The sequence below is a fragment of the Bidens hawaiensis genome, unplaced genomic scaffold (assembly GCF_021521415.1).
Source record: "Bidens hawaiensis isolate Kalapana, Puna unplaced genomic scaffold, B.hawaiensis_p1.1 tig00025972_1, whole genome shotgun sequence".
Classification (NCBI taxonomy): domain Eukaryota; kingdom Viridiplantae; phylum Streptophyta; class Magnoliopsida; order Asterales; family Asteraceae; genus Bidens; species Bidens hawaiensis.
The window spans coordinates 92,981-165,069 of record NW_027494169.1 but is presented as its reverse complement, the minus strand read 5'-3'; the positions used below and the strand labels follow the sequence as shown (position 1 = coordinate 165,069).

Sequence of the window (72,089 nt, the reverse complement as noted above, 5' to 3'; positions counted from 1 at the left end):
TCAAAGTAATCGTGTGTTTGTATCAGTTATTCTAAACCATTGACATCGAATGTCCGTAAAGTTATTTAGTTAAAGTAATGAGTCTTACTTGCACTTTCCTTTGATTCCCTGAGGAGACGATCTTACTTAGCCATACTAGTTATAGGTATTTAAGCTTTTAGATACTTGTTTTTGCTTAGAGCACGACATCTACATCAACGGTTTAAAAAAATGATTTAACCAACTTCTTCCAACTACAAGTCAACTGCAGTGAATAGTAAACTCGAGTAAGTCCGGATATCGAATACGTGGACAAGCTGACCAAAATATTGAACCACTAAACCACTATTAGAAACTACCTATTCTAAGGAGATTATTGCAATAATTAAACAAATAAATAAAGAACAAACAAAGAAACTAGACATGATACATAAAACGGGTGAACCGACTGACACAGAAGATATCAAATATGAGAAGGCAACCACCTACGCAAGGAATCATGTTGACTAACTTAAATTTCTCGAGAATGACAATCGCATGACGCCGTATTCTATGGTAGGACACACTCAGGACCAAAGATATGCTAGATTTCCTATCAGTCTCACCAACACATTCAAGGGTTCCTAGTAGTCGAATGAACCTCACCGGGTTATAGAATGGATTTTCTCTAAGTGTCACAAACTACATATTACTAAGGTGCACAAAAGATATATCTCTATAAGTCCTTGGAACAGATCTTTCAATATGATATCAAACTATCTCGTAGTTAAGCGGAAATTAAGACGAGACGATTCAAGGTACAACAGTTAAGCACACGAAGAACACAAGAGGAATGCTTCAAAACACACGTATTATTACGTCAGGTGCTTAAGCACTTTGTTACATGTGATCTCGTTCACACAACCTTATGAACGGCTAACTAACAAAACCTAGATACAATGTGTATATATAGGTACTACACCCTAGCCCAACATAAGCCCAAAAGACCACTGAGATAATTTAGATCTCGGTTTACATTCAAGCCCAAAACAAAAGCGCAAACCAAACTAATATAAGCCCAACAATCTCCCCCTTGGTTTGTATATTCATCTTCAATCATGCTCCAGAATATTCGCATCTGCTTCTTTATATCCACCAAACCACAAACCCATTCTGATAATCGATCCCCCCATCCTTGCATACTCTTTAGCGCCAGGCTCGAACAATGGTGCGGCCATAATCTGAAAATTTCTAAGAGTCTTGATATCTCTTTAATGGAATTTCAGCAAATCACGTGGATCAACAAATCGGAATTGTCCCTTTCGTAGACGAATAACAACTGTAGCTGCTTAATTTTCGTACGTCCAGAACTTCATCTCATCAAGCGACCCCTCTGGAGTTAAAGTAGACAAGGGAACGTACGTACGTACGCATGTATGTATGTATGTATGCATGCATGCATGCATCCATGTATGTATGTATGTATGTATGAATGTATGCATGCATGCATGCATGTATGTAAAAACCTAACAAGGTTAGTGTGTTTAGCTAGTTTGGGATTGTTGATGAAAATTATCTTAAAAGTTGAAACTGTTAGAAAACATTTATTTAATTGGGTTAAGTTAGGCCAATAGACAATGGTGACATTATTAATTCAATGGCTCATTTTAGTTTCTTTTACCAAAGATTTAAATAATATAAAAGATTTAAAGATAAAATTTTAAAATAACGTTAATGACCGCTTGAAGACAAATGATTTTATTGTTATCAATGATATTTGGCAGGCTAAATGGAAAAATAAACGTGTGTTGTATTTAACTAGTGTGGGGCGCTAAATAAGGGTTAAAGATGACCTTGTATGACCTCCATCAGGCCCGGCCCATAGGGAGGGCAAAGAGGGCTGCAGCCCCAGGCCCAATAGTTTTTAAGGCCCACAAAAAAAATCAAGCATTAATATATATATTATACAAATCCTTGTGTATCAATATCTTGATCTAGCTCAAGTGGTAAAACCATATTCATCCCAATGGACTGCACAGGTTCAAATCTTGCATCTAGCATGTACTTTTTTAATTTTTTAAATTAACTCTAGATCTCATTAAGTTTTAGGTCCAAGGTTTAATCTAAACTAAAAATGATAAAGAGCCATTATTTTTTTTTATTTTCATTAATAGGGCATATGGCATGAGTTTAATTCTTATTAAAACTCATGTTAATAGTTATATCATCTTCTTTTATATATATTTAAATAAAAAGACTTTTTGATTTAAAACTAAAAAGGGTAAGATAATTTCAACATTCGTTTAAGTGTTTAAATAAAACTATTTTGCTACTATATTTATTTGTTTTGTTTATTGCTATCATAATTATCGTCGTATTATTTACTTTTTAATTAGGAGTTAATGAGTAAAAATTTTTGGAGGCCCATTTTTTACTAGCCCCGGGTCCTCGAATTTTTAGAGATTCTCGGAAACTCCATGTCCGGTACACAACGCCGTTGCGTTATGTCTAGGTCTTTTTCGAGCAGCTAGCGTGGTTGGTAATAGAAAAAATGCGGCCACTTTTTATTTTTGACCGGGTATCGGATTTTTAAAGTAAATTATTTTGTAATATTATATATATACATATGATGGTGAAAATATATATATTTAAAATACGGTTCACAACTAAGCTTTAAAATCAAACAGCTTAAACTAGTTTCACATAAACGGCAGGTGTAACGGTCGTGGGTGGTACAAAAAATGAAGTCCGGATATCGAACTTAAGAACACGTGAGGTGACTCGGATACTAAACCTTAACTATGTTACCTAAAGAAAATATTTATTTTTATTTTACACTAATTTAATCTAACTTAACTAACTGAGCTGATGGAAAACTTAATATAACTTAATGAAACTTTAACGAGACTTAGATAATGATGAGGGATGGAACCAACTTAAATTAACAGTGAAAGACGAGGCCCGGGTGTTAACGAATATTGAAATTAGATTCTTAAAAGATGAACTAACATAGACAAAGATAAGGCAACTAGGTTACCACGACCAGTTTTACAAGAAACCCTAACAACGTGTATATAGCTTTTAAATAATGGTTGTTTATCTAAGTAACCTATTGACTCACCACTTGGTCCATGTCTAAGCCACAAAACCCTCTAAGGCACGTAGTCATACCAATCCGGGAGAATAAGGGGTAATTCAATATTAAAGACAAAATAACTCAACTACAACATTCGTTCGCACCTGAGCCTCGTCATTCATTGTTAATTCACCTTACCCAATTTCTTCCGTCTCTCGTCATCAGTTACGTCTCATTAAAGTTTCGTTAAGTTCTATTAAGTTTTTTGTTAGTCGGGTTAGTTAAGTTAGATGAAATTAGTTAAAATAAAAATAAAACAACAAATTTTCATTAGGTAGGACTTAGTTAGGGTTAAGTGTCTGATACATCTCATATGTTCTTGAGTTCGATATATGGACTTCCTTGTCTGTGCAACACGCGACCATTACACTTTTCGTTTGTGTGAAGTTAGTTTAGGTTGTATTGTTGTTTTGTTGTTTTGTTTTAGAGCTTAGTTCAAATATATATAATGTATTAAATCATATATATATATATATATATATATATAGTGGAAGGTTAATGTACATATGAAATAATCATGCTAATTGTGACAATCTAATAGAGTAATTAAGAATATACTATGATGTAATTATATAATTACTCTACTTATATACAATCTTATATATAATTACTCTACTTGATACTTATATTTATATTTAGTGCGTTAATTTTATTTGTACGTTAACTTTCCAATATATATATAGGGTAAGGATCCTAAGAGAACCCTTTAGAAATTTAGAACTCTGATAAAAATTTAAGCAAAAAAAAACCTCTAAAAAATTTTAAAAAAAAAATTAAAACAAAATAAAACAAAAAATTTTAAAAAAATATTAAAAAAAACCAAAATTCTCATATTTCATTCCGATTTCATAAAAAAAACTTCATATTATACACAATTTTATATTTTCATTTAATCTCTAGTTATGTAACGTACACATATGTACATTATCATTTACCTTAAATTTACATGTGTATAAAAAAACATCTATGTACATATTTTACATACGTGTATAATTTAGCAGAACCGAGACGCTTTTTTTATGAATCCGGGATGATAAATAAAATTCTTGATTTTTTTCATTTTTGCGGTTTTTTATGCTTTATGATTTTTTTTTTTTAATTTTTGGGTTTTTTGTGGTTTAAAATAGTTCTCAAAGTTCTCAATTTTAAAAAAATTCTCACATGATCTTGATCATATATATATATATATATAGTTGAGATTATTAACGGCCAATAACATTAAGTTAGGATTATTAAAATTCAATTTGCAATATTTTATTTGATTATAATTGGCTAAATCTCATAGAACTACCTAAGTTTGGTGTTTAAAGAATGATTTGATGTTTTTTTTTGGTTGTCTATAGAGTGTTTATTGTTCAACTATTGTAAAGCAATGATTTTTTGACATTATTCCATGTTCACTCACTGCCTTAGATGAGTTTTAAGTTACTTTAACCACCTTGCGATGGATTATTGCATGAATTGCTTTATACTACTGTTAATACATGTTTAATCGATACTAAGTGTGTTGGTAGAATTTGGTCGAAGTATCATAGGGTTTGTGTGTTGAAAGATACAAAAATCAGTAGCCCCTTGTATGTATGTATGTATGTATGTATCTAAAAACCTAACAAGATTAGAGTTTAGCTAGTTTAAGATTGTTGAAGAAACTTATCTTAAAAGTTGAAACTCTTAGAGAACGTACATTTATTCAGTTGGGTTAATCTTGGCCAATAGACAACGGTAAGATTATTTAATTTAATAGCCCGTATTAATTTCTTTTAAAAAAGGTTTAAATAATATAAAATATTTAAAGATAAATTTTTAAGATAATCTTAATGACCGCTTGAAGACAAATGGTTTTATTGTTATCAATGATATTTGGCAGGCTAAGTTGAAAATAAACGTGTGTTGTATTTGACTAGTGTGGGGCGCTAAATAAGGGTTAGAGATGACCTAGTATGACCTTCACGTCCGGTACACAAAGGCGTTGTGTTAAACGTGGTTGGTAACAGAAAAATGCGGCCACTTTTAATTTTTGACTGGGTGTAGGATTTTTTTTTTTGAAATTATATATATATATATATATATACATATAATGGTGAAAATGTATTTATTTAAAATACGGTTCACGACTAAGCTTTAAAATCAAACAACCTAAACTAGCTTCAAATAAATAACAAGTGTAACGGTCGCGGCTAGCACAAAAACTGAAGTCTGGATATTGAACTTAAGAACACGTGAGGTGACTCGTATACTAAACCCTAACTAAGTTACCTAATGAAAATATTTATTTTTATTTTAAACTATTTTAATCTAACTTAACTTACTGAGCTTATGAAAAACTTAATAGAAATTATCGAAACTTTAACGAGACTTAACTAATGATGAGGGATGGAACCACCTTAAATTAACAGTGAATGACGAGGCTCGGGTGTTAACGAATGTTAAAACCGGATTCTAAAGATGAACTAACATAGACAAAGCTAAGGTAACTAGGTTCACACGGTCAATTTTACCAGAAAACCCTAACATCATCTAGATAGCTTTTAAATAATGGTTGTTTATCTAAGTACCCTATTGACTTACCACTTGGTCCATGTCTAAGCCATAAATCCCTCTAAGGCTCGTAATCATAACAATCCAATAAAATAAGGGGCAACTCAAAATTAAAAACAAAATAACTCAACTAACAACATTCGTTCGCACCTGAGCCTCGTCATTAATTGTTAATTAACCTTACCTAAGTGCTTCCGTCTCTCATCATCAGTTACGTCTCGTTAAAGTTTTGTTAAGTTCTATTAAGTTTTATGTTTGTTCGGTTAGTTAAGTTAGATTAAATTAGTTTAAAATAAAAATAAAACAAATAATTTCAAATATATATTAGGTTGTTTTCTTTTAAAGCTTAGTTCAAATATATATAATTTCATAAATCAATCACACACAAACACACACACATATATATAATGGATACTTGATGTCGTACAAATGAAATTAACTTGCTAATTGTGAGAATCAAATAGACTAATTATATATACATGAAGAGTAATTATGTAATTACTCTATGATGTAATTACATAATTACTTTAGTTGATTCTTATAATTAACATGTTAATTACATTTGTATTTGATTCAAACCTTATATATATATATATATATTGTAACATCCTAAAATTTATAATGTTGAATAAAGGAAGTTATGTTTAGTGATTTCGCGTAATTAATTATTGTCGGGTAAGGAGCGGACCATGGACTTGGATTTATTGAGATGGGTTAAATGAGAATGGGATCTAAGGGATATAAATATCCCCTAAACCCAAAATATCTTTCATTTTCACCAAACTCCCTAACACTCCAAAACACACACACCACACACCATAACTTCGCCGGCGGCCGGGAGAGGGAGATCGAGATCCGAGAGAGCGAGAGAGAGAGACTAGTTGTGACTAACAAGTTAACCGAGATCCAAACACGCTCAAGAAAGGTATGATTCTTGATCTTTGAAGTTTAAAGATCCGAGCTTTTAGTGTATAAACGACCGAAAATGGTCGGGAAGCGTAGTGGGTGATGTTGGACCGTAACAAGGGTGTTAAAATCGCTCGAAATGTTGGACAGAAACCGAAACAGCGGCTATCTGGGCAACTTCGCCCTCATCTGGCAACTTCGCCTTCAAAGCGATGAACTTCGCCTGCAAGCCAAGTTCGCCTGATGAACTTCGCCTGCAAGCTAAGTTCGCCTGATGGCAACTTCGCTGTAAAGCTAAGTTCGCCTAACTGGCAACTTCGCCTGCAAGCTAAGTTCGCCTGATGGCAACTTCGCTGTAAAGCTAAGTTCGTCTGATAACTTCGCCTAGAGCTAAGTTCGCTTGAGGTTTAACTTCGCCTAAAGCTAAGTTCGCCTAAGGTTTAACTTCGCTTAAAGTCAAGTTCGATTAGAAAATAAATTAAAAATCTAATGAAAAATGTGTTAAGACAGTTAATGGAAATAAAATTTTTCCAGCCAGGGGCTTTGCCCCTTGGACCCCAGCCAGGGGCTCTGCCCCTTGGACCCTGCTAGGGGCTGCCGCCCCTAGACCCCACTGCCAGGGGCGCTGCCCCCGGACCCCCGTTCGTTGTGGGTAGTAGTTAAGACTGGAAAGATGATATGAGTAGTGATAGTTGTTTGATACGTGTACTTGTTATACAGTCAGCCGTGCACAACTGAAGAAAGTGATTACGATTAACGGTTAACGTAACCGTGTTCAGGTGAGTTTCTAGCCCCATTTATGTGTTATGTTTTCGGGGCTGTGTGCATACTCGATATGTTTGTTAATACGCTTATCCTAAGAGATAAGTGTATGCCTTATGTGAATGATGTGATATGTATGAATGATTGCTTGATGGTACGTGAACGATCTTCGGATATTGCACGTACTGTCAGGTTGTAACGCTATGTGTAAGGTAAGTATGATATGTATGCTTATGTGTATGAACGTGATAAAGTTAATAAAAGATGGAAATGACGGTTGCATGGTTGTATGGTTACGAAAAGGGTACCGAGCCCTAATAATACTCGAGGTATGATGTATGGTTGTATGGTAACGAAGAGGGAATCGAACCCTACTAATATTCGAGAACTAGGGAACCGAACCCTACTAATATTCGAGGAAAGAGGGAAACCGAGCCCTAATAATACTCGTGGAAAGAGGGAAACCGAGCCCTAATAATACTCGTGGAAAGAGGGTACCGAGCCCTAATAATACTCGAGGAAGGAGGGTACCGAGCCCTAATAATACTCGAGGAAGAAGGGTACCGAGCCCTAATAATACTCGAGGAATGTAGGGCGTAATGCTCTTTATAACGTAAGATATGAAGGTAAGTCAATACAAAAGAAAGAATGAAAGTATGAAAGTAAGAAAGTATGAATGAAAGAATATAAGTTTATGTGTATTGTATAGTGTATGATTAACTAGAACTCACTCAGCGTAGCTGACTTTTAGTATGCACGCAGGTGAGTAGGATGAGGCAGCTCGCTTGAGGAGACACGTGGCACTGAACAAGAGTCTGGCATCTGAAAACTTATGATGTTTTAATTTTAATACTTTAATGTTGAAAGACAAAGGATGTTTGAGACAAGTTATGAATTATGTAATGTTTTATGAAAGTTTTATATTCCGCGTAAATATTTTAATTAACTCTGATATTTAGAACTGTGTTTATGAGTAAATCCAACACGAAAGTAGGGCTACCGGTAACGGGGCCTTACATATATATATATATATATATATATATATATATATATATATATATATATATATATATATACTAGTTTGATCCTCCCGTATTACGGGAGTTTATTTAAGTTTTTGTTTTTAATCGTTTTGTTATATTATGATGATTTATTTTAAATTTTTAACGTAGTTTGTTTTAATGTATATATATATATATATATATATATATATATATATATATTAGTTTTTTATTATATAATTTTTTTTTGCATTTGGGTATTTTCAATTGAGATGTGTAGGTTTTTAGAAAACATTACTTAGAGCCGAGGGTCTCTCTGGAATTGACTTGGGATGAGAGGATTAGGCATGATTTGATAGACCTAAACCTCTCCGAGGACATGGTTGAGGATAGGAATTCGTGGAGAAGTAGAATTAAAGTTAAGGATTTTTAGAGAGAATTGAATACCTTAGGGCTTAGGGCTTAGACTTAACTTATTTAGGACACATACCATAATGGTATTTCCCTTACATATATTATTATTATTAATATAATTATTATTAGCTTTTATATAGCTGCTAAACTGTGATCTTATTATTAATATTATTATAATTAGTAGTAGTTTTTATATAACTGTTAAACTTTGATTTCCTTTATTTTGCTTCATACACATGTACTTAGAGCCGAGGATCTCTTTGGAAGCCACCTCTTTATTCCTTTGGATAGAGGTACGGTGTGCCTACATCCCACCCTCCCCAGACCCTACTTATAGCTTTGCTGTCGGTGGGATTTTACTGGGCATGATTGACGTGTAGGTTTTTAGATTTTTAACGAACAAAAATAGACGAACACGAACATGTTGATTTTTTAAATAAAATAACATGAATACAAATATTTGTCTAATGAAAAAGGGGATGTTGTTGTAGTTGACGATGGCGGGTAGTATCGGAAATTAACCGGCGATGGAGATGATAGGACAACAATGGAGAACATGTAATGAAGATAAATTAAATTAGGGTTTGAGGTTGAAAGTAATTACCAATAAATAAGATCTAATAACCCACTTGAGAGTTATAAGGGTTTGATAAGACCCATAAACCGTGGAAATTATTGTCACAAATAAATGAGATGCTATAACCCGTTTAAGGGTTATCCGGGCATGGTAAGACCCATGACCCGCGAAAATTATTGTTTAATTATGAAAGAGCTTCACAAATAAATGAGATGTTATAACCCATTTAAAGACTATCTGGGTTTGTTAAGACCCATACCCGCGATTTCGGGTCAAATGCATGAGAAGTCTCCATTTAGAAATCAAGCAATCTGGTGGCTCTAGAGAATGGGGGACAACCTGAGAGCAACACATATGATTTCATGGTAGACAACTATATAGATAGTTATATATATATATATAGGATCAGGATCATGAGAGAACTTTTTTGAAATTGAGAACTATGAGAACCATTTTGGACCACAAAAAACCCAAAAATAAAAAAAAAATAAAAAACAAAAATGAAAAAAATAAAAAAACCAAATTCTTATTTTAACCTCCCGGTTTCATAAAAAAAAACTCGGTTTAGCTAAATTATATACACATATGTATAATATATACATATATGTACATTTACATGTTTTTTTATACGCGTATGTATAATATAAGATAAATGATACTGTACATATGTGTATATTGTTGGGTTTCTATGGAAATTTTAAACTTAGTTAACCATTTAACTAGTCATTAATTAAGGCGGAAGCGTGATAATCACAAACTTAAACATATGTATCCATATATATATATATATATATATATTACAAGTTTATATGATATGTTAATCTATGAATAACCCTTTATTCTTGTTTCAAGATTACCATTAATCTTAAGATTAGAAACCCGAGACAAAAGATCAAATAATACGGGAAAAAAACTAAACTATCAAAGATTGTAAAACTTACATTCTTAAACCTTTAAGAGATGTAGTTGATGGTTGAAGAAGATGATGATGTTGATGCTAGACTTTCAAAGGGAAGATCCTCAAACGGAAGATACCCCGAGCCTCCAACACACACCGAGCTATGTTAGGGAGCTTAAACACGAGAAAAACGAGACCCGAACCTCTTCTTTTCTTGTCTTCGGCCGAACCAAAAAGCAAGAGAGAAAAGGTGTTGTATATTTCTTCTTACTTGAAAGTATGTTGATGCTATTTAAAAATGAGATCATATCTCAATCAAATCCTTGGTTAGGTCTTGGTCAAGTAAGTCTTACTCAACCTACATCAACTCTTTACCAACTTTGACCAAGTGTATGGAGTGTATGTGACTCATGTTTTAAATGATATATATATTTTATACCTTATAAAATATATAAACACCCCTTCTTTTATAAACCATTTTATAAAAGAACACATGTTTAAATAATCATTCCAATAATAATTATTTGAATAAATAAATTAACCAATTAATTTATTTAACACTTTCAAGTAATTATTCAGAAACCCGATTTCTGAATGTGTCGTGTTCTGTATTTGTTTTATAGATCATATCTCAACAAATACATAATTGGTGTGTGTCTAACTCGTTATTGGGTATGACCCGACTTGGATCAAACACAACTAGCCACATTAACCTAATTATGTGTCTCGGGCATACGGTATTCCAACAATCTCCCACTTGCACGTGACTCATAAGAAGTTAATGCTAATGGTGAATACCGCCTAACAACAGGTCACCACCCCTAGTGAGTTTGACTAAGTGCCATTCAATAACATCATCCCCTTCAAGTCCATACTTGATATGATATAGGTAAGTCTTATCACTACATCCCTTTGTTACTAGATGTCCTGTCAAATCGAAGAGACACAGAGTGATCATTCTCTCAATGATTTAACTTAACAGGCCTTAGACATCTAAACTCTCAACACATAAGAGGAACAAATCCCATCTTGACTGCATACACCCTTGTTGACATCTCGTATGATATCTGAGCTCTTTCTTACACGTTATCGTGTTACCGAAATAACAAAGAAGATAGTCAAGTTATCAGACTTGATGAAAAACCAGATCCAATATGCATCTCAGGTCAAAGGACACAATGATACTCGCCTTTACTCAAGGATTACTTATGATCAGTTACACTAACTCCATGCAGTGATTCTTGAGAGTGGGTCAGTCCAATATTTGTATCCCACAAATATCTATGAACTTTGGTGGCAAACCTATGCCCTATATTCATCACATGAATATCAACCAATCCGGGTTCATAATAGTCTTACCTTCATACTTGTTCCCACAAGTATGATCGACTACGGACGTTTAGAACAACATAAGTCATTCATGGATTAAACATGCAAATATAGAACATAACTCATTGAATAATTAAAACATAATTAATTTTCATGAGATACCCATTACATACGTTCTTATACAAACACTAAACACAGATTAAATCCACTCACTAGAATACCGAAGTCCTAATGCACAAACATGACCCTCATGCTTTGGCCTATCGAGGAGCTTCGTGAGTGGGTCCGCAATATTTTGATCGGTATGAACTTTATGAATACATATCTTTCCCTTTTCAACTTCATCCCTTATGTAGTTGAATCTGCGCTCAATGTGCCTCGTTTTCTGATGAGCACGAGGCTCCTTGATCTGTGCAATAGCACCCTCATTGTCACAGAATATCTCTAGGGGCTCCTGAATGGTAGAGATAATCCCTAGATCCATAATGAACTTTTTCATCCATGCAGCCTCTTGGGCTGCCATTGAAGCGGCGATGTACTCAGATTCTGTAGTGGATAACGCGACAACATCCTGCTTCGAACTCTTCCAAGAGACAGCGCCTCCATTCAAAATGAAGACATATCCCGACTGTGACCGAGAATCATCTCGGTCAGTTTGGAAACTCGCATCCACGTAACCCTTTACTACGAGTTCCTCCTCACCAGACCCATATATTAAAAACATATCCTTAGTCCTTCTAAGGTATTTTAATATATTCTTGACAGCCATCCAATGACTGTCACCTGGGTTGTGCTGGTATCTACTCGTTATGCTTAAAGCATACGAGACGTCCGGTCTGGTGCACATCATTGCATACATAATAGATCCTATTGCCGAAGCATAAGGAACATGCTTCATCCTATCCTGCTCTTCCTTAGAGCTAGGACTTTGGGATGAGCTTAACACGGTTCCTCTAGGAATAGGTACCAAACCTTTCTTAGAGTTTTCCATCCTGAACCTTTTCAGGATTTTATCAATGTACGCACTTTGATTGAGTCCGATCAATTTCCTTTGTCTATCCCTATAGACTTTTATTCCCAAGATATATGTCGCTTCTCCAAGATCCTTAATTGAGAAACGACTACTTAACCACGCTTTAACATTTTCCATACTTGGTATATCATTTCCAAATAAAAGTATATCATCGACATACAAAATAAGGAACATGACTATACTCCCACTAGCCCATTTATACACACACGCCTCATCACCGTTTTGGACGAAACCAAACGCTTTGATTTCTTCATTAAAACGATGATTCCACATCCGTGATGCTTGTTTCAACCCGTAGATTGATTTCCTTAACTTACATACTTTGTCAGGATTAGATGGATCGACAAAACCTTCAGGCTGAACCATATGGACATCTTCCTCAAGATATCCATTAAGAAAAGCGGTCTTGACATCCATCTGCCATATCTCATAATCAAAATGAGCTGCAATGGCAAATAATATCCTGATCGACTTAAGCATCGCGACCGGCGAGAAGGTTTCATCATAATCAATCCCTTGAGTTTGTGTGAAACCTTTTGCTACAAGTCGTGCTTTGTAAGTATCTAGATTTCCATGCATATCGGTCTTCTTCTTGAAGACCCATTTACATCCAACCAGTTTGGAGTTAAGTGGACGATCAACCAATTCCCAAACTTTGTTATCGTGCATGGATTGCATCTCGGCGCTCATGGCTTCAAGCCACTTGTCACAATCAGGTTGTGACATAGCATCTTTGTAGGAGATCGGTTCATCCGAATCGACCAAGTAGCAATCATCCACGAGAAATCCTTATTTCTTGGGAGGTCGACTAATCCTACTAGATCTGCGAGCAACGTGTGTATGATCAACCATTTGATCACCTTCAACATCCTCGTGTTGAAAACTAGTATTGACCAACTGTGTATCATCCAGTGATTCTTGAACCTCTTCAAGTTCCACTCTCTTTTCACTAGGTCCTTCCATAAGGAACTTAGTTTCTAAGAAGTATCCTTTGCGTGAAATAAACACTTTTTGTTCACTAGGATCATAGAATATATATCCTATATCATCCTTTGGGTATCCTATGAAGATACACCTGATGGATCGAGCCTCAAGCTTATTTGGGGTGTCACGATTAACATAAACTATGCATCCCCATACCCTTAAATATGAAAAGGATGGAACCTTTCCATGCCACACTTCATAGGGTATTCGATCCACCTTTTTGGTCGGGGCCATATTCAAAATACGAGCCGCTGTAAGTAGCGCATATCCCCAAAATGATGGCGGTAGTGAGCTTCGTGCCATCATTGATCGAACCATGTCCAACAGTGTTCTATTCCTCCTCTCGGATACTCCGTTATGTTGAGGAGTTCCAGGAGGAGTGAACTGTGAAATAATTCCACAATCTCTAAGATGACATTGAAAAGCATCACTTAGGTATTCGCCTCCTCTATCGGAGCGGAGTACCTTGATTGTTCGGTCGAGCTGATTTTGTACTTCATTTTGAAATTCCTTGAACATTTCAAAGGCTTCATATTTGTGTTTCATTAGATACACATACCCATATCGACTAAAATCGTCGGTAAAGGTAATGAAGTACCTTTCACTATTCCTACTAGTGGGCTTGAGAGGTCCGCATACATCTGTATGTATGATACCTAACAAGTCCTTAGCCCTCTCATTTGTACCTTTAAAAGGTTCTTTGGTCATCTTGCCTTGAATACAAGATTCACACTCATCAAACGAACCTAACTCATTTGTTTTCAAAAGACCATTCTTTTGGAGAGTATTTACACGATTCTTGTTTATGTGTCCAAGACGACAATGCCAAATGTAGGAATCACTCAAATCCTTTTTGAGTCTTTTAGTGGAAGTTTGATATAATGAGCTATTTGAGGTATTGTCATGAACCAATTCATAAATACCGTTGTTTGGTACAGCTTTAAAATAAAAGATACCATTAGATGATACATGCATTTCTGATTTTACAAATTTAAAGTCAAAGTTACATTGTCTAAGAAGGTGCACGGAAATAATGTTCCTAGTCAAACTAGGAGCATACAAAACATTTCTCAAAACAACTTCCAAACCACTTGGAAGCGATAAAGTGAAGTCTCCTCTAGCGACCACGTGCACCCTTGCACTGTTTGCCATGAAAAGACTCACTTCGCCCTTCTTTAAGTCTTCATTCCTTTTGAACCCCTGCAACCAATTGCAAATATGAGTTCCACATCCGGTATCCAATACCCATGTGTTAGAAGAAATAAGATTTAGCTCAATATTAATCATAAAGACATTACCCGAGGCATGCCCCGCATTCCTCTTGTCTCTTAGCTCTTTTAGGTAGACCGGGCAATTGCGTTTCCAATGTCCGGTCTCCCCACAACCAAAACAAGGATCATCCTTATGACCCCTCGGTTCCACAACCTTTTGTTTCTTTGCCATAACCGGTGATTTGCCCTTACCCTTAAGATGCACAGGAGGACCCTTTCTTTTTGCTACCTTAGCCTTAGAATTGGGTTGAGATCGATTCTTGGATTTACCTTCATTGATCGCAAACACGGGTAAAACCCTTTTACCCATGCTCGCCTCGGCTGTTTTAAGCATTGAGTGAAGTTCTCCAATGTTTTTGTCCCACCCATTCATGTTATAATTTAACACGAAAGTGTCGAACCTTTTCGACAGGGAGTTAAGGATCAAATCCGTTGCTAACTCTTTTGAGATGGGACAATTGAGCTTGGCGAGGCGATCAATGTAACTTTTCATCTTAAGTACATAAGTTGAAACTGGTTGATTATCATCCATTCTACATGCATGCAAGGCTCGAACCGTTTCGAACCTTTCAACTCTTGATTGCTTAAGGAACATTTCCTTAAGTTGAGTAATCATGTCGTACGCATTATGGTTTTCGAAATCCTTTTGGATTTCGGGAACCATAGTCGCCAACATGAGGCATGACACTTGAATGGAATCTTCTGTGTGTTGGACCCAATTCATATATTCGACCTCACTTCCCTCTTCCGGTTCGTTGGGGATAGGTGTTTCCAAAACATGATATAATTTTTCTTGTTTTAGAACAATCCTTAAATTTCGGAACCAATCCAAAAAGTTATTGTGGTTAAGACGGTCTTTAGCGAGAATAGATCGGAGAGATACATTTTGGACGTTAGGGATTATGTTGTCGTCGACGTGTGCGGCCATCTGCAGAATTTTAATTAAGTTCATTTTAGTGTTTTACCTTTTTAATTATTAATACCCTTTTATATATACCAAATATAATTAATAATTAAAATCTAGAATCCAACGATAAACCCGACTCCGGTTAGGTGACCTTTTTCCCATTGTCGGTTTATCAAGGTAGTTATTCATAACAATTGCAAACCCTTTTGCAACTTCTAGAGTTTATAGGACCGGTTCGAAATCATATTTCGTGTCGGCATGCTTATCCCATCAACACCTATTAGACCCCATGCTTGGGTGACCCTCTTCACATGGTTCTAATTTAAGTCGTCCTACTTGTATCAACTTGTAATATCAACATACAAACGGTTAGGTGATCTTTTTCCCATTTATATGCCAATATTACCTTAACATATTAATTTACTCTACGCGGTTAGGTGACCTTTTTCCCACTAAGAGCTTACTAATATGTTAAGCGTTATACAAAAGGATGGTGTTTAACTTATTATCCTTAATTTTAAAAGGGATTTTTTAGTTTTAATAATTCTAGTTGTAAAACTTTAAATCATGTTCTAACATGCATTTAGTAACATGATAATTTTGAAACCATTTTCAAAATTCTAATTTATAATAAAACCATTTTATTTTGGGCGTGAGACGGCCAGTTAATAAATCCATTTTATTAAACTATGTGTCACGTAATTACCGATAATTATTAGAACCCGTTTTATGCTTTGTTAATTAATTCTATGTGACGAAGTTGATATCCTAATATCTAGCAACCACATAATCAAACAATCAATTAACAAGCATACACAATTATACTAGACACGAGCCACTAAGTTAGACCACACTTGTTAGCCGAAACAAGTGTGTGTCTTAGGTCCGATCCTAAGGGACACATGACACATGGATGTTGTAGCTCCAACTCGATCCCGCATCCAAATGCTTCGAGCATCTTCTTCAACCCCGTTGTGATCCATTGGGCTTGAACTTGGGCCTTAGCTTCCATAAGCTTCCATTTGGGCTCAATAGGTGGGCTTAGGTCCTTTTGGGCTTGAATCCCCTTAACGGGCTTGTGAGACCCATTATCACCATACCCGGCCCAATAAGGCCCAAACTTCCAATTTTGCAATCTTCTTTAAATTTACAAAACAAATGTCCTAATACATTTTTTCTATAAAATAAAGATATTACAAATAATCTATTTATTACATACCCATATGAATAAATAATTACAAAACTGCCCCTAATTAATTATTACAAACCGAAACTTGAATAATTAATTACAATTATCAACCACAAATAAACATCCATTTTGGTCTACGGCTCGGTCTAGTTTTAATAATTAATAAACATAACCCGTTATGTTTTAGGATCCCGTTTCAAAATCCCTTGACTTTATCGAGCCTAGCCCAACCCATTTTGGGCTTGACCCAATAACTTGATTATGAGCTTCGGCCCGCATGTCTAAAACACATGGGCTTCGGCCCAATGAAAGGTCTCATGGGCTTCGGCCCATTTAACCAAAATGGGCTTCGGCCCATTTCACTTTCTCCCTTTTTTTTTCGGTTAGCCCATTAACCAAAACAAGTGGGCTTCGGCCCAATTTCACCCGAATTGGGCTTCGGCCCATTTACTCGGTTTTATATTTTTATTTTTATTTTTATTTTTTTGAACAAAGCCAAAAATAATAGCAAGATTAAATACAAAAAATCATGCATGTTAATTTTTGTATAAAATCTTTCAAGGGGAAAAAATATAAAACCGAAAACCCGAAGCTTAGTTTCCCGTATCCCGGCTCTTGATGCCATTTGTTGGGTTTCTATGGAAATTTTATAAACTTAGTTAACCATTTAACTAGTCATTAATTAAGGCGAAAGCGTGATAATCACAAACTTAGACATATGTATCCATATATATATATATATATATATATATATATATATATATATATATATATATATTACAAGTTTATATGATATGTTAATCTTTGAATAACCCTTTATTCTTGTTTCAAGATTACCATTAATCTTAAGATTAGAAACCCGAGACAAAAGATCAAATAATACGGGAAAAAAACTAAACTATCAAAGATTGTAAAACTTACATTCTTAAACCTTTAAGAGATGTAGTTGATGGTTGAAGAAGATGATGATGTTGATGCTAGACTTTCAAAGGGAAGATCCTCAAACGGAAGATACCCCGAGCCTCCAACACACACCGAGCTATGTTAGGGAGCTTAAACACGAGAAAAACGAGACCCGAACCTCTTCTTTTCTTGTCTTCGGCCGAACCAAAAAGCAAGAGAGAAAAGGTGTTGTATATTTCTTCTTACTTGAAAGTATGTTGATGCTATTTAAAAATGAGATCATATCTCAATCAAATCCTTGGTTAGGTCTTGGTCAAGTAAGTCTTACTCAACCTACATCAACTCTTTACCAACTTTGACCAAGTGTATGGAGTGTATGTGACTCATGTTTTAAATGATATATATATTTTATACCTTATAAAATATATAAACACCCCTTCTTTTATAAACCATTTTATAAAAGAACACATGTTTAAATAATCATTCCAATAATAATTATTTGAATAAATAAATTAACCAATTAATTTATTTAACACTTTCAAGTAATTATTCAGAAACCCGATTTCTGAATGTGTCGTGTTCTGTATTTGTTTTATAGATCATATCTCAACAAATACATAATTGGTGTGTGTCTAACTCGTTATTGGGTATGACCCGACTTGGATCAAACACAACTAGCCACATTAACCTAATTATGTGTCTCGGGCATACGGTATTCCAACATATATTACGTAACTAAATATCAGATAAAATTATACATATGTGTATAATACAACGTTTTTTTAATGAAACCGGAATGAAATATAAGAATTTTAGTTTTTTTACTTTTTAAAATTTTTGTTATTTTTTGTTTTATGATTTTTTAAATATTTTTTTAAATGTGTTTTTAGTGGTCCAAAATGGTTCTCAAAGTTCTCAATTTGCAAAGGGTTCTTTTAGGATCCTTACCACATATATATATATATATATATATATATATATGGGATGGTTCAAGAGAGAAGTCATCTTATTGCAAGAAATGAGAGAAATTAATTGTAACCCTTGATTAAGATTGATCTATGGACTTTAATGATTATGACATTATTGTAATTGTTGGGTCCTTGTTTTTAGTGTTTAATAATAAAAAAGGGCAATGCTTTCATTTGGCTTCTACTCAAAACATACATACGTTAATGATAATCCCCCCACTTTCTCCTTTAGTCATTCATAATTCCAATTTAAGCTTATTGGGTCATTAATTTAAGAGAGATATTTCATATTAATCTTTGAAGACATTTACTATCAAGCATTTAGAAAGGAAAGTTATGGTTGAAAATAATTTATCTACGTTGAGATATACATTATGAATTTCAAACCATATGGTTATTGTAAGCATATATCTAATTATTATTATTATTATTAGTTTTACGTATTTTTGTTTTCCTACACATACGACAAATGGGGGAAATTTTAGTCTGAATAATTTGTGTAGGATATTTAGTATTTGTATGTAGGTATTTGTTATAGTTTATCTATTTATTTTATTAATGTGTAGGAATAACTATATGTCGGTATAAATACATGTTCATTGTGTTGGAATAAGTTAAGACAACCACTTTTTGAAATGTTATTCATTATTATCATGTTGGATTTCTTATGTAAGAGTAATTTTGGAATGTTTGTAATATAACGACATCTATGCATTTTGAGAATCTTTGTTGGTCTCGTGTACGTATGTATGTATTTTATTTATTTATTTTTGTGTTTTGTCTCGTATACATGCGTATATGCAGTTTTGTAGGTAAAAAATGTAGTGTGTAGGAAGAATGTGCAAATGTGTAGCATGAATTGAAGATATGTGTAGAAAGAACTTGAAGACGTGTAGCAAGAAATTATGGTAGCATATGATGAAATTGAATATATGTAGGAAGAATTTGAAGACGTGTAGGAAAAATTTATGAATGTGCTGGAAGAAATTGAAAATATGTAGGAAGAATTTGAAAATGTGTAGGAAGATAATATACTTGTGTAGGGTGATACTCATGGCTTTGAAATTGTTGTAGGAATAGGTAAGCATCTTTTATAAACTGAATTATTTTTTATTTGATAATGTAGTTATATATTAAAAAATCATTGCTAAAAAACAAAACAAAAAAAACAAACGATATAAATAAATATGTATAGTTTAATTCAAGTAGTAATTTAAAATTAATATTTGGTTGATAAAATATATAAGATTAAATACATGTCTAAAAGTGTGGAGTTAACTAAATTAAATATAGCTAGTCAATTTACTATAATACCCTTCTAATAAAATTAATTATAAAATGAAAAGAAAATTTTTGATTGGTTAAATTGACTTCTTACACTTCTTGCAATAAAATCACTTCTCTCATGAACTTAATCCTCTATATATATATATATATATAAGTAATTTTTTTAAATCCTTCAAACGGTAAAAAATTAAAAGTGGCCCCATTGTTTCTGTTGCCTCGCTAGCCGGCTAACTACTACTCAAAACCACCGGGACATAACACGATGGCACTGTGTACCACTACTAGAAAAAAAATATGTTTTTCTACAACTGAATTCGTAGGAAATTTGTTGGAAAAACCAGTTTCTAACAATTTTTCAATAAAAAGTTATGTTGGAAAAACACATGCTTAAAAATCCTTTTCAACCGTTTTCCAACAACTATTCTTACAAAATTGCTTCAAAAACATGTGGTTGTAAACTTCCTACAACTTTCCTATAAAAACTATTTTGACTTAACATAATGTTTATTAGATAACGTTGTAGCAAAGTTGGAGCTTAATTTTTTTGTTGTAAATCTGTTGGAACTACTTGTCGTAGGAAATTTGAAGGAAAGTTTTGCAGGAAAATGACTTGTTTTCTAACCGACGTGATCGTCAGTCAAGATCATCTTTACCCCTTTAATTATAGCGCCTACAACTGTTAAATGCATCACACATATAATTTACTTTTCCACTTTCCCTGCCAAATTATATTATGAACAGCCAAATATCATTATGAACAATAATATAATTCGTCTTCATGAAGTCATTAGCATTATTCTAAAATTTGGATTTTATCTTTAAATCTTTAATATTATTTAAATCTTTAGTAAAAGAAACTAAAATGGGCTATTGAATTTAATAATCTCTACTTTGTCTATTAGCCAGGATTATAACCAACTTAATAAATGGTTTCTAAAAGTTTCAACTTTTAACATACATACATACGTTTATACATGCATGCATACATCCATCCAAACATACAACCATCCATACATGCATAGATACATACATACATGCGTGAGTGCATACATACGTACGTACATACTTACGTACATACGTACGTATATGCTACTCTAGTCTAGTGTCAGTGAAGACAATTTTGTTCGTGTTAAAAGTTTTACGCTGTAGCAGAGCGTAACCAATTTGAAGTCTGCTACCTTGGCGAACTTCAAAATCACCAAAACGGAATCCAATGACATAATTAACCGAAACTAGTAAAGCACATTGTTTCTAAACTACTTACTGACACATTTATCAGAGTGAATCATTCTCAAAACGCATGGCTTCGGCTTGTGAGATGGTATGGGTCAGCGAGCTTGCCCTTCATACATGCATGGTATAGGGGAAGACCATATCTAAATCTTGCACTTCGGTATGGGACAACATGTGTATGCACGAGGACGTGCATGGTTATGGTGGTGGGAAAATGCCACGGACCATATACCTGAAGATCGAGTTGATTCAAAGTGTTTGAAGAAGCGATTGACGAATAAAATGTTTTTCCATTGTTAGTGACAAATTACAGAAGCAAATGAGATGTCCATTTGTTCATGTGAAAGCCAAATAAAAAGTTAAAGGCAGCCTGTGAAACACCCCAAACGTGGAGTGTCACAGTGATTAGGTTTACACATACAACTTACTCCGTAAACAAGCAGTTGGAACATACCATCATTCGTACCCAGTAAGTACCATATCTGTTCATAACAAAGTAAATTGTCTAAAACATTACTTGGCGTAACGTAATAAATCCAGGATGCGAGTATTCGGCCAGGCAACCCTCGCTCAAAGCCAGTTATGCCCATCAAACATACATATGTTAATATGATATGCATACTCAAAGTCATGTTGAGTGAGTTTTAGCTTTTATAACATTCGTACATATACAAAAGTAAAGACACAACCATATCCATCCATAATTAAATATAAATGACCTTACATTTTTAATTTTTTTATTGTAACTTTTAGTGTATTTTGATATTTATTATTGTGTTTGATTACATAGAACGTGGTTTTATCGTAACTCAAATGGGTAGCTCTATTTTACAAACCTAAAAGTAAAAGGTTAACTTTGTAAAAGTTCTAAAATATGATGTTGTAAGCCGAAGGGTCAAAAAGAAAATAAAAAAATGGAAGAAATTGAATTTTGGCCACAAACGTTTAAATTTGCTTGAGCTTATGGTCCTTTAGACTAACATCATCCATTATATTAATAGGAAACAATCGATGGAGTTAGTCTAATAATCGAACCAAAACCGAAATCAAATTTGGATGTCTAGGTTTCATCCGTTCAAAAGTTCCATATTAGGCTTAAAGGCTATGAGATGTAAACAACATAAGCCAAAAAATAATAAACACCTTGTTCTTAACCATATGAAAGTAAACCTGTAATATCTTCCTTGACTTGGTTAACTGAAACCCTTTTATTGTTAAAGATTGCCCCATTCCACAAGCATCAACAAGCCGTTAGGATCACCACTTGGATTTGGTTGACTTTTTAGCATTTTCCAACTATCTTAATATAAATATTATAACCACATATGCATAATCATGACTTGGCCAATATGGGGCTATAAATGCACCCATGAACAAAATAACCATGTGTTAGGGTGGTGGGAAGTGAGAAACAATGACAAGGGGCTGGCCGTTTTAGTTGTCACCACTTCAGTACTGATCTTGGCTACTTTATGGTACAAGTTTAAACCTTTAAACTCCTCAAATGGTGCACCACCATTGCCGCCAGGTCCCCGTTCGTTGCCAATCGTTGGGTACATTCCGTTTCTAAGTTCTGAATTTCACACACAGTTCACCAATATGGCTCAAACCAACGGTCCCATTTTCAAGTTAAAGTTGGGTAGCAAACTTTATATTGTGATAAACACCCCGGAGTTAGCAAAGGAGGTGGTTCGGGACCAAGACCAGACCTTTTCTATCCGTGACCGAACTGCTGCTATCTTAGCAATATCCAACGGTGGCCAAGATATCGCATTGTCCGACAGCAACTCCAGCTGGCGTAAGCTTCGTAAGATATTTGCCCATGAGATGCTAAGCAACAAGAATCTTGAAGCAAGTGGTTCTTTTAGAAGGGACGAAGTTAGAAAAGCTATAAAAAATGTTTTTGGTAAAATTGATAGCAAAGTTAACATTAGTGATATTGCTTTTTCTACGGAGACAAATGTCCTAACAAGAATGATATGGGAAAAAGCCTCAGATAAAGGGGTGAAAAACAGCAATCTTGGAGCTGAGATAGATATGGTATCTTCAAACATCTTTCGTATACTTGGACGGAAGAATATATCTGATTTCTTCCCTAGTCTTGCACGGTTTGATCTACAAGGTGTCGTGCGGGACATGAAGAAGCAATATAACAAGTTAGATCAACTTTTCACTAGCATCATTGAAGATCGAATCAAATCCAACTTAAAGAAGTCGCCGGACGAAGTGACGCTTGAAGGAAAGAAAGATTTTCTACAAGTCTTGTTAAGCTACATGGACAAAAAAGATGGAACACCGCTTAACATGACCCAAATAAAGGCACTTCTCCAAGTAAGATTTCTTCCCAGTCTTAATTTTTGACATTGGTGTACCATCTAATAAAAAGATCTAAAGAGTTAAAAAAATAATCAATTCCAACACAAGCTTAAAAGTGTGCAATTGGAAACTTTCGTGGACAAATTATCCCGCACAAATTGCATCTAGATAAAAGTTCAAAGTTATACTTTGGTCATGTCTCTCGATGCAAGGTTTCTCAGTGAGACTTAAATTATTAAATATGATGCCATATTTTATGTTGTGGTTGAACCAAGTACCAACTTCACTTCACAATCTTGTTCTTGAATTACTTGTCCTATTTTTAGAGGACATACGGGTTTTTATGTGGTAATTATGTTGTGGTTGAAGTAACTACAATACATGTTGTAGATGTCGTGCTCTAATAAAAAATAAGTACTTATATCACTTAAATACTTATAACTAGTATGGGTAAGTATGGTCGCTTTCACAGGAATCCGTGAAAAGTGCGAGTTAAACTCATGACTTATTAATTTATTAGCTAGGCGGACACACGATATCAAGCAGTTTAAAAGATCTGTTTTTATGCAAACAAGGCTACTTTTACTAGTTGTAATCATTTAAAAAAAAAGGATGACACACTTCAGGTTTCGGGTTACGCAATCCACTAAACATTATGAATCCTATCAGTTGGATAAACACCTAGACATGAATCATCAGTTAAGATAGTTAAGATTGATAAGCAGTTACTAGACACAATAGTTTGTTTGTGTTGATACATAGAACCTAATCCAATTAATTGACACAATTAAAAGTGGTTGATCTACCTAATTACCAGTTTGTTAATATAAGATTTTAGGCAAATTAATGATTAACGGTAGCAGTTCAATGATTATAAAAACTTAATCCTAGTAGTTGACGAACACAACCTATAAATTGATGATAAACCCTATTCCATAAACAACTCTTTAAGAAAACAAAACTACCATAAAGAAAGATTAGTAATAAAATCAATCAAACTCTAATCCAATAATAGACGGAAAACATAGAAATGTTCAGTTACATGCAAAAACCCTACACCGAAAGTGGTCACAATGGATTTAGTCTTGCATCTGCATGATGATTAGCTAGCCTATGTGTTGAATGGAAGAAAACATGGACTCATTGACGAACCAGGAGCTCCGAGATGGTGCAAAATCGTCCTTTAGGTCGTTTATAGCTACCGGAATAAGAGATATGTCGATTGGGGGTTGAAAACTGATTTTATAATAAATAGGTTATTTTTTCCGTGTCTCAACTCTTTCGCACAGCGCGAAGAACAAATTAGTCGGGTCTTGTTCTTTTCTCCTTTGTGTAGCGCGAAAGATAACTCTTCAACCCATCGTGAAGGGGCCTCTTGGCAGGGAATTTTGGCATTTCTTGTTTTATGCATTGGAACGTGTGCCGATCACTTCCGCTCATCCCAAACGTCAATCCAAGCTCGTATATCACCTCCATAAGCATCATTAGCATTCAACAACCTGAAATACATGAAATATATCTAACCATCACATCCCCACACTTCCCTAAACCATAAATTAATTAAAACTAAATACTTAATATGCTAGATTACATGACCATCACATCTCCACACTTATCATTTGTTTGCCCCCAAGCAAACTATCATGAAAAAAAAAACACCTCGATCGATGGTTCGCCAATTATCATTAATACCAGTATGGTCTAAGGTCATAACCAATTCCCAAGACATATACTTTAAGATTGACAACCCAACAAACACATTTTGATGATGCATTCAAAAGGATGGAACCGCCCAAACAAGTTTACTTTGTTTCCGGCCAAGGCATACATGATCACACCCCTCCAAATATATCTCTCCTCTCGGTTTAATATTTGGACCAACATAAAGTGTGTTCGTATCTCTGTGCCCTCAATACCAAGTATGAACTCAAATTAATAAGCTTGCAAGCCAGTCATATCTTCACATTTTAAAAATACACATTTTACTAGATCATTAACGAGGACGGGGTTAAAGTTTACTCCTTACAAATTTCAAAAATCGGGCCAATGATGGCCATAACAAGCTATAAAATTACACTCTTAACAAATTAACTAGAAAAACAAAGTAAATTTTGAAAACGAAATCACCTTAAATAGGTAGCAGGTGTGTACTCATGATCTCAATCGGTCTCTTATTAGGGTTTAAAATATTACATTCAAACGTTGAACAAAACTGAAGACCTTTAAACATTCTAACAAAAAATGAACATCTTTAAAGGTTCTGACAAAAAATGAACATCTTTAAATGTTCTAATACGTTCAAAAATTAGATATGTTAAACCTTTAAACGTTCGGACCAAGAATGAACATCTTTAAACGTTCTAATACGTTCAAAAGTTAGAAGTTCTGCGTGTTCAAATAGTTTAGAAGTTCTAAACTTCTAGGTAGCGTTTGGTATGCATGAATGAGAGGCGGAATGAAATAGACCACTACGATGGAATAAAAAAATGTGTTTAGTTGGTCAATGGAATGAAATCACCCATTACCATGTCCATTCCATTCCCTTGAAAACACATCATATTCATTCCATCCACACCCCTTGCCCTCTCACCACCACCGCCGCCTTCGCCGCCCGCCACCACCCATCAACGCCTTCGCCGCTCGCCGCCACCACTACCACCATACCATCCGCCTTTGCCGCTCACCACCACCACCAACCATCATCGTCCACCACCGCTACCACCAACCATCAACCATCGATCCCGACCATTATCACCACTGCCCGCTACCCACCGCTTTTCATCGTCACCACCAACCTCCGCTGCCACCACCACCCACCCACCACCACCACCAACCACCCACCACCACCTACCATCACCGCCCACCACCCGCCGCTTACCACTTCCACTGCCACGACCCATCTCCACTGCCACCACCACCTACCATTGACGTCCACCACCGCCTCAACCAACCATCGCTCTCGGCCATCATCACCACCGCCCGCCACTCACCACTTACCACTGCCACCACCAGCTGCTACCACCAACAATCGCTCCCGGCCATCGCCACCGCCACCCACCTGTAAGGCCCCGTTACCGGTAGCCCTACTTTCGTGTTGGATTTACTCATAAACGCAGTTCTAAATATCAGAGTTAATTAAAACATTCGCGGAATAATATAACTTTAATAAAACATTTCATAGCAATCCAAAACTTGTCTTAAACAACCAACTTGTCTTTCAAAATAAACGAAACATTAACGTAAACGTCTTGAGTCTTCTGATGCCAGCCTCTTATTCAGTGCCACGTGTCTCCTCAAGCGAGCTGCCTCATCCTACTCACCTGCGTGCATACTAAAAGTCAGCTACGCTGAGTGAGTTCTAGTTAATCATACATTATACAATACACACAAACTTATACTCTTTTATTCATACTTTCATACTTTCTTTTTTACTAACTTGCTTTCATATCTTACGTTATAAAGAGCATTACGCTCTACATTCCTCGAGTATTATTAGGGCTCAGTAACCTCCTTCCTCGAGTATTATTAGGGCTCGGTACCTTCCTTCCTCGAGTATTATTAGGGCTCGGTACCCTCTTTCCTCGAGTATTATTAGGGCTCGGTACCCTCTTTCCTCGAATATTAGTAGGGTTCGGTTCCATAGTTCTCGAATATTAGTAGGGTTCGATTCCCTCTTCGTTACCATACAACCATACTTCATACCTCGAGTATTATTAGGGCTCGGTACCCTTTTCGTAACCATACAACCATACAACCTTCGTTTCCTTCTTTTATAAATTTTATCACGTTCATACACATAAGCATACATATCATACTTACCTTATACATAGCGTTACATCCTGACAGTACGTGCAATATCCGAAGATCGTTCACGTACCATCAAGAAATCATTCATACATTTCACATTATTCACATAAGGCATACACTTATCTCTTAGGATAAGCGTATTAACAAACATATTGAGTATGCACACAGCCCCGAAAACATAACATAAAAATGGGGCTAGAAAATCACGTGAATCCTGTTACGCTCTCCGTTAATCGTTATTCCCTTCTTGAGCTGTGCACGCTAACTGTATAATATTTACATGTATCAATTAACTACTACTACTAATGTTGTATTTCTATCTTTATATAACCCACAACGAACGGGGGTCCGGGGGCAGCGCCCCTGGCAGCGGGGTCTAGGGGCGGCAGCCCCTAGCAGGGTCCAAGGGGCAGAGCCCCTGGCTGGGGTCGAGCTTAAGCATAGGCGAAGTTAGTGATCGGCGAAGTTAACCCTAGGCGAACATATGCCAGGCGAAGTTATCATGGGCGAACTTATCACCAGGCGAAGTCATCAGTTAGGCGAACTTGTCACCAGGCGAAGTTATCATTTAGGCGAACTTGGCCTTAGGCGAAGTTATCAGCTAGGCGAACTTGGCCTTAGGCGAAGTTATTAGTTAGGCGAACTTGGTCTTAGGCGAAGTTATCAGCTAGGCGAACTTGCTTGCAAGCGAAGTTGCATGAAGGCGAAGTTATGGCTTGCAGGAGAAGTTGCCTAGCTGGCGTCTCTGTTCAAACTTAATCACCAAAATCACCCTTATTTCATCGAGAATTTCTTGGATATTACGTTAACTAACTCCGCGATCATTCCCATGGCCTAGTTTGGGTAAAACTTAGCCCGGAAAGACATAAAGTTTGGAGCTTTCGGCTTAAAACGTTTAATAACAAGTTACCGTACATAGCCATAGGTTTGTCAAGTTCATTTCCAACATCAAGTTTGTTACTTTACGTTTCGTTTAGACCCGATTTACTTTATGTATAAGTTTCAAAGCTAACCGATCCTAAAAACGTAAACTTTGAGGTAAAAGGCATACCTTTACGCGTTCGATGTGGTTGCGGTTTGCTTGGTTATCTCGTATATCGAAGGTCTAATATAGTGTAGTGTATGTGTGTATTTTGAATGTATAGAGAATAAGATGGAAATGAATGATGGTTTAGGGTTTAAGGGTGGTTTAAGAGGGTATTTATATCTCTTGAAGCCCATGGGCCTAAAACCCATTACCATTTAATCCACCTTAATTAATCTAAGTCCGTGATCCGTTCTTTACTCGATATTAATTAATAACGCGAGATCACTAAACGTAACTTTCTTTATTTAACGTTATAATATTTTAGGATGTTACACCACCACCATCATTACTGCTCGCCGCCCACAACCACCATCCCACCGCTTCTCACTACTATTTTTATTTTATTCTTGATTTTTCTAGCTTACCAAAAAATAAATAATTTATGTCATTCCCACATGGTAACTAAACATGTCAAAGGAATGGTAATGATCCATTCCATTTCCTCTCTCATTCCGTTCCAACATTCATTCCATTACCTTCCATCAAACAGACCCTAAAGTTTAGAAGTCCAGAACTTTTAACCTAACAAAAAATCCACAAAAAAAAAGTTTAAATGTTCAAGCCAAATTCCTACCCTTAAGCATTCAAATGTTAAGCCTTTAAACGTTTAATGTTAAAATTTTAAACGCTCAGGCAAAAAAGGCAAAAAAAAAAAAAAAAACTTAAACGTTCAACTTATACGTTTAGACCTTTAAACGAATACATTTAAATGTTCAAAAGTTCATATCTAAATTTAAACACCTGTAACATAAAATTGAACACTGGAATCAAACAATTATCAAACGACCTTCAATTTGATCATCGATTCCATCATATGAACAAAATATGAAACGTCTGCAACTAGGTTTCTGCAAATGGCGCATTTCAATTCAAATCAATTAAAGTGTGTGTTTGCAAAAGACGCCGGTAACGATGGTTGAATCGATGCAACGGTTAATTAGGATGGAAACGATTTGAAATAATTTATAAATTTGCCACCAAGTTTTTTTTGAAATCTAGGGTTGAGGGTGTCGCGTACCTAATGTACGATAATCAATTTTTGTATTTTATCCTTTACTTACAGGGGATGGTTCAAGAAAGAAATGAAATTACTGCGAGAAATGCGAGAAATAAATATGAGCCATTAGTTTTATTTTAGGTTTTAAAAGCTTCAAGATAAATTAAGAAACTATAAATGCATCTCTCGCTTCAATTAATATATCTATTCAATCAATATAACTAATCAAATTACTAGTTGAAAAATATTAAGAGTTCATTTATTTTTATAACTTATTTTTTGTCTCTTGAAGTTTTATCCTTCACAAGTACAATTTATTCATACATTAAAATTTCTTTCTATCCAAATTTCTTCCAACTCAATATATAAATATCCATCAACACGTAGTTACATTGTGATAAATAATAAAAAAAAACTATTTTACATGTGTTAGCATTAAATATCAACAAAAAAAAATACAACCTACACAAATATATAGCCACACTTGTTTTAAGAACAAGAAAGCATATAACCTACACACAAAATTCATCATCAATAAAATACACATGCACACGAGAACATATAACCTACACACGAAAAACATATAACCTACACACGAAAATTTCATCGTACATAAATACAGTTTATTCATACATTAAATTTTTTTTTTATTTAAAACCAATTTCTTCCAACTCAACTTATCAATATCCATCAACACATAGTTACATTGTGATGAATAATACAAAAACCTATCTTACATATGTTTGCATTAAATGTGTACAACCTACACAATAACATATAACACACACTTGTTCTAGGAATAAGAAAACATAACCTACACACGAAAAAATATAACCTACACACGTGTAAGATACGCGTATATTTGTGTAGTTTATATAATTATTGATGTCGAATTTAATATGTAAGTTGTATGCTTTTTTGTATGTTGTACGTTTTTATTGCTCAAAACAAGTGTAGGTTATATAATTTTGTGTAGGTTGTATATTTATTGTTTATATTTAATGGACACATTTGTATGACATTTTTTTATTATTTATGACAATATTTTTTCTTGATATATCAACTGAAAAATAATATATTATGTTTTGATATTTATTGTTAAAAGTTACGCGTTGATATGTGCTAATAAGTTGAGTGAAAATAAATTGTTTTTTTAATATAAAGAACTAGTATTATATGAATAACGTTTTGTTTTTGTTAGATAAAAGAAGAGTATGTAAATAAATTATAAAACTAAATTAGTGTTTTTATATTTTTAATTATTATAGTTAAATTATGTAAATATATTAATTATAGATAGATTTATTATGTTTATAATAGTTGTATTAATTAGAGAGAGAGTGTGCATTTATTGTTACATTTACATCGTTTTCATTTATATTTAAACTTTTAAAACCTAAAATAAAACTAGTGGCTCATATTCATTTCTCGTATTTCTTTTAGTAATTTCATTTCTTTCTTGAACTTAAACATATATATATATATATATATTACTCAGCCGAGTAACCCATACACTATTCCTCGAGTTTAGTATTATTTAAGTACTTATCCATGAGATGATCAAAACAAAAATAAAGAGAAAATAAAAGTAAACCTAAAAAATAATCGGCTAGCTGCTACTACTGCTACCACATAATCCTCCTCATCCTCACCACTAGCAGTAGATCCTCCAGCCTCATCACCAGCTGCATCGAGAGACCTCAAAGTCGCGGGGAGCGGTACCTTCAAATGATAAAAAAAAGTGTGGAAATACCCCTCCTCCTAGGGGCGTCAAACGTTTCGGGTTGGCGGGTTAACGGGTTGCGGGATAGAAGGTTGACGGGTTGAAATGTGCAACCCGAACCTGACCCATATTATTATTCGTGTCAAATATGTCAACCCTAACCCACACACACATAAATTCGGGTCGACCCGAACACGACCTGTTTAACCCATATTTTTTAAACAAGTTAATTTATATAATCAGACATACAAATTATAATAAAATCAAACTGTATATTGCAAAAATTCAAATGAAATTTAAGCATGAGTCGATTTAGATATAGATAGATTTGACGATTGTTCATGCATATTGGTGAATGGATAGAAGAAATGCGTCTAGGGTAATGATATTTTGGTTGAGAAGTTGAAAGTGTTGTTCACAAAAAATAGAATTTAAGAGGAGACCTAAAAATGTAATATGGGGAATGAAAAATAATTAAATTCTTTAACATATTTTAAAACTAAAGAGGGAATATAAAATTAATTTTAAAATATCTAAAATTAAACGGGTTAACGGGTCAACCCGAACCCGACCCGTTTTTTTAACGTGTCGTGTTAGCCGACCCAAAACATGTTTTTTTTCGTGTCGGGTTTGGGTTGGGTTTCTGGTCGTGTTAAGAATTGACACCCCTACCTCCTCCTACATCGCCACCTGATGCTGATACAAAGTATCCAATGTGAGTGGCGGTGGCTGTTGTAGTTGCGACTGGCGTAAAGGATGCTGCTGTTGCGGCCACTCGATCCTGTGGGCAATCCTCTGGCGTTGTGGCGGCAATCCCATCTATAAAACCTCCATGATGGGTGTCCCGGCTGGTGGTGTGGCCCGAGGTCCCTAACGTACCTCCTCCCAACAAGGTGGGTCCCATATGTACGCATCCTGGCTTTCTGGGCATCATCAACATTGACTATCCCCATGGTTAGTCCCTCTATCAAATACTCATTCAGGTACCTCTGAACCCCCCCCCCCAATGCTCGATTATCTTGGTGATAATCGAACCCCATGGTAACTGGGTTGCTGCCCCCTCTACACGTAGGCCATGTGCCATCGAAGATAATACAATCTTGGCCATGTTAGCCTCATGATGGACGATCATGCTGTAAAGACAAAACAAGTCGGCGTTGATGCACTTGTCATGGACCGACTAACGATCAATGAGAGTGGAAGCAACAACCGGGTGCAAATACTTGTAAACATGGTCCTGAATCATCGCCTCCACCACATTGCTAGAATGTTGTCCATCCGCAATAGTACCCTAAAACTCAGCTAGCACACTTGTCGATATCCAAAACCGTAGGGTCCTGTCGTCAAACCCAAATACTAAACTGCTCATGAAACGTCAAAATCTCATAAACCAGGCGACTGAGCAAATATTAAACTGCTCGTGAATCGTCAAAATCTCTGGTCTTGTGCCAAAATGTGGTAAAAAATTCATGTGTCAGCTCCACATATTGCGGCCATTCAAACACCAACGTAGTAGCCATATAGGTCCCAACAAACCCATGACTCGATCAACCTTCCCCAGAGTCGTCAACAGATACCAATCAATAGTCTTGTGCCTCAACAACTGCACATCTACAATATGATCACAACTTTCTCTCTCTGTCTCAGACCCCAACCTAAGCCGAAGCAAGATACGGGGTGTTTCATCGTCCCCCATAATAGCATCACGATCCAGCCCTAGTATAATAGGTAACTCCTATACATAATATTGAATATGCTTCACAATAGACTGAGGTGGATCCGGAGCACCATGTGGCGGAGGTATCGGACCCCGACGACCCCTGCCAGCTCCCTGGCTCTCTTGACCGAGCGGCGCTGGAGGCCTCTCTTGTATGTGACATATCTGCGAAATAAATCATGAAGTTAGATATGTCAACAATAAATCGTGGAAACGACCGTATAACATTAAAGTCGTGATTTTCCCCTCACTAATAAAATAATATTAAACTACTAAAATAAAATAAAAATAAAACAATTTTGGGGATGCTTGTTCCATGTTTTAATATAACCCGGTCGTCCTACCCGAATAGAGATTGGTGTAAGGCTCGTTTTGTTGATTAGTCTTTCGTATTTATAACATGTTAGTTTACGTTTATGTTTTTTTTACGTTTGTATGTATTGGGCCCGAGGCCTTGTTGTACTTGGAGGTCATTGGGCATTTTGGTAATGAAAGAGGTGTATGCGTATACACACATATATATAAGGTGTGTGTATCACATACACCAAGGATAACCTTTGCAAAACCTATCTTACTTACTACAAACTCTCTCTCCCTCCTCCCTCTCTAAACTCATGGCTCCACCTCCACCACCACAAGATCCGAGATCTCGGTTCTTGCTAGTTGTTTCCGCCAACTAGTAGAGAGGTTGATCCAAGACGACTAGTACTTCGTTTGTTGTGTTGTTTGATCCCGTCACGGGACCTGCAATTGGGTACGGGCGGGTAGACTTATGTTCGCTAAAGATCAATTGTTTAAACAATCCCCAAAGACTCGAGTTACAAACTAACTAAACTAATGACATAACGACTCAACTAATTCACCGCAAATGGCGCGTTAAAGCTCAAAACCATATTGGTATCACACGTTTACAAACCGTGCTCATTTGCTTAAAACTTTCATTATATGATTAGGTTTGATAATTTGCTTAATTAACCATTTTTAAGACTTATTAAAATAATAATACAATAATAGTGATCAACATCAAACCCGAGCCCGGGTTATCAAACCAACTCATTTACCCGATTCCAAACCTTTTTTTTCAAACTCATATCTCATGAACCCTCTAACCCGATTGAACTTAGGTTAGAAAACCTGTCTAAATCCCTGTTTTAGCACTTATTATAATATAATCATGATCAACCTCGATCAAACCCGAGCCCAAATTACGAATCATAACATGTCATCGACCAACTGTTACATCATAAGAATTTTTAAGTGAATCTCAATTAAACTATATCAAAACTCAAAACTCTATCCATCCGACTCTAAACTTTATCAAACTCAAATCTTACCCGCAACTGTTCAAACCCATCAGAAAATATTCTGACAAATTTCACCAAGTAAAACATGCTTTTAACCATAATCTAACCTAACACATAGCAACGAAAATTTACATGGAACAGATACCTTGAGTTGAATCGAACACAAATTTTAAGCAAAATAGAAACACACACTCTATTAACTCGAAACCGGGTTGCTCAATTGTGATGTAATGGTGGATGTACGGTTATGGTGACGTTTGCATATGGCGATGTTGGTGACCGATGGTAGTGGATAGCTGTGGATTTATGCTCAGAAATGGAGGACGATTATGGTGACATTGGTATATGGTGAAATATGGTGGTGTGACTTACACTGCATTCTTGGGAGTTTTTTATATTTAACGGTTTGTAAAAGAAAATATAAGAAAATTTTCTTTTTTCATTCTTGAGTTTGTCATTAAAAGAAAAGAAAGGGAATCGAAAAAAAAGTTAGGGCTTTATACATTGAAAACTTTCCAGCCAAATATGGCATGATTGTGAGGAAAGTTTATAGCCCATTACCATATTACTAATTTACCATATCTTAATTCTATTTTCCATTTTGCTATGATGACATAATTGTAAAGTTACAATATTTTCTTTGTTTCCTTCCAATCTAACTCAAGAACGTATTAACACTTTCTTTTCTCTTCTTTTCTTTTAACTCAAGAATGCATTTAAGTATATATATTTTCCTTTCTTCCGCTATCCAATCTTATCATTTATTTTCCTTGTATGTTAAATCCGAGAATCCAGTGTTAGAGAGAGAAAGTGGTGGTGAGAAGGTATGAGGTAGTGGATGATGACGGTGATAGCGGTGGTTTATATATTATTTTTTCTAAACTTTTGCACACCGTCATGAAGCGCGAAAGAATAAAAACCACAATTTAGCGCTACGTGACCCAACTTTATTATTTAGGGCTTCAACGAGTTTGCGATACACGAAACTGGGATCATGGTGGCCTTTGCGTAGCGCAGAAGCCTTTTTATAAAAAATGCTTTTTTTCTTCACGTAGCACGAAAGACATAAGACTCAGTTTTTCGCGTAACTCGAAAAAGCTTTTTGACAAAGAGTTTCGAAGATTTTCGTTGTTGGAAAATTTTCGAACTTACAAAATTTTTTGACTCCCCTAGACTCCCTTGAACATGTTCCGGTACTTAACATGGACAAAACATACCTGGAACTCCAATTACATGATATTTAACTTACTGAAAACCTGAATTCCAATTCGCATTGTGGCTTCCCCCCACTCTCTCTACTATTACTACACATTCGACGAAAAAATTAGTGAAAGTAGACTCAAATTACAATAGTACACACTTACAAGGCCGGGTTGCCTCCCGGTTAGCGCTGAATTGAATGTCTACAACTCACATTGTCTAGTCCTTTCAGTTAACCGAATATGTCAGTTCACTTACTATGAAGGAAATCTCCGACTAGTGTGCTCTCTTATTCAAATCTGCATCCTCTAAATATGATTTCAGTCGATGTCCATTGAAAACCTAGCCAAAATGGTCCTCAAAATCTTCAATCTCTACTTCGCTGAACTTCCTGACCCATTCAAATTTGCATCCTCTAAATACGACTTCAGTTGATGTCCATTGACAATGTCACACCCCCAAATTTCCACTAACGGAGTTTTACCGTAAGGCGGGTGACAAACCAGGATCCGAACACATTAATCACACCAAACGACATCTATATGGTCTTAAAAGTTTTCACAAATCAAAATAAAATGTTCAGAGTACTTAAGTGCTAGTGCGGAAGCTAAACAAAGTGCGGGAGCCATCTCCCAAAACAAGTTTAAATAATTCATGGCGCTACAAGCGCAAAACCAATATCAAATAAAGGTTTTCAAACTTAAACCAATGCGAGTCCATGCATGCAATGTTATCCTAATCCAAGTGCTTGTTAGTGACCTGAGGAAAACATGCTAAAAAGAGTCAACACATATGGTTGGTGAGTTCACAGGTTTTCAAAGTAAGTTATGCTCTATCAGTTCATAAACATTTATAAATAAAAGTGGCCCATGGTTAACTACACTTAGTTAACTCGTTGCCGCATAGTGTTATGTTTCCATCACGACCGAAGCTGACTAGTTATTGCCTCAAGTCAAGTATTGCCAAAACTTAACAATGTTTGGTCAAAGTTACACCCCGTTCGACCTCCAGTCGAGAATAATGCAGGGTGGGTTTGTCAAACCCAATAGTACTATTTAAATTTACCACGCCAGTTAACCTTAGTTAACGGTCCGATGTTTGTGAGGACTTTCCATGGCAAAGAAACACTACGTTATAAGCAACCAAACGGTTGTGTAAAGATTTAGAGCAAGTAAAGTAAAACAGTTTTGCATGTTTCCTCCCCCAAAGGAAGAGTATAAAAGTGGGGCCGTAAACTCACCTTGTTGGTGCTTCGGGTATTACACAAATCCAACCGAAGTAAATGCGTCACGTGCTAAGACCCTAAAAATGCAAGTACGTAAGTAACTTGTGGGATGGTTCCTAGAACCACTAGTATCCAACAATCTCCCATTGTTTTTTAAAAAGACTTTTGACCAAAGTTTGACTTTTGTTGACTTTGACTAAAGTTGACTTCTATGTTGACCTTTGACCAAGGTTTGACTCCTGTGGACCAAGGACCAAAACTTTGACCGAGTTGACCCGACGACACATTGGTGGCTTATGATCTAACACATTGGCTAACATCAAGCATGTATCAATTTCAATGGTCAAGCATGACTAACCCCAGTAGCAGACTTTTTGGACGGGAGAGTGCCTTGTTTGACGGCTTGATCAGTTAACTTATGAGCTAACCGGACGGCATCGTGAATGTTGGCGGGATTTGCCGACGTCACCATACTCTGGATCTGCGGAGGTAAACCGTCAATATACATTTCGACCCTCTTATAAGCAGGATCGACCATTTGAGGGCACAGTATCGCTAACTCATGGGATCGTGTCGTATAAGCCTCAATGTCGGAACCCTCCATCCGCAAATTCCAAAACTCATGCTCTAACTTCTGCACTTCACCACGCGGGCTATACTCGGTCTTGATCAGATTTTTGAATTCCTCCCATGACATAGCATTGGCCGCATTTAGACCCAACAACTGAACTTGGGTATTCCACCAAGTAAGTGCTGACTCCTCAAGAGTCCCTGTAGCAAACTTCACCTGGCTCGCAGCCGGGCAATTACACATGGCAAACACTGATTCTGCCTTCTCTATCCAGCGCAGCAAACCGACAGCCCCCTCGGTGCCTTTAAACGCATGGGGTTTACAATCCATGTAGTTCTTAAAGGTGCACCCTGCGGCTCCTAGATTTTTGGTTCACAAAGTAAGTGTTAGTGCCCGAGTTTCGATAGGTCACAATGACAGCAAAGTGTATACTTACCCCCTGCCGTCTGCCCCGGAATCTGGGCGGCTGCAATCGCTCCGGTCACATGCTCGTTGATGAGTGCCGCCAGTTCTGCTGGAGTGAGGTTGATGCTGCCCCTGCCATGGCCACGTCCACGTCCCGACATAATCCTACGCAGTCATGAACATTGACCGGATTAATGCCTTAATTCTAGTACATCAATAGCAATCAAACAACTAATTTATGAACATCATAACACAATTTAAAAAAACAATACTTGAAAAGATAACTTGTAATCCGATTACAATCATTCAATCCAAACATCATAGTTCAAAAATATCCTCTATTGGATGGGAACAACCCTCCCACCTAGGTTCAAAGAAAGAAATCCAAACGAATATCAACTGACGATATCACTCGTCAGATACTCCCGATGACCCGCTCACCTCGGGCTCCTCCTCGGGGTCTTCCTCCGGATCCTCCTCGGGGTCCTCCTCTGGGTCTTCTTCAGGATCCTCCACTGGGTCTTCTGGAGGTGCCACCCGGTCCTCAAGATCCCGAATACGGTTACGAGCAATGTTCAGCTCGTTAGTCAGATCTATCACCCTGTCTGCAAGCATCTGCATCTTCTCACCTAGCCTCTCAACTTCAAAGGTTAACTTGTAGTGCATCTTTGACCTCCGATCGCAGAGCTCCCTCAAGAAATCCTTCTTATGCTTGGCTCCACTCTGTTTCTGCGCTAGCTTAGCAATGTCCGACTTCATACCCTGTTTCCCACACTGCGCCTTATCCAGGCCAGAAACAAGTGCAGCTATCAACCTCTCAGGAGGGCATGGCAGGGCGGGTAGAGTAGGGCAAGAAGGACCTACAACAGCTAGGGGTGGAACCTCCTTCTTCTCAATCATTATGGTCACCACCTCTGGGTACCATTCCCAGTCGCACTGGGGCTTAGGCAAGAACGTGTGCTCGGATGAAGACTCCTCAGCAGTAGATGTGCCAGCATCAGGGATGGTCCGCTGCCTCTTCAGTCTCGGGGACGCAGGTGGTGTGCTCTCCTCAGCGGTGATAGGTGCTTTCTAACGGGCATGATCAGCTGACGACGAAGACATACTGTGACACAAGGGTTGGGGTTGGGATGAGTGAGTGGTATCTCATGTATATATGTGCAGTGTAACTAATGCATCATGAAAAGCTATAGACCGGACTGCAACCTATATGAAATGGTATGCAACCTGGTTCGCTATAACCAATGGGCTCTGATACCAATCTGTCACACACCCAAATTTCCACTAACGGAGTTTTACCGTAAGGCGGGTGACAAACCAGGATCCGAACACATTAATCACACCAAACGACATCTATATGGTCTTAAAAGTTTTCACAAATTAAAATAAAATGTTCAGAGTACTTAAGTGCTAGTGCGGAAGCTAAACAAAGTGCGGGAGCCATCTCCCAAAACAAGTTTAAATAATTCATGGCGCTACAAGCGCAAAACCAATATCAAATAAAGGTTTTCAAACTTAAACCAATGCGAGTCCATGCATGCAATGTTATCCTAATCCAAGTGCTTGTTAGTGACCTGAGGAAAACATGCTAAAAAGAGTCAACACATATGGTTGGTGAGTTCACAGGTTTTCAAAGTAAGTTATGCTCTATCAGTTCATAAACATTTATAAATAAAAGTGGCCCATGGTTAACTACACTTAGTTAACTCGTTGCCGCATAGTGTTATGTTTCCATCACGACCGAAGCTGACTAGTTATTGCCTCAAGTCAAGTAAGTATTGCCAAAACTTAACAATGTTTGGTCAAAGTTACACCCCGTTCGACCTCCAGTCGAGAATAATGCAGGGTGGGATTTGTCAAACCCAATAGTACTATTTAAATTTACCACGCCAGTTAACCTTAGTTAACGGTCCGATGTTTGTGAGGACTTTCCATGGCAAAGAAACACTACGTTATAAGCAACCAAACGGTTGTGTAAAGATTTAGAGCAAGTAAAGTAAAACAGTTTTGCATGTTTCCTCCCCCAAAGGAAGAGTATAAAAGTGGGGCCGTAAACTCACCTTGTTGGTGCTTCGGGTATTACACAAATCTGACCGAAGTAAATGGGTCACGTGCTAAGACCCTAAAAATGCAAGTACGTAAGTAACTTGTGGGATGGTTCCTAGAACCACTAGTATCCAACAATCTCCCATTGTTTTTTAAAAAGACTTTTGACCAAAGTTTGACTTTTGTTGACTTTGACTAAAGTTGACTTATATGTTGACCTTTGACCAAGGTTTGACTCCTGTGGACCAAGGACCAAAACTTTGACCGAGTTGACCCGACGACACATTGGTGGCTTATGATCTAACACATTGGCTAACATCAAGCATGTATCAATTTCAATGGTCAAGCATGACTAACCCCTTTGGTTAAACCGAAAAGGTTCCTAAGTCAAACTTGTGTCCTAGCAACTCATCAAATCATTTAACAAAGATTCATAGCCCTGGACAACACTTATCAAGCAATTTCAAACTAGCAGTCATATAGTGAGTTATAACCTAGCAAAGATGCACGATTCTAGAATATCACCCTAACTCAATAAATTCTCATTATTTTACACAAAATACCTCTATGTTTTAGGATTTCAAGACTATTTTTGTTATAATTTTTTCATGCATACAAAAATCATGAAAATTCATATACTACAGCCGTGCACAATCAGGTCTGTCAGTGACCAATCAAAAGTATAAATTCACCAAAAATTCAATATAACTCTAAATAATGTGAGACCAATTGGAGCATGTTCCTAACATCCTAAATATGCTTCCAGATTTGGAATCACTCAATTATCAATTACCATAGTCAAGATATAACACTTATAGTAAGAAGTAATTTCAGGAAACCCGTAACAGTTTTGATAATCAATTTCATAAAATCATAAAAACGTAGCAAACGATCTCCAAAAATTAAAAATCATATATCCACAGAAACTAGACACCAAGTAGTATATCATAGAATCATAAATCGTCCAAAAACATTAAGTTATCATCGATTTATCAGCTAAAAAATAGTCTAATACGAATCTGATCAGAATCAGATTTATAACAATCACTCAAAAAAATCACCAATTAACATTCCTAGGATTCAAATCCATGAACCAAACTCTAGAAAACATCAAAACAAAGATTTATACTCTCCATCAAGATGTCATTGAGTATTTTTTTAAAGATACAACTTTAGGGTTTTCACCCAAGTCAACAAAAGACACTAGTTTTACAAAAACATAATCTTTTCAATTGTTGTTTGAATAAGGATTCCCCATTGATCACCACCCTTGTTGGATACTAGGTTCTCAAGAACCAAAACAAAGAATAATACAAATCAATACACACCACTTACTCTCTTGGATCACTTGCACTTGTATTGATCAAGATCAATATTCAAGTTTTTGCAAGGAAGAGATTGGAGGAGGGTGTGAAAGAGATGAGAGAATGAGAGAATTAGGTTAGAAAATATTTTTTGTGAATGTGTATAGGGGGGGGGGGGGGGGGGGGGCTGCCATATTGGCTTGGCTTGGGGAGGGGGTTTGGTCCTAATTTTGGTAAGTCTTTTATATTATAAATATTGTTTTATCATCCAATATAAGTTTTATTAAAAGTCAAATAATTAAATATATTTTTCCAACTTATGTTATAAATAATGTGACATGTTACAATTTTTATTTATATGTTCTAATGTGTCATGTAACATGTAATATCCTAGCATACTTGTCTAGCATATACTAGCATGTAATGTTTTATGTAACACTTCATAACTTACAACATACTTACACATATAATTCCACCTTTCATGTAATATAACTTAGCATACGTAACATATAACTTAGCATATAACACTTCATGTAGCATCATGTAGCTTATCGTTCATAACATGTAACTTAGCATATAGTATTTAACATGTGACTCTTAGCATGTAATAATGATAATCATTTATTATTGTTGTGTTTATAAGACCACCAACGTACTCGGACCGACTCATGTTTGACACGTGATATGCATGTGGACTATGATGAACTAACGGACTTAACTGAGTTTGGTTAACAGAGTTAACCCGAAATTTGCAATTGTCACATCATCCCCTTGTTAAAAGAATTTTCGTCCCGAAAATTAATGTGATGTCACCACTAGACTGGGATATGAAAGGGATAGAAAAGAAAAATTTTAGGTTTGTCACATCATCCCCTTGTTAAAAGAATTTTCGTCCCGAAAATTTAAATCGTACCTATGGTTTGGCTTCAGGTTTGAATAGGTGCGGATACTTTTCTTTCATCTGGTCTTTGCACTCCCATGTTAACTCTGGTCCACGCTTAGAGTTCCAACAAACGCGAACGATAGGAGTTTTACTGTGCCTACGGGTCTTTACGTCCTGATCCATGATTTCCACCGGCTCTTCGATGAAACGTAACTGTTCGTCCACTTCTAGTTCCTCCAAAGGAACTATCAAGTTTTCGTCAGTCAAACACTTTTTAAGATTTGATACGTGGAAGACGTTATGTACCCCGCGGAGTTGTTCCGGTAAGTCCAACCTATAAGCCACTGGAACGATTCGTTCCACGATTTCGAATGGCCCTACGTAACGCGGGCTCAACTTTCCCCGTTTTCCGAAACGAATAACACCTTTCCACGGTGCCACTTTTACTAAAACTTTGTCCCCGACTTCAAATTCCAAAGGCCTTCTACGCTTATCAGCATAACTTTTCTGACGATCACGTGCTGCTGCCATACGGTTTCGGATCTGAACTATCCTCCCCGTCGTTTCATGAACTATTTCAGGGCCAGTTAGTTGACTCTCACCCACCTCCGCCCAGCAGAGTGGTGATCGGCATTTTCGCCCATACAGAGCTTCAAAAGGGGCTGCTTGTATGCTCGTATGGTAACTGTTATTGTAAGATAACTCAACCAAAGGTAAGTGCGTCTCCCAACTGTTCCCAAAATCGATGATGCACGCCCTTAACATATCCTCCAATGTTTGTATTGTTCGCTCGCTCTGACCGTCTGTTTGTGGATGATAAGCCGTGCTCATATCCAGTCGTGTACCTAACGACTTTTGCAACGATTTCCAAAAGTTTGAGGTAAACCTAGCATCACGGTCCGAAATAATCGATATCGGCACACCATGACGGGAAACGATTTCTTTAATGTAAATGCGAGCCAGCCTATCGGTCTTGTCCGCTTCCCGGATGGCTAGAAAATGTGCGGATTTGGTCAATCGATCCACTATGACCCAAATCATGTCGCAACTGCTGGGTGTCTTGGGTAGTTTGGATATGAAATCCATGGAAATCTGTTCCCATTTCCCCATAGGAATTTCGGGTTGTTGAAGTAATCCCGGCGGTTTCCTATGTTCTGCTTTCACTTTGGCACATGTCAGATACTTAGCCACGTACCCAGCAATTTCCTCTTTCATACTCGGCCACCAGTATAGCTCTTTTAAGTCATGGTACATCTTATCTGATCCCGGATGTACTGAGTATCGGGATTTGTGTGCTTCGTCCATGACCAGTGTTCTTAGATCCCCATAACGCGGTACCCAAATTCGATCATGGTAATACCGAATGCCATCCGACTTAACCCCTGAGTTCCCGTCTACACCGCGCAAAGATTCGGCATCGAAATTCTCGACTTTCAGAGCTTCTAACTGGGCATCCCTGATCTTTTCGGGTAAACCAAAGTGAATCGTTAGTTGTAAAGCCCTAACCCTCCTGGGCTTCAAAGTTTCTTTTCGGCTCAAGGCGTTAGCCACCACGTTGGCTTTACCCGGATGATACTTAATAGCACATTCATAATCGTTAAGCAACTCGACCCATCGTCTCTGCCTCATGTTCAGTTCTTTCTGCTCAAATATGTGCTGGAGGCTCTTATGGTCAGTGTAGATCGTACACTGGGTTCCATAGAGGTAACGCCTCCAGATTTTTAGTGCAAAGATGACGGCTCCAAGTTCTAAGTCATGGATCGTGTAGTTCTTTTCAGCGGTATTCAGTTGTCGAGAAGCATATGCGATGACCTTTTCCCGTTGCATGAGCACACATCCAATTCCTTGCAGTGAAGCATCGCAGTAAACAAGAAAGTCTTCTACTCCTTCGGGCAGTGATAGGATTGGCGCACTACATAGCTTGTCTTTCAGAGTTTGAAATGTTGTGTCATGTGCCTCGGTCCACTTATACACAATGCCCTTGCGGGTTAAGGATGTGAGTGGTTGAGCAATCTTGGAAAATCCTCCAATAAATCTGCGATAATAACCAGCTAATCCCAGAAATTGACGGATCTCGGTGGGAGTTTTCGGGTTTGGCCAATCCTTGATTGCTTCAATCTTGGACTGGTCCACTTGGATTACCTCCCCACTTACCACGTGGCCCAAAAATTTTACTTCATGCATCCAGAACTCGCACTTCGATAGTTTGGCATACAGTTGTTCCTTCATGAGTAGCTCCATCATTAATCGCAAGTGCTCTTCATGTTCCTCCCTTGTCTTCGAATATATCAAGATGTCGTCTATGAACACAATGACGAATTTATCCAAATAAGGCTTACAAACACGATTCATGAGGTCCATGAATACGACTGGGGCGTTTGTTAACCCAAATGGCATAACGGCGAACTCATAGTGTCCATAACGAGTACGAAACGCTGTTTTCGCAATGTCTTCTTCCCGAACTCGGAGTTGGTGATAACCCGACTTAAGGTCGACCTTCGAGTAGTAACTGGATCCTTGCAGCTGATCGAACAGATCATCAATATGTGGCAAGGGATACCGGTTCTTGGTCGTCACCTTATTAAGTTCCCGATAGTCAATACACATGCGTAGAGTTCCATCCTTCTTCCTCACGAATAGGACTGGGGCTCCCCACGGGGATGAACTGGGGCGTATGAAACCCTTATCTAGCAGTTCTTGCAACTGCTTAGACAGTTCCTCTAACTCCTTCGGAACAAGGCGATACGGTGCACGAGCTACAGGAACAGCTCCTTGTGTCAGATCGATTTGGAACTCTACTTGTCTGTGAGGCGGAAGGCCAGGTAGGTCTTCGGGGAAAACCTCAGGAAAGTCTCTAACAATAGGGATCTGGTCGGTTGAGACCTCCTCCTCCACAGCCTCGTCAGTACCTTTGTCGGTGATTAGGGCTAAGATCGCAGTATGGCCTTTACGCAGTAACTTCTGTGCCTTCATAAGGGAAATGATCCCAACTGTCGCGCTCTCTTTCTCACCATGAACAATAAGAGTTTCTCCCCCAGAGAGAGGTACGCGGACGAACTTCTCGTGACAGACAACCTCGGCTCGGTGTTCGGACAACCAATCCATCCCAATAACTAAGTCGAAGCTACCAAGTTCAATCGGCATAAGATCTATGGGAAACAAATGACTAGACAATTCTACGGTACAACCCTTCAGAATATGGGACACTTGGATGGTTTTACCATCTGCTAACTCGATAGTGTACTTAGACTCTAGGGCAGATGGGGTGCTATTAACCATTTCACAAAATTTAGTTGACACGAAACTTCTATCGGCCCCAGTATCAAATAAAGTTAGCATATAACAACCATCCATTTTATATTTACCGGTAATAGTTACGGAGTCGTTAGAAGTCTCACCTGAACCACCACCAATAACGAAGGCTCTTCCCCTGCCTTCACCTCCGTTGTTACCATTCCCATTGTTACCATTCTTCCCGTTGCCATTTGCCCCTCCGTTACCAGCATTCTTCAGTTTGGGGCAGTTTCTCTTAAAGTGAGCCTCCTGTCCACACTCAAAACACCCTTTCGGGGCCTCTTGAGGTGGGGCTTGTTTCTGGGGGTTGTATGCTCGGCAAAACTTGGTTTCGTGGCCATGTCTGCCACACTTGTTGCAACGGTACTTATCACATTTCCCCGCATGATGAAAGTTACACTTGCTACACTTTGGGAGTTTCCCCTGATATCCTCCCTGTTGTTGGTTATGGCTCGGGTAGTTGTTCCTGCAAGGAGACTCAAACCGTCTCTGTTGATTGTGGCCTGAAGAGGTGCTCTTGTTGTTGGAGTTGTTGTTGCCACTACTCTCCCACTTGCGTTTATTATCGAATGTGCCAGTAGCAGACTTTTTGGACGGGAGAGTGCCCTGTTTGACGGCTTGATCAGTTAACTTATGAGCTAACCGGACGGCATCGTGAATGTTGGCGGGATTTGCCGACGTCACCATACTCTGGATCTGCGGAGGTAAACCGTCAATATACATTTCGACCCTCTTATAAGCAGGATCGACCATTTGAGGGCACAGTATCGCTAACTCATGGGATCGTGTCGTATAAGCCTCAATGTCGGAACCCTCCATCCGCAAATTCCAAAACTCATGCTCTAACTTTTGCACTTCACCACGCGGGCTATACTCGGTCTTGATCAGATTTTTGAATTCCTCCCATGACATAGCATTGGCCGCATTTAGACCCAACAACTGAACTTGGGTATTCCACCAAGTAAGTGCTGACTCCTCAAGAGTCCCTGTAGCAAACTTCACCTGGCTCGCAGTCGGGCAATTACACATGGCAAACACTGATTCTGCCTTCTCTATCCAGCGCAGCAAACCGACAGCCCCCTCGGTGCCTTTAAACGCATGGGGTTTACAATCCATGTAGTTCTTAAAGGTGCACCCTGCGGCTCCTAGATTTTTGGTTCACAAAGTAAGTGTTAGTGCCCGAGTTTCGATAGGTCACAATGACAGCAAAGTGTATACTTACCCCCTGCCGTCTGCCCCGGAATCTGGGCGGCTGCAATCGCTCCGGTCACATGCTCGTTGATGAGTGCCGCCAGTTCTGCTGGAGTGAGGTTGATGTTGCCCCTGCCATGGCCACGTCCACGTCCCGACATAATCCTACGCAGTCATGAACATTGACCGGATTAATGCCTTAATTCTAGTACATCAATAGCAATCAAACAACTAATTTATGAACATCATAACACAATTTAAAAAAACAATACTTGAAAAGATAACTTGTAATCCGATTACAATCATTCAATCCAAACATCATAGTTCAAAAATATCCTCTATTGGATGGGAACAACCCTCCCACCTAGGTTCAAAGAAAGAAATCCAAACGAATATCAACTGACGATATCACTCGTCAGATACTCCCGATGACCCGCTCACCTCGGGCTCCTCCTCGGGGTCTTCCTCCGAATCCTCCTCGGGGTCCTCCTCTGGGTCTTCTTCAGGATCCTCCACTGGGTCTTCTGGAGGTGCCACCCGGTCCTCAAGATCCCGAATACGGTTACGAGCAATGTTCAGCTCGTTAGTCAGATCTATCACCCTGTCTGCAAGCATCTGCATCTTCTCACCTAGCCTCTCAACTTCAAAGGTTAACTTGTAGTGCATCTTTGACCTCCGATCGCAGAGCTCCCTCAAGAAATCCTTCTTATGCTTGGCTCCACTCTGTTTCTGCGCTAGCTTAGCAATGTCCGACTTCATACCCTGTTTCCCACACTGCGCCTTATCCAGGCCAGAAACAAGTGCAGCTATCAACCTCTCAGGAGGGCATGGCAGGGCGGGTAGAGTAGGGCAAGAAGGACCTACAACAGCTAGGGGTGGAACCTCCTTCTTCTCAATCATTATGGTCACCACCTCTGGGTACCATTCCCAGTCGCACTGGGGCTTAGGCAAGAACGTGTGCTCGGATGAAGACTCCTCAGCAGTAGATGTGCCAGCATCAGGGATGGTCCGCTGCCTCTTCAGTCTCGGGGACGCAGGTGGTGTGCTCTCCTCAGCGGTGATAGGTGCTTTCTAACGGGCATGATCAGCTGACGACGAAGACATACTGTGACACAAGGGTTGGGGTTGGGATGAGTGAGTGGTATCTCATGTATATATGTGCAGTGTAACTAATGCATCATGAAAAGCTATAGACCGGACTGCAACCTATATGAAATGGTATGCAACCTGGTTCGCTATAACCAATGGGCTCTGATACCAATCTGTCACACACCCAAATTTCCACTAACGGAGTTTTACCGTAAGGCGGGTGACAAACCAGGATCCGAACACATTAATCACACCAAACGACATCTATATGGTCTTAAAAGTTTTCACAAATTAAAATAAAATGTTCAGAGTACTTAAGTGCTAGTGCGGAAGCTAAAAAAAGTGCGGGAGCCATCTCCCAAAACAAGTTTAAATAATTCATGGCGCTACAAGCGCAAAACCAATATCAAATAAAGGTTTTCAAACTTAAACCAATGCGAGTCCATGCATGCAATGTTATCCTAATCCAAGTGCTTGTTAGTGACCTGAGGAAAACATGCTAAAAAGAGTCAACACATATGGTTGGTGAGTTCACAGGTTTTCAAAGTAAGTTATGCTCTATCAGTTCATAAACATTTATAAATAAAAGTGGCCCATGGTTAACTACACTTAGTTAACTCGTTGCCGCATAGTGTTATGTTTCCATCACGACCGAAGCTGACTAGTTATTGCCTTAAGTCAAGTATTGCCAAAACTTAACAATGTTTGGTCAAAGTTACACCCCGTTCGACCTCCAGTCGAGAATAATGCAGGGTGGGATTTGTCAAACCCAATAGTACTATTTAAATTTACCACGCCAGTTAACCTTAGTTAACGGTCCGATGTTTGTGAGGACTTTCCATGGCAAGGAAACACTACGTTATAAGCAACCAAACGGTTGTGTAAAGATTTAGAGCAAGTAAAGTAAAACAGTTTTGCATGTTTCCTCCCCCAAAGGAAGAGTATAAAAGTGGGGCCGTAAACTCACCTTGTTGGTGCTTCGGGTATTACACAAATCCGACCGAAGTAAATGCGTCACGTGCTAAGACCCTAAAAATGCAAGTACGTAAGTAACTTGTGGGATGGTTCCTAGAACCACTAGTATCCAACAATCTCCCATTGTTTTTTAAAAAGACTTTTGACCAAAGTTTGACTTTTGTTGACTTTGACTAAAGTTGACTTCTATGTTGACCTTTGACCAAGGTTTGACTCCTGTGGACCAAGGACCAAAACTTTGAACGAGTTGACCCGACGACACATTGGTGGCTTATGATCTAACACATTGGCTAACATCAAGCATGTATCAATTTCAATGGTCAAGCATGACTAACCCCTTTGGTTAAACCGAAAAGGTTCCTAAGTCAAACTTGTGTCCTAGCAACTCATCAAATCATTTAACAAAGATTCATAGCCTTGGACAACACTTATCAAGCAATTTCAAACTACCAGTCATATAGTGAGTTATAACCTAGCAAAGATGCACGATTCTAGCATATCACCCTAACTCAATAAATTCTTATTATTTTACACAGAATACCTCTATGTTTTAGGATTTCAAAACTATTTTTGTTATAATTTTCTCATGCATACAAAAATCATGAAAATTCATATACTACAGCCGTGCACAATCAGGTCTGTCAGTGACCAATCAAAAGTATAAATTCACCAAAACTTCAATATAACTCTAAATAATGTGAGACCAATTGGAGCATGTTACTAACATCCTAAATATGCTTCCAGATTTGGAATCACTCAATTATCAATTACCATAGTCAAGATATAACACTTATAGTAAGAAGTAATTTCAGGAAACCCGTAACAGTTTTGATAATCAATTTCATAAAATCATAAAAACGTAGCAAACGATCTCCAAAAATTAAAAATCATATATCCACAGAAACTAGACACCAAGTAGTATATCATAGAATCATAAATCGTCCAAAAACATTAAGTTATCATCCATTTATCAGCTAAACAATAGTCTAATACGAATCTGATCAGAATCAGATTTATAACAATCACTCAAAAAAATCACCAATTAACATTCCTAGGATTCAAATCCATGAACCAAACCCTAGAAAACATCAAAACAAAGATTTATACTCTCCATCAAGATGTCATTGAGTATTTTTTTAAAGATACAACTTTAGGGTTTTCACCCAAGTCAACAAAAGACACTAGTTTTACAAAAACATAATCTTTTCAATTGTTGTTTGAACAAGGATTCCCCATTGATCACCACCCTTGTTGGATACTAGGTTCTCAAGAACCAAAACAAAGAATAATACAAATCAATACACACCACTTACTCTCTTGGATCACTTGCACTTGTATTGATCAAGATCAATATTCAAGCTTTTGCAAGGAAGAGATTGGAGGAGGGTGTGAAAGAGATGAGAGAATGAGAGAATTAGGTTAGAAAATTTTTTTTGTGAATGTGTATAGGGGGGGGGGGGGGCGGCCATATTGGCTTGGCTTGGGGAGGGGGTTTGGTCCTAATTTTGGTAAGTCTTTTATATTATAAATATTGTTTTATCATCCAAAATTAGTTTTATTAAAAGTCAAATAATTAAATATATTTTTCCAACTTATGTTATAAATAATGTGACATGTTACAACTTTTATTTATATGTTCTAATGTGTCATGTAACATGTAATATCCTAGCATACTTGTCTAGCATATACTAGCATGTAATGTTTTATGTAACACTTCATAACTTGCAACATACTTACACATATAATTCCACCTTTCATGTAATATAACTTAGCATACGTAACATATAACTTAGCATATAACACTTCATGTAGCATCATGTAGCTTATCGTTCATAACATGTAACTTAGCATATTGTATTTAACATGTGACTCTTAGCATGTAATAATGATAATCATTTATTATTGTTGTGTTTATAAGACCACCAACGTACTCGGACCGACTCATGTTTGACACGTGATATGCATGTGGACTATGATGAACTAACGGACTTAACTGAGTTTGGTTAACGGAGTGAACCCGAAATTTGCAATTGTCACAGACAACCTACCTAAAATGGTGCTCAAAATCTTCTATACTTCCCGACCCATTCAATTTGAAACGATCCCGTCCACTTACTCTTAAACTTACCTTGGAAGATCTTCACTCTTGAGTTCTCGCTGACCGCCTTCCAACGTCTTCCTTTTTAACTTGGCATCATGGACCAATTTCATATTATCCTTGTAAGCGGATGCGCATTCATAAGCTTCATCCCAAAGCTCCTCCAACTCACACAGGTGCAACTTCCTCTTCTTACCAGTACACTCATAATATTGAAGTATATTCTTAACATGCCATAATAGCTTTCCCGTAAACCAATTAATAGGGGTAGTTCCAATAGGTGTTTTAAAAGTCATACGATACGCCCTAAATCATCGTTTAATTTTGTAGACCAATCCTTACTATCAGGCCTTTCCGTCTTTTGCAAAATCTCTTTGATTTGCCTATTGGAAACCTCCACTTGGGCACTCATTTGAGGATGATATGGAGTGGCAATGTGGTGGTTAACGCCATACCGTTTAAGCAATTTTCCAAAGTTAAAAAATTTAAAAATGTGAACCCCCATCACTAATTATATTGCGGGAAACAACAAAACATGAAAATATGTTTGATTGGACAAATTTGCAAACAACGGTATGGTCGTTTGTCTTGGTGGCGATTGCTCTACCCAATTAGAAACATAATCAACCGCCACCAAGATATAATAATCCCAAAAGGAATTTGAGAACATGCCCATGAAATCAATACCTCAGACATCGAAGATGCATGTCAAAAACGAGGATTGGTTTGCATAGGATCGCGTCCCTCTTGGAAATGTTGCCAATTGTTGGCACCTAACATATTTTACAAATTCGGCGACATCCTTAAAAATAGCGGGTCGTAAAAACCCGTAAGCTAGCACTTTATGACCTGTCTTCTGACCGCTGAAATTTCCACCACACACATATGAATACGCATGTGACAACACACTCATAATTTCCTCATCTTGTATGCACCTACGCATCACCTGGTCTTCCACACATATTATTTACCTGTGACAAGAATTGATGCTTCTTCTTCTGCAGCCAAAATTCTGGAATGCTATCTGCAACAATAAAATTAATAATATTAGCATATCATGGTAAAGTTGAAATAGAAAATAATTGCTCACCCATAAAAGACTCATTTTATTGCCCTAGCATTCTCACTTCCCCTCTTGTCACGGATCTCCACATCAAAGTCTTGGAGGAACAAAAACCATCTGATCAAGCGCGGGTTTGCATCCTTATTCTCCATCAAATAATTCACTGTACTTTAATTTGAAAACACAACTTTGCTCCCTCAAATGCAAGATCTAAACTTAACGAAAGCATATACTACCGCAAGCAACTCCTTTTTCTTATTGGTATAATTTGTTTGAGCATTGGAAAGGGTTTTTCTCGCGTAATATATGGCAATGGATTTTTATCCACCCGTTATCGCAACACAGCCCCGACCGCGTAGTAACTCACGTCACACATTATTTCAAAATGAAGTAACCAATCGGGTGACATCAAGATCAGGGCTTCATCCAGTTTGTTTTTAAGCACACTAAAACAATCTTCATAAAAAAACAAATGGTACATATTTTAGTAATAAAATACACAACGGTTTCTTGATTACACTAAAATTCTTTATGAGCCGTCAGAAATCTAGCATGTCCCAAAAAAGACCGGATGCAAGTAACGTTTTCATTTTTTTAAGGGGGGGGGGGGTTAAATTAGAAATAACATTCACTTTTTCCCGGTCAACCTCAATACCCCTCCCCTACTTGAGATGATGTGACCCTAAACCGTTCTCTCTTGAACCATAAAATGGCTCTTCTCACAATTTAAGACGAAGTTTGTTTCAACACATCCTTTTAAACTTTCGTTAGTTCATTTAAGCAGGTTTGAAATGTTGAACCAAATATTGAAAAATCAACCATAAAAATATCTAGTTAATCCCCGGCCATATCTGAAAAGGATACTTATCATACATCTTTGAAAGGTGGGTGGGGCATTTCGCAACCCAAATGTCATTCGCCTGAATGCGAAAGTGCCATAGGGACAAGTAAAAGTGGTCATAAGGTGGTCGCCATGGTGAATAACAATTTGATTGTACCTTGAATAACCATTTAAAAAGCAATCAAATTTCTGACCTGATAATTTCTCGATGATTTGATCAATGAATATGAGTGGGAAATGGTCCTTGGAAGTCGACACAAAATTGTCACCCGGTTACCGGGCGGGTTGCAATCTCTTCTCCTAACTTATTATGGGTAATCTGACTCTCCTTCTTGATAACTGTTTGAGTGGGGCTTACCCAAGTACTGTCTGAAATCGAAAAAATGATTCCCACATCAAACGATTTCAATACCTCATTTATCACAACGTCTCGCGTATTTGAATTCTACCTCCTTTGAGCATCATGTGCGGGCTTCACCTCGTGATCCGTGATGATTTTATGCATTATGGATGGACTAATCCCACTCAAATATGCTATCGTCCATCCAATTGCTGCCTTATATTCTTTAAAATATTTCATTAAAACTCTTCTTTATTTTTCTTTAACTTTGAGGCGATGATTGTCACAAATGTTACAATGATGACCGGCAATGTTTCATTTTCTCCCAAAATCACATATTTCAAGTGTTTTGGGAGCTCATTCAGCTCAAATACCAATGACTTTCAAGTGATGGTATGAACTTGGAGTCAGTTATATCCAGTAGTATCTCCACATGTTGAGACTATGGTGGTTTCCAGTACTTGCAGCTTAAACCTCAACTGTTTTCTCCTCCTCTTGCAGCAACGTGTGCTCATATGCTTTCCCATCACAAATAGAACACTCCTCTATGGCATATTTCTCACTTTCATGAGGATTCAACACGCCAGTGGCTTTAGCCATAAAGAATTCATCACTAACCAGAAGGTTAGAAACATTTGAAAAGACATTCAACCAAAATATTTGTATTCCCAAACGACATGTCAATTACCGCGGTTCTGTAGTTTATCAAAGCATTTGCAGTTGCCAAAATGGGCCTACCGAGAATCACGTTCGATTGTCGTTTTGTGTCAAATGTAACATAATCTAGAATCAAAAGTCGACTGAGTAATAAAAGTCATTTTTAATGACAATTACATTAGTAACAATTCCCTTATGAAGCTTAAGAATAAAATCAGATAATACCATAGTGGTTTCGGCTTTTCGGAAGGGACTAAAATCATATTGGTCATATAAGCTTCCCGGGAGAATACTCATCATGGCCCTAAGATATAACAATGTCATTGGCATTTTAAAATCACCCACTTGAATGGTATTATTGGCCTTCCTGGATCTTGGAGTTTAGGTGGGAGGATACCGTTCAAAACCGAACTCACATTAGCAGTTAAATCAACCTGTTTAGGTAGTTTGTGAGTTCGTTTTTTAGTGCAAAAGTTCTTCATATACTTAGCATATGTGGGGACTTGTTTGATGGCATCAATAAGGGTTAAATTGATTTTAACATGTTTCATTATTTTCCACATTTCTTCCAGTTGTGGGCCCCTTTCTTAACTGATGAGGATGCTTTAGGACTCATCAATGCCCGAGGAAACATAACGAGTTTATACGTTGCACCTGTTTCCTTGGCGATTGGTGTTTTCTTTTCATTTACCGAATTATTTGAATTTTTTAAAGTTGCTTTTTCAGATTTTTAATAGTTTCAAATTTCAACTCCTCATCAGTATTCCCGTGTTCAGCCAAGCCTTCCACCACACCTTCAACGAAGGATTATGGTAGATTCACCCATTATCATAAACCTTACCACTTCTAAGGGTACATACCTGGGTAATATTGGCACTCTACCCGCTCGATGAACTGCTAGGATTAACTTCTTATAATCATTGAACTATTACCTTTGATCATCAATTTACTAAAATTTTTTATTAACAATATGGTAATTAGGTAGAAAACCTTCAATTGTGCCAATTATTCGTATTAGGTTATGTCTATCAGCACGATCAAACTACTATATCTAGTAATCTTAACTGACGATTCATGTCTCGGTGTTTATCCAATTGATAGGATTCATAGTGTTTAGTGGATTGCATAACCCGAAACTTGAAGTGTGTCACCCTTTTCTTGAATTATTTACAGCTAGTAAAAGTGATCGTGTTGGCATAAAAACAGATCTTTTAAACTGCTTGACACCGTCTGTCCGCCTAGTTAATTAATTAATAAGTCATGAGATTATCTTGCACTTTCCACTAATTCCTATGGAGACAACCTTATGTATTTAAGTGACATAAATACTTGTTTTTTATAAGAGCAAAACATCTACATCAAAATGGCGTCGTTGCCGGGGAATTTTGGCATTTCACTTGTGTTGTACATTGGAACATGTGCCTATCACTTCCACTCATCCCAAACATCAATCCAATCTTTTATATCGCCTCGATAAGCATTATTAGCATTCAACAACCTGAAATACAAAAGCATGCTTGAGTACACTATAAGTTAATTAAAACTAAATATTTAATATGTTAAAATACACGAAATATACCCGACCATCAATACATTATACAAACATGTTGGGATTGATTTAAACTTTGTGATGGAAACAGTTCACAAGGCATGTTCTCAAGATTGTTCACTCATTTACAACATGTCTTAGTGTTAGATTACCTCATGCCCGCATTAATTATATTAGAGGCATTTTATTTGATTTATATTAAAACCAATTTTTGACTTTAAATAAAAGTAGTCTATATTTCAATAATTTAAGTGCTTAATCTTTATCATAAATAACTTTTACAAAATAAATTATTTGTAAGCATTTTCATTATTAGTCTTAGCATACATGAATCTGGAATAACTACTAATGTTAGTGTTTAATTGTGAACCAACGAGATGGTAAAATTTGTTGCATCAGGACATTATAATTGCTGGAACAGAAACGTCGGCAACAACAATAGAATGGGTGATGTCAAATATCATGCAAAATCACAACATAATGAAAAAGGTTCAAGAAGAATTAGTGAAAATTGTAGGACTAAATAACATGGTTGAAGAATCTCATCTTCCAAAACTGCAAAACCTTTATGCAACTATTAAAGAAACATTACGTATGTATCCTATAGCCCCTTTCCTAATCCCACGATCACCGAGCAATGCATGCATTGTAGGGGGTATACTATTCCAAAAGGTTGTACAATCTTTTTGAATGTTTGGTCAATTCAGCGTGATTCTCGGTACTGGGATGATCCTTTGGAATTCAACCCCGAGAGGTTCTTGGCAAACAAATGGGATTATAAGGGAAACAAATTGATGTTTTTCCCATTTGGATCAGGAAGAAGATTGTGCCCAGGTATTCCGTTGGCAGAAAAAATGTTAATGTTTATATTGGCTTCTCTCATGCACTCATTTGATTGGAGCTTGCCCAAGGACGAAAATCATGACCAAGCTGAAATATTTAGCGCTGCATTAAAGAAAAGAAAACCACTTATTGCTATCCCGTCTCAAAGGTTGCCTAATCTAAGCCTCTATATGTAGTCTTATGTAACTTCTCCATAAGGTTAAGGTCCCATCAAATGACCAGGGAATAATGGTACAAGTATGTTGCTATGCTCATTGATTGTGTACCCATTTATAGTATAATCCTTTTTAAAGTGCATGTGGTGGTATCATATAATATTATCAATTACATAAATTCATGTGGAAGCTTGTACTTTTTTCATTAGCAAGTGAATTTTATTAAATGCTCATATATTGTTATAATTATAGCCAGATAAATAATGAAATAACTATTTAAATTTTATAAAATAATTTCGTGAATTATGAGAAATTTAATGAAGTTAGTTTAATCTATTTAAATGTAGTTTACTACAAAAAGTTATTATAATGAAAGGCTGAATCGTTCAAAAATAGAAGTTTAATTGTTGGAAGGTAATTTCTAAAGAGCTTATGGGTCAAAAAGGAAATATGTTAAAACTTCATCTTCTTTCCCGTACACCTCGTTTTTCTGGCAATGAGTTCCGGCCGCTGCACTTCATTCCGACGAGATCTTAAAACCATAAACCATTGAAATCAAGTTCACAAAATCAACCTCATGTGCATCGAGGTAAGTGAAATACACCAATATTCTATCAATTACCCATGGAATTTGGAAATTGGCCCATGAAGTCAATTTATGGACATCAAAGATGTCAACTACTAATGTTTGTTGCATGAGCATCTCATTCCTTTTAGAAATGCTCTCCATATGTTGACATGTCACCAAATTTCTAGCAAAGTTATTGGCATATCTATATAAAGTTGGTCAATAAAAGGCACAAGTTTTAATTTTATAACCCCTTTTCTACTCCACAAGCAAAATCATGAAGCACATCTAGCACACGTATAATTTCTTCATCCGGAATAAACCTTCGAATAAGCTGATCATCTACTTCTTTGGTAAAAAAAAATACACGAAGATAATCAAGTAACCAAACATTGAATGTGAGGTATGATGCTTGATGTTGTAAACGAATGTGAGGTATTTAGTGTTTCATCTATGTAATGTTAGCTAGTTGCACTTTGTTGATATGTATGTTTGGCGGCCAAGGCCATTTGTAATAGAGCCCATTGGGCCGATTGTAATTAATAGAAAGTGTATGAGCACACACACTATATATAGTGTGTGTAATTCATACACAAACAACCTTTTGTAAAATCTTATCTTTACAACTCTCAAACTCTCTTCTCTTCTTTATCCTCACGGCAATAACACATACCAAAAAAGATCCGAGATCTCGAATCTCACTAGTTATTGTTAGTGCACGGTTTTGCGTCTAGAGTCTTTGTAATTATCATTAATGTTTATTTGATTATTTTTAATGTAATATTTAATGTTATTTAGACTAATTCGTTATGTTTGAGTCTAGTTTGCTAGGAATATTAGCGAACTAAGACTAGTTCGTTAAGGTTAAGTCTAGTTCGCTAGGAATGTTAGCGAACTAGGACTTTATAATGTATTCCCTCCTGATTCGTTAGGGGATGTTAACGAATCAGGGGTGGTTCATTAAGTTAATTTATTTAACGAAGGGGATGCTGGTTCGCTAGGGGATGTTAGCGAACCAGATCGTCTTCTATAAATAGTGAACCACTGTTCACTTGTAAAAGGTTAAAGTTTTGAGAAAAATAACATTATTCAGAAAGATTTAAAGTATTCTATCTCTCTCTCTCAAGCTTCACGATTAAACTTATTGATAATATATACTACATACTAATAACAATAGAGCTAAGGTATTAAAGAGTTAGATCCGTATGATTAATATTAACGTATAGATCTAGATCAGATCTAAACATTAGTTATTGATTAGAACGAGCAAAAACGGGATCAAACAAGTGGTATCAGAGCTTTCGGGGCTCAATTCGCTTGGTTTGATTGGTATTATTATAGTTTTCATGTTTATTTTCTGTTTGATTTGATTTTGAATCGATTTGAGTTGATTTGGATTGAATCTGGATGGATTAGAGTGAATTTGGTTTGGTTAAGGTATTATTGGTGTTTAGATAAGTGGAATTGGATTGTGGATTGGATTTGTGATGGTTATTGTGTTTTCGGTTTAAGTCCGTAAACAGGGGATTAGTTTTGGTTGAAATTGGCTCGTGTAGTGTGATAATCGGTTACGAGATGTGTTGAGTTGAATTCGCTCTGCGATTACGAGCATTTTGGTATATTATTTGTTAGTTTTGGTTGACAATTGAGTGTGTATTACAGATCTGGAATTGATAAGATTTTGGGTTTGATCTTCATATTTCTGGAAAATTGTTCTTGAATGTTTGAAGATTTGAAGATGAATGCGATTCGTTACAAAGTTTCAAGCGATTCGCTATGTCTTTAATTTGTTTCGCTATCAATTCTTGCCATTCGCTAATCAGTTCGCTAACTGATTCGTTTGAGTTAATCAATTCGTGTTATCTAGTTCGTTAACTAGATAACTGATTTGTTTGACACGTGTTTATCTTGGAATTTGTGCCATAACAACTTTTTGCCACGTGGCAGAAAGGAATCAAGTTTGTTACAAACGGCTGTAACAACCTGATTCGTTATAGTATAATTCGCTATAGTGTTGATTCGCTATCAACTGTAGCTGATTCGTTATCTTAATTCGCTAAGTTGACTTGGTCAATTCGTGTGATCAATTCGCTAAGTTGACTTGGTCAATTCGTGTGATCAATTCGTTAAGTTGACTTGGTCAATTCGCTTGATCAATTCGTTAAGTTGACTTGGTCAATTCGTGTGATCAATTCGTTAAGTTGACTTGGTCAATTCGCTTGATCAATTCGTTAAGTTGACTTGGTCAATTCGCTTGATCAATTCGTTAAGTTGACTTGTGATTCGTTAAACCTTCATCACATTCGTTATCTGTTTCGCCATTTGGGTGATTCGTTAAACTTATTTGTGATTCGTTAAAGTTGACTCGCTAGGTTGACTTTTGATTCGTTAACTCATTCACCTCATTTGTTAAGACTTGATTCATTAAGCCTTGATTCGCTATAACTATACACTTGTTTATTTTCAATTATGGCTGGTATGTATGCATTGGCGTCTTAGAACATGTTGATGCAACAAATGTTACAACTCGATACCGAGATAGGTTCACATTCTAAATATCCAAGATTGATGAAGTTCAGTGACTTTGCCAAATGGGAACCTCGGTTTCGTGCACATTTGGGATCGGTTCATCCTGACTGCTCATATTGTCTTGATGAGGTTTATGTTGCACCAATGATTGGTGATGATACTATTGGGTATACTCCTAAAGCCGTCTCTCAATACTCACAAGAAGAGAATAAAGCTTTAGAAATCGAGATAAAAGCATATTCTACTTTGACTATGGCTTTACCAGAGAATATTTTTCATCAAGTTGGAAGTATCAAGAGATGTGCATCTTTGTTTCAACATCTGCGGATGAGAAGCATGGGAAACACAGCTGAGAGTAAGAAAGTGATGCTCAAGTTTCAATTTCGAAACTTTAATTTATTGAAAGGAGAAACAGTTGAAGAGATGACTACAAGATTTAGTCACTTAATTGCTGAAATGGATAAAATGAAAACGGAAATTTCTGAAAGAGATAAAATTGACACTATCAAGAGTGTGCTTCCTAGTTCCTATTCAACATTTCTCATGGTTTTGAAAGAGAATGATTATTTTTTGAATGAAGATTTGACAGCACTTGAATTTCTACAAAAGATCGAAGCTAGAGAATATGATCTTAAGTGTCAAAAATCTTCCAAAGAAAATCAAGATCCGGCTTTCTATGGTGGAAGTATGCCTCTAAGTTCAACAATCTCACCTATCACTGCTTTTCTTACTCATGCCGCAAGTGAAAAAGAATCTGCTATATTTAATGATCCAAAAGTTTGTTTCTACTCTGCTGGTAATTCAGGTGGTTCTGGAAGTTCTACTGGTACTAATCCATTTGCTACACCACCTAGTGTGAATATGAAGGAAGCTGAGCAAAACTTTGCTTTTCTGACGGCATTTATGTCTTCATATGAAAACTTGGTGAGTAGTAAAATTGCCACAAGTGAGTTAACTGATGAGGATTATGATCAGATAGATCCGGATGATCTAGAGATCATGGATTTGAAATGGAATATGGCCATGATCGTTCGTAAAGTTAAAAGATTCGTGCAGAGAACTGGAAAAGATCTTCCAGCGTTAAACAAGAAGTTGGTTTTGACAAATTAAAGGTGAAGTGTTATAATTGTCAAGAATTCGGGCATTTCGCGAAGGAATGTGACAAACCAAGAAAAGAATACACTGGACCTCGTGGTCAAAGTCAAAATGCTTCTTCACCACGAGGAAGTGATGCTGAAAAGAAACCATCTTCTTCTACAACACAAGCAATGTTAGCAGACGGAACTGATTGTTCACAATGGCTACTATGCAATGATATTCAAGCAAATTTAGCTATGTTTGGGTTACATGAAGATTGTCAAGATACTACTGGTAGTGTGGTGTCTTCAGATAATGATTCTGGATCTAATTCTGACGACTCCTGCGACAAGCCTTCTGAATCAATGTTTGCTTGCATGGCTAAGATCAATGAGGTTAGTAATTCTATTTCTTCTACTTAATTTGTTAAAGCATCATGTGTTGATTGTGAATCTAGCAACTCTAAGTTAGAAGCTTTGAAAAGTCAAAATGATAATCTTATAAGAGAAATTGCTTCTCTTAAGGACACTTATCGACAATCTCTTGAGTCTCAAATGAAATCTCGAGAAAAGATTGAAGCATTGTCGACAAGTAATCATGATCTCAAAGCCGAGTTATCTGTGAAAATGACCATTAATGACCAAAAGTTTCAGGAAATTTTGAAACATCGTTCTAAGATAACTGAGCTTGAGAATGAGGTTCTTGAGTTGAAGAACAAGTTGGGTAAATTTCGAAATTCTTCATTTTTATTGAATGAAATTATTGAAGTTTCTGGAAAACAAAAAGATTCTAAGAAAGGTATTGGTTTTGTTGAAATTCCATCACCTTTTCATAATGATTATAAAATTAATCCTTTTGCAAGAAAAGAAGAGGATTTTATTCAAAAGGAATCTGTGATTTCTGACAAACCTAAAATGGTTAAACCTGAAATTGTTAAACCCCAAGTTGCTCCTCAAAAATCTCATATTCAAAGCAAAAAGGTGTTTGTTGAACACAATGACAAGGTCATTATCGAGGATGTGTTTGAACCAGAGATTATACACAAGAATAAGAACATTCCTAGTTCTAATCATATTCTGTGCGAACCTCACGAAGTTGAGGAAGCAGTGTATGGTTCACATAAACCTCAAAAGAAAAAGGAAAATTCAAAGAAAGTGAACTCTATGAAGGCAAAGAAGTCAGTTAAACCGAAAATTTCTGATGACGAATTATTGCGTTTCATTAATCCTTCTAGTTCTAAGCCATTTGCTGCTAGAGTTTTTAAGTTAAAGGGAATGGACACAATGTTCACTGAAAAAGATATTCCAATTAGTATCATTAAGCCTGAGCTAATTGAGAGTGTTTTTGTCAATGAAACTTCAAAAATTCAAGAACTTGAACGTGTGTATGCTCAAACAAAAACATCAGTTCAATCTGATCCATTGACTAAGGCAAAACAATTTTTAAAACAAGCTAAGAAGATTAAATTTGTTAAGTCAACTGGAACAGATACACTAAAAAGTATTTCAAATAGTTCTAATTTAGATTTTTATTTAAAGAAGAAATCTGAATTATCTGATGAGTTTGCTAAGAGCATGACTAAAAATGTGAGTCATCATCAATCATCGGCATCATCTATTCCAATTTTTTCTAAACATCATCATGTGGACATGCGAACGTGTTTTTTATGTGGTCAACAAGGTCATGTTGTGAGAAATTGCAGTCAACAGAACTATCAGAATCTTCATCCTTTTATCAAGGACAAATCTAAGCTAATTCCAGTGGTTAAGGAGATTCTGAAACGACCAGTGTCGTTTGCTGATGATACTCATATTTTATTCTCTGATGTGAATCCTCGGAAGGTGTTTCATATCAATGAGACACACGGTCAAGTAAAACCAAAATTCATTCCAACTAAACCTATATGTCAAAACAGGAATTCAAACATTGTTCTGGCAGCATACTTAAGACGAAAGTCTAAGAAGCCGGTAACTTATTCACAAGTGGCTGAACAACAATTGAAATCTGTTAAAGTTAATGATCAAAGAGAAAACCAAAAGGTGCCCAAGACTGAGGCCTGGGCTGCCTTTTTGAACTAATCACTCTTGTTTATGTGTAGGGTTCATCCAAGACCATTTCTGGTTAAATCTGGATCATGGATAGCGGATGTTCTCGTCATATCACCAGAAATCTCGACCTATTGACCAACGTAAGAAATATTCAAGGGGGTTATGTAGCATTTGCTGGGAATTCTGGGGGCATGATCACACAAGAGGGTGACGTTTCAAATGGTCATATTACATTTGAAAAAGTAAATTATTCTGACAAGGTTGATCATAACTTATTGAGTGTATCACAGATTTGTGATAAAAAGTACACTACAATATTTACTGACAAAGAGTGTCTTATCTTGAAACTGGGTTTTATTATTCCCGAGGACATGGTTGTCATGCGATCACCACGATCAAATGATATTTATGTCTTAAACATGAGTTCTAAGATATCAACCTCGTTCGAAACATGTTTTGTCTCGAAAGCAACCGAGAAAGACTCGATTCTATGGCATCGAAGAATGGGTCACATTCATGTTAGAAAGATGAACTATTTAATGGTAAATAATTTAGTTGAGGGCGTTTCGTTAAAGAACTTTAAGTTATCTGATCACTGTGTTGCATGCAAGAAGGGCAAACAGAAGAAGAAGACACATCCTTCTAAATTATTGAATTCCATTAATACTCCTCTTGAACTACTTCATATGGATTTGTTTGGTCCAGTGAATCGTGCGAGTATTTCTGGAGACTGGTATTGTCTTGTAGTGACAGATGATTATTCAAGATATTCATGGGTGTTATTTATGAGTTCAAAAGATCAAACACCTGTTTTGGTACAAAACCTTATTACTAAGATCGAATCACTGTACAAACAAAAGGTGAGGAGAATCCGAAGTGATAATGGTACTAAATTCAAAAACACTATTTTGGATTTCTTTTGTATTCAAAAGGGAATTCACCGAGAATATAGTGCACCTTATGTACCACAACAAAACGGTGTTGCTGAAAGGAAAAATAGAACTCCGATTGAAGCTGCACGTACAATGCTTGCTGATTCAAAGCTTCCTATTCAATTTTGGAATGAAGCAGTGAACACAGCTTGTTATACACTTAATCGGGTTCTAACAGTAAAGCGACTCAAGAAGACAAGCTATGAAATATTGAATAACAGAAAACCTAATTTAAAGTACCTGGAACCATTTGGGTGTCCGTGTACAATGTTGAAGAAGGAATCGGGTAAATTTGATGAAAAGGCTATCGAAGGATATTTCTTGGGATATGCGTCTCCAAAGAAAAGAGTATTTATTTTTACATCTGGCTGTGTTGAAGAATGGTACCATGTGGACTGTCAAAAGTACACAACTCCTTCTCAAGGGAAATGTCCAGACTGGATGTTTGACTATGATAGTTTATTTAACTCTTTTACTCCTTCAGCTGAACACATCGATGAAGATCTGGTTAGAGCATACTTTGAAGAACACTTGAACATTCCAAGCTCTTCAAGTTCTAATGCAGTTGAAGTTCAACCAGATACTACAACTAAAGAATCTCAAGTTGTTCCTCCAGTTGTTATTGACAGTGCTTCTACATCTTCCGATGATGATCAAGTTGAGATTCAAGTTATTGATCTTGATAGTGATAATGCTTCATCTCCCGTATTGGGTGAACATTACACTAATTTATTTGATAATGTTGTTGTTCCTGAAAATCCTACTCTTCGGATTCATGGATATCATCCACAGGACAATATCATTGGAGATCTTGATGTGGGCGTTCGTACACGTCATCAAGTTTCTTCGTCAAGCGACAATAACGTATTGTGTGCTTATACTAATTTACACTCTTCGGGAATTGTGAATATTGCTAAATTCAATTTCTTTCTATCTCAAGTTGAGCCAACGACAGCTCGTAAGGCACTTGAAGATCCTTCTTGGGTAGAAGCTATGCAAGAGGAATTACAGCAGTTTGCATGATTGGGTGTTTGGGATTTAATAGACAAGCCTGCTAGAGTCAAGAAAGCTATTCCGACTAAGTGGGTATTTAAATGTAAAAAGGACGATCGTGGGGTGATTGTCAGAAACAAAACACATTTAGTGGTGCAAGGTTTTCATCAGCAAGAAGGTATTGATTATACTGAGGTATATGCTCCAGTTGTAAGATTAGAGTCGATTCGAATCTTCCTGGCTTATGCTGCTTACAAGAATATCAAGGTTTATCAAATGGATGTTAAAAGTGCTTTTCTCAATGGTGAACTACATGAGGAAGTGTTCGTTCAACAACTACCTGGTTTTGAAGATTCTGATTATCCAGACCGTGTTTATCGTTTAAACAAGGCCCTGTATGGTCTACATCAAGCCCCGAGAGCTTGGTATGGCACACTCGCCGACCATCTGACGGATAATTGATTCAAACGAGGAGCTGTTGACTGCACATTATTTCATAAAACTGTTGGTGATGATCTTCTTCTAGTCCAGATATATGTTGATGATATTATTTTTGGGTCTACAAATGACACTTTTGTAAGGAGTTCGAGAAGTCCATGCAAACAAAGTTCGAAATGAGCTCGATGGGAGAGATGAATTTCTTTTTAGGGCTGCAGGTTCATCAGTCTGATAAGGGAATCTTCATTCATCAGACTAAATATGTGAACGACGTCTTGAGCCGATTCAAGATAACTGCCGGAAAAATCCCTTCAACTCCTCTTCCAGTGGGTAACAATTTATCACCGGATGAATTGGAGGATACCGTTGATCCGACTCTTTATCGTGCTATGATTGGTTCTCTAATGTATTTAACTGCTTCTCGACCCGACATAATGTTTGCTGTTTGTGTGTGTGCTAGGTATCAAGCTAGTCCCCGAGTGACTCACCTGGCAGCGGTCAAGCGTATTTTGCAATATCTACGGGGAAATCCTGACATCGGGTTATGGTACCCCAAAGATAATACTTTCGATTTTACCGCCTACTCAGACTCAGATTATGGAGGATGCAAGATCAACTTCAAATCAACGACTGCAGGATGTCAATTCTTAGGAAACTGGCTTGTTTCCTGGCAGTGAAAGAAGCAGACAACGGTCTATACTTCAACCGCCGAAGCTGAATATGTTGCAGCCTCGAGTTGCTGTTCCCAGGTTTTGTGGATACAACAACATCTTCGCGACTACGGTTTGAAGTTTCTTACTACTCCCATCTTGATTGATAATTCTGCTGCTATTAGTATTGCCAAAAATCCCGTACAACATTCTAAAACGAAACATATCGAGATTCGATATCATTTTATATGGGATTGTTATGAAAAGAAATTAATTAATCTTGAGAAAGTGCACACAGATTTTCAAAAAGCCGATCTATTTACCAAAGCGTTTGATAAAACACGTTTTACTTTTTTGCTTGGTTTAAATGGATTGAAGACCCTTGCTGAGATCCTAAAATTAGGATAATTATCTTTTAATTGCTTTATTGATTTAGTCTTAATTTTTTTATGTTTTAGGTTTTAGGGGGTGAAAAGTTTTGAAAAACCAAAAAGAATGTGTTTTTAGCTTGTATAGATAAAATCCAAAAACATTAAAAAAAAAATTTTCAAAATTCAAAAATATTGTGATTTCTGTTCTTTAATTGTCTTTTCCTTTAAAATTTAGAAAAATCAAAAACTTTTTAAAATTTTGAAAAACCAAAAAGAATGTGATTTATGTTTTGTAAAGAAAAATTGGAAAATTCAAAAAGATTATGAAGTTTATTTTGTTTTTAAGAAAATTGAAAAAGACAAAAATATTGTGTTTTTAAAGTTTGTACAGAGAAAAACCAAAAAGATTTTTGATATTTTAGATTATTTTCTTGCTGAAAATTACGTCGGTTATTTAAGTTTGTGAAGCATGCTTGCATGTCTTGGTCCTATAATTCACTTGTGAATTGAAGGTTAGCCATTTATTTATTAACTTAAGTTAACTGGGGAGATTAAATTTATCTTTATTTTGTTTTTATGCTCCTCAAATTTTGAGTTTTTGAAGCAAAAAGAGAAAATGATAGTACATTGATTATTTTGACCCCAAGTTCAGCAAAAAGTAAGCTTAAAAGACTGCGTGCTTAATTGCATTGGTGCATTGGTAGGTCTTAAAACAACCCATTAGAGTAAAGTATGTGATATAAACATAAAGAAACGCCAAATTGAAAGGGGTGTTAGTCTCTAGCAAAAGTCTTGGTGAGGATGGCAGAAATGTAATAACCAGTCATACTCAAGCATTATATTTGTTGATCACCCAAAAATCAAATAAAGCAAATAACAAGCGTTAAGATTCTGGACACTGTGAGTCTCTATGCGGCTTAACCATCTGGGTATTCATATGCATGAATATTTCACTCACTTTCTAGAGCAGACCCAAAGTCATTAAACTTGATCACCGCTGTACCTCGTACAATTTAAATTACTGACTTGATCAAAATCCGTTGTTAGTCATACAATTGTTCCTCACTTGCGTGCGTCTTAATACCATTAAGAAACGGATCCCAGGGGATACAATGTATGTAAGCCGACAGATGGACTCGTGCATACTCACTCACAGTAAAAGAAACTTGATGCATTGCTTAAAATTTCTCAATTGGTATCAAAATTTTGATCAACAATATAATGGTTTAAGTCAAGTTGGGGTGATTTGGAAAAAATCAAATTAAGCTTGAACCTAGATTAGAGGCTGATAATTTCTGATATTATGTGCTTTAATTGAACTATTTAATCATATCACAAAAATACTTGAATGTGTGTTATTAGACTTATGTGGACAACAATACCAATGACCGACTTATCACCAGTCATAATTTCGCTGAAATATAAAACTGTGATGGAAGGGCAATTTGATCAATATGATTCTCTGCTCAAACTCAACAAAATTACAAAAATATGTACTGCTTTTGATAAAATCATTGAAAAATACAAAAAGATTGTCTATTTTTTAATAGCTCGGATATTTTTCTGTAAATACATTCTTTAATTCTTTAAATTTTTACAAAATTCCAAAAATATTTTCGTCTTCTTTATACAAAATACTTAAATAATTTTTTTTAAGTTAAGTTTCGGAAATCTGAAACAATTTTAACGTATTAGGTTGTCGGGATATAAGGGTTTCTCGATAATTTAACTTATTGATTTATTTCATTAATTAATTCATTTATTTATTTAATTTAAAAATAAATAAAAGGGTTTAATTCGCTAAAATCCAATTCGTTATTTATGGATAACGAACTAGGTGATTTCTTAGCGAACTAACATCTGGTTCGCTAACCTAATTCGCTTCCGCACTCTGTAACGAATCATCCCTTCGTTATACATATTTAACGATTCATGACACGAATCATGTCTTGATTCGCTATCTTTAAGTTAACGAATCACATTGTGATTCGCTAACATAAGGTAACGAATTGAATTAGCGAATGGGCTAATTCGCTAAATTTAAGTTAAACGAATCGTCTGATTCGTGCAAGCTGTTCCTAGGGTTTCGTGCACTGCTATATAAGACAAGATAACGAATAAGTATTTCACTGTTCGTCTTCTTTCTACATCTTTCAGAAACTGTTCAAATTCTCTCTGATATTTTCGATCTTTAAGTTTAAACATTTCAAAGATCAATTTGAGTTTTTAAGGTATAACTGATCTTGGCGATATCAATTTTGTCCAAAACGGTCATGTATTGACTGCTAAATTATGAAATTTTAGAGTTTTAAGGGTTTGGACCTGTGAAATTTTTTCTGTATATTATTTATGTGATTAAGTGTATGATTTTGATATCATTTTGATCGGAATCACTTTTCGATACCCTTGGTGGACTCTAATCAATATTTGATTGTTGTTTGCTGGGTTAATTATTGTTATGTGTTCTTGATATTCACTGTTGGTTCGTTTGATTATTAACACATTTGGGTAATGAGTCTCAATCTCATTCACCTACATTAACGAGTGTGTTTCCGAGCTTAACAAGCTGATTATTGTGATAGTTCAACGATGATTATGGCCGAATTGAATCTGGGTTAAGATGTTGACTATTATTGTTCTTGATAATTTTGACCTTGACTTTGTGAAATCAAAGAAAAAGTCTTAATTTTGACCATTCGTTAGTCTTAGCGAATTGGAACTGTTTCGTGTCCAATTCGTTAAGATTTTACACGAACTAGCTTAGCGAATAAGACGTCAAACGAATCAGAGTTTGATTCGCTTAAAATATAACGAACTAGAGTTTGGTTCGTTAACTTAATTAGTGATTCGCTAGGACCAGTTCGTTAAGTTATTTACTTGATAGCGAATCGCCTGATTCGTTATCTTTGTATAACGAATCAGTGTGATTGTTAACGAATGACATTTAAAAAAAAATTAACTAATTAATTTGTTTACTAAATTTAATATTCAATTAATTTAATTAAAGATTATAAATCGCCTAATACGAGTAACTAGATTAATTACACATATTTTTTTTTGATATATTGTGTGTTATCTATTCTTATGTATGGTTTTTATTTATACAGTAAATCATGGCTGAACAAGAACAACCACAGGAACAACCTCGTCAAGAACAACCACAAGGACAACCACCACAACAAGCTCAACAAGTCGAAATGATTCTATTAGCGTTCGATAAGAAGCACAACATCTGTGCTTATGTCGATCCGATGTGGTTGGTTAATTTATCAGAGACAGATAATGACGTGCTATACAGGAAGCAAATTTTGTTTGAACGCCAAGAAGATTACGACCTGGCTATGCAATTCCAACGTGTCGTTCGTGTATGCCATGAACATGGGATTCATAGTTGCAGAGATTGGCAGACAAAGCATTTCAATTAAGTTAAAGACAAAGAGCTCAAGACGAGGGGGTGTCTGTTAGTGCACGATTTTGCGTCTAGAGTCTTTGTAATTATCATTAATGTTTATTTGATTATTTTTAATGTAATATTTAATGTTATTTAGACTAATTCGTTATGTTTGAGTCTAGTTCGCTAGGAATGTTAGCGAACTAAGACTAGTTCGTTAAGGTCAAGTCTAGTTCGCTAGGAATGTTAGCGAACTAGGACTTTATAATGTATTTCCTCCTGATTCGTTAGGGGATGTTAACGAATCAGGGGTGGTTCGTTAAGTTAATTTATTTAACGAAGGGGATGCTGGTTCGCTAGGGGATGTTAGCGAACCAGATCGTCTTCTATAAATAGTGAACCACTGTTCACTTGTAAAAGGTTGAAGTTTTGAGAAAAATAACATTATTCAGAAAGATTTAAAGTATTCTATCTCCCTCTCTCAAGCTTCACGATTAAACTTATTGATAATATATACTACATACTAATAACAATCGAGCTAAGGTATTAAAGAGTTAGATCCGTATGATTAATATTAACGTATAGATCTAGATCAGATCTAAACATTAGTTATTGATTAGAACAAGCAAAAACGGGATCAAACAGTTATTTCCGCTAGCTAGTGTAGAGGGTGATCCAATATAACTAGTAATAGTTGTTGTGTTGTTAGATCCGGTCAATGGACCTACAATGTAATATTGAGTAAATAATACAAGTGGCACAATGATGTAGCGGGGAAAAACCCTTGATCCTCGAAGAATCTCCGAGAAAAAACCTCGGGAAGGTAAAACTATCCCACTGCCTCAATTATATTAAGTAAAGCTAGTGATGACATGTGTTGGACGTGTCTTATTGCTACTATGAGTACAAGAGTGTGTAGTATGGGGGTGTGTTCATGTCTTATGCGATCAAGAGAGCTTCAATATATAGCTACAGGAGTTTCAACTAGTAATAACAAGTAATAATATGCATTAATTGATAAGCGAGGATCTTAGATCCGTTACACATTGCTTATCTTCATTACTAACCGCTTGTAACCGCCTCCAACGTCTCTGTTAGGGCACGGAAATTTGATACTGTGGATACGTTATCTTGGCATATTTCTGGATCAGTTGTCCTTAGAATGTGTTCCAGATTCTGTCAGGATCAAGGATCCTCGGAAATTGGTATTATTAACGATTTTTTCTCATGTGAAGGTTAATATTTGATAGGTATAACGGCTATAGGACGTGGTCTACCTAATATTTCGCTACAAGGCACCTTCAGCACGTGGTCAAATGGCTGTAACACGTTTAGTGGGGATAATGGCGGATTTATAGGACTTCTTGTTGACTCAGAAATAACTGAGTACTGAGGATATGTTATTCTTGAAGACGTGGCTGGATCAATTATCATTCGAAGAGTTCCAGGGCTATGTCAGGATCATGGATCCTCAGTATCTGGTGTTGTTAACGGTTGTTTCTTATTTGAAGGTTGTTATTTATCAAGTGCAATGGCTCCAGGACTTATTCCACCGGATATCTCGCTATCAATGGTAAGCTTGGATCATTTATCCTTTTGAAGAATTCTCTCGCAGAGATTGGATCCAGGATCCTGAGTAGATATCACTATTGATGGACGATTGACGTATGAAGACTGAAGATTAATAACTGCAACGGCTCCTAGACCTAATCTACCACCTATTTCGCTACTCAACTTCAATAAGCACATGGTTAAAAGTAGTGGATGAAGATAGTGGGGGAGTTCCATGAAAATAGGAGCTAGTTGTTAGTTAGTTACTTGTTCTTTTTCTTTATATATTGAGTTGTGATCAACATTAGAGAGACACACAAATTCACGTATGCTAGCTGCTAAGATATTTTGTATTCACACATAGCATTCGTTGATCAACAACTCCACAACACTTGTAACCACCTTTTATCATTAATAAAGTCGACGGTGATAGTTTTCACCGTTCGGGGGTTTTTTGTGCCGGAGGTTATAATAATCACGTACCATCCGACCAAAGATTACCTTGTTAATCTTTGACGTAAGCAATTCAACCAAAGATTACCTTGTTAGTTTTTGACCGAAGTAAGATTATCATAATCAAGGGTTTTTTCCCTCGTGATCAAATCATTGTGTTCATCAAAGATTTCAATTATACATTCGCTCTTATCGTGTTAGCACTATACCTCACTTTATAGATTTGGATACATTATCCTTAGTTGATTTTTGTCCAAAACAATTTGGCGCCCACCGTGGGGCAATTGGTGCTATAATCCATATTACTCCTATCAATTTTCGATTTTTTCATACCCATATCACTATCAATGGCTTCTCAATCAACCTCTGCTTTGTCAACCATGCCGTCAACAGTTCCTCTCTCATCAAGAACTTTGCCATCGATGCCTCCACCAATCACGGGAGCACAACGGACTACTGCTTCTGGAAGCAAGACGCAACTACCAATCTTCCAGAGCTCAAAAACCGCTGCTACTACGCCGGTGGTTAATACTAACAGCGATGTTTCATCTATATTTTCGCAAGTTAAAGCATACATGGAGCAGCAGAACAAGACCAACCAGAGGATCCTTCGTGAGATAGAAGATCTCAAGAAGACTAAGAGGCCAACGGATGATCACGCTCCCCTGATGCCCAGGATGCTGGATTTCACTAGTCCAGGATCCATGGCTCAGTTTACTCAAGGATCTTCTATCCTTCAAAAAGGGTCCATGGGTCAACAGATCCAAGGATCCTCACTATTTCAGCCAGGATCATCTATCCTCCAACAAGGGTCCATGGGTCAACAAATTCAAGGATCCTCACTATTTCAGCCAGGATCATCTATCCTTCAACAAGGTTCCATGGGTCAACAAACTCAAGGATCCTCGTACTTCCAGCAAGGATCATATATCCTTCAATCGGGGTCCATGGGTCAACTAGCTCAAGGATCCTCAACTTTCTCACAAGGATCATCCATCCTTCAACCAGGATTTTCTGGGTTATATCACCAGGGATCCCATAATTCACAACCTCAAGGATCCTTCTTTCAGAATCAAGGATCCTTCGGACTTCAGCATCAACGATCTTCCGAAGT

The 72,089-nt window shown here is 36.8% G+C and overlaps 1 pseudogene; it reads left to right on the top strand.

The window, feature by feature from the left end:
* Positions 1 to 22,878: 22,878 nt before the first annotated feature.
* LOC143572566 (cytochrome P450 76C1-like) lies at positions 22,879 to 56,114 on the top strand (annotated as a pseudogene).
* The last annotated feature ends 15,975 nt before the right edge of the window (positions 56,115 to 72,089 follow it).